This window comes from Chenopodium album, chromosome 21, assembly GCF_948465745.1.
Source record: "Chenopodium album chromosome 21, dcCheAlbu1.1, whole genome shotgun sequence".
Lineage (NCBI taxonomy): Eukaryota > Viridiplantae > Streptophyta > Magnoliopsida > Caryophyllales > Amaranthaceae > Chenopodium > Chenopodium album.
Window position 1 is genome coordinate 39,942,569 of NC_137854.1, and position 71,534 is coordinate 40,014,102.

The 71,534-nt window shown below is 34.9% G+C and overlaps 7 protein-coding genes and 1 non-coding gene across 10 annotated transcripts in view; all 8 read right to left on the reverse strand.

Moving 5' to 3' along the window:
* Positions 1–6,720: 6,720 nt before the first annotated feature.
* Positions 6,721–6,792, reverse strand: TRNAT-UGU (transfer RNA threonine (anticodon UGU)). The gene has a single exon. It is a non-coding gene; the product is annotated as a tRNA-Thr (tRNA).
* A 1,764-nt stretch (positions 6,793–8,556) lies between these two features.
* On the reverse strand, positions 8,557–11,480 carry LOC145601098 (small ribosomal subunit protein uS4y). Its single transcript, XM_081657033.1, has 3 exons — positions 11,316–11,480; positions 10,480–10,861; positions 8,557–8,980 (listed from the first exon to the last, which is right to left on the reverse strand). Exons 1-3 carry the CDS (start codon positions 11,341–11,343, stop codon positions 8,797–8,799), a joined length of 594 nt encoding a protein of 197 aa, XP_081513159.1. The 5' UTR covers positions 11,344–11,480; the 3' UTR covers positions 8,557–8,796.
* Positions 11,481–13,111: 1,631 nt separating this feature from the next.
* On the reverse strand, positions 13,112–17,696 carry LOC145603088 (protein GAMETE CELL DEFECTIVE 1, mitochondrial-like). Its single transcript, XM_081659206.1, has 3 exons — positions 17,143–17,696; positions 16,055–16,244; positions 13,112–13,649 (listed from the first exon to the last, which is right to left on the reverse strand). The coding sequence occupies exons 1-3, from the start codon at positions 17,658–17,660 to the stop codon at positions 13,443–13,445; spliced, it is 915 nt and encodes a 304-aa protein (XP_081515332.1). The 5' UTR covers positions 17,661–17,696; the 3' UTR covers positions 13,112–13,442.
* Positions 17,697–18,457: 761 nt separating this feature from the next.
* On the reverse strand, positions 18,458–32,524 carry LOC145603086 (PH, RCC1 and FYVE domains-containing protein 1-like). Its single transcript, XM_081659204.1, has 9 exons — positions 31,735–32,524; positions 28,962–29,048; positions 27,615–27,704; positions 24,991–25,074; positions 24,652–24,813; positions 22,443–24,554; positions 21,636–21,782; positions 19,672–19,946; positions 18,458–18,940 (listed from the first exon to the last, which is right to left on the reverse strand). The coding sequence occupies exons 1-9, from the start codon at positions 31,780–31,782 to the stop codon at positions 18,850–18,852; spliced, it is 3,096 nt and encodes a 1,031-aa protein (XP_081515330.1). The 5' UTR covers positions 31,783–32,524; the 3' UTR covers positions 18,458–18,849.
* A 1,319-nt stretch (positions 32,525–33,843) lies between these two features.
* Positions 33,844–36,665, reverse strand: LOC145602433 (HVA22-like protein a). The gene is made up of 5 exons (XM_081658623.1): positions 36,438–36,665; positions 36,292–36,318; positions 35,298–35,420; positions 34,794–35,040; positions 33,844–34,184 (listed from the first exon to the last, which is right to left on the reverse strand). The coding sequence occupies exons 1-5, from the start codon at positions 36,506–36,508 to the stop codon at positions 34,095–34,097; spliced, it is 558 nt and encodes a 185-aa protein (XP_081514749.1). The 5' UTR covers positions 36,509–36,665; the 3' UTR covers positions 33,844–34,094.
* Positions 36,666–42,661: 5,996 nt separating this feature from the next.
* LOC145600821 (uncharacterized) lies at positions 42,662–44,900 on the reverse strand. Its single transcript, XM_081656683.1, has 3 exons — positions 44,527–44,900; positions 44,405–44,479; positions 42,662–42,707 (listed from the first exon to the last, which is right to left on the reverse strand). Exons 1-3 carry the CDS (start codon positions 44,898–44,900, stop codon positions 42,662–42,664), a joined length of 495 nt encoding a protein of 164 aa, XP_081512809.1.
* A 6,207-nt stretch (positions 44,901–51,107) lies between these two features.
* On the reverse strand, positions 51,108–52,553 carry LOC145601826 (uncharacterized). Its single transcript, XM_081657902.1, has one exon. It carries the CDS (start codon positions 52,393–52,395, stop codon positions 51,301–51,303), a length of 1,095 nt encoding a protein of 364 aa, XP_081514028.1. The 5' UTR covers positions 52,396–52,553; the 3' UTR covers positions 51,108–51,300.
* A 13,929-nt stretch (positions 52,554–66,482) lies between these two features.
* The window catches only part of LOC145601804 (uncharacterized), a 5,413-nt gene continuing 361 nt past the window's right edge, over positions 66,483–71,534 (reverse strand). Inside the window, exons 1-10 of one of the 3 annotated variants that reach the window (XM_081657882.1) lie at positions 71,524–71,534; positions 71,284–71,403; positions 69,763–69,845; positions 68,789–68,872; positions 68,621–68,696; positions 68,444–68,516; positions 68,256–68,329; positions 67,116–67,170; positions 66,725–66,803; positions 66,483–66,617 (exon numbers count right to left, since the gene is read on the reverse strand). The exon at positions 71,524–71,534 is cut by the window's right edge and continues 361 nt beyond it. In XM_081657882.1, coding sequence (XP_081514008.1) covers positions 66,737–66,803; positions 67,116–67,170; positions 68,256–68,329; positions 68,444–68,516; positions 68,621–68,696; positions 68,789–68,872; positions 69,763–69,845; positions 71,284–71,403; positions 71,524–71,534 — 643 coding nt within the window. In that variant the 3' untranslated portion in view covers positions 66,483–66,617; positions 66,725–66,736. Of the gene's footprint in view, positions 66,618–66,721; positions 66,804–67,115; positions 67,210–68,255; positions 68,330–68,443; positions 68,517–68,620; positions 68,697–68,788; positions 68,873–69,762; positions 69,846–71,283; positions 71,404–71,523 lie in introns of all 3 variants that reach the window. The other 2 variants (XM_081657881.1, XM_081657880.1) reach the window with 2 other exon arrangements.

Sequence of the window (71,534 nt, forward strand, 5' to 3'; positions counted from 1 at the left end):
GGGAGGGGTGGTAGTTAAAGAACTGGTAGAAGGTGAGGGACAGAGGGTGGTGATTTCAGGGCTAGTGGAGTGATAAACGGGCCCAGGCCACATCCAATACAACTGTCCACTTTATACGACCAAGGAGTTTTTACCTCAAAACCATATGACAATAAGGGGAGTAGCCTCATTAGCTTTATAAAGTGGACACAACTTTCTTATTTTTTCAATGTGGAATACACTTCCCAACACTTTCTACATTCTTTAATGTGGGACAACACACCACTCACATGTGGGTTTTCTCATAGGCTCAACACGCCCCCTCACATGTATGTGAGTTGTCCATAATTTTAGCCCAGATCACAACACAACTCAACTTGGCTCTAATACAATGATAAATGGGCTTAGGCCACACTCGACACAACTGTCAACTTTATATGACCATAGGCCAAGGAGATTCCACCTTAAAAACATATGGCAATAAGGAGGGGAGTAGCCCCTTATCCTTATAAAGTGAACACAACTTTCTTATTTCTTCAATGTGCGATACACTTTCCAACACTTTCTACACTCTTCAATGCGGGACAACACACCACTCACATGTGGGTTTTTTCATGGGTCAACATGAAGGGTGGGGTGGAGGTGAGGGGTGAAGGTGGGTGTTTCTGGGCTAGTGGAAGGGGTGCAGGTTTTGAAGCCGATGGAGGGTTATTGTGGGGGTTTCAGGGCTGGTGGTGGTTGTGGTGGAGATGGTGGTAAATGCTGAATGAGGGCTTGATGAGGGTTATTTTTAAATTTATTACTACCTCCGTCAACGGTTATTTGCAACATATACTATAAATGAATGCTAACTATTATGTGCAACAAATGTTTTTTTTTCCCCTTTTTAGGTAATCATTTCTCTCTATCTCTCTCCTCATCACATGCACCCAACTTTTTCTCTCTCCATTTTACTCTCACAAACAAATTTTTCCTAGGAGTCCGCAAACACCCCCTTTATTTGTTGCAAATAATAGTTAACGGAGGAAGTATTATTAACTTATTATTATTATTATTATTATTATTGTTGTTGTTGTTGTTGTTGTTTAACTTTTAACCAAAGAAAGTTTGATCTTTTCAACCAAAACAAGAAGAATTTACAATTAGAAATCAACTTAATTCACTCGAACTAACTCACAATTTTCAGATTTTCATAAATAAAAGACATCTGATCTATTTTATTGTTGGTTTCCCACCCCTATGGCCCTATAATTGTACATGAAATAATCTAGAAACCCTGTCCTAAGACAAATTAGCTAATGAAATTCCTAGGACAAGAATCGATCTAACAAAAGAAATTTTTTACTAATCTTCGTCTTAACTAATTTGGCAAATACAAGTCGAAATGCCATATTAACGAAAATCGTTAATTTGGTGGCACTTTTCGTAAATATGTTCAAATACCGTGGCCATTAGTTCATTGATTTTGGGACAATTGTCCATCTACAGTAGTTAGTTGGCCATCCAACACAAATGACGCATGTACCCTTGCTATGGCACTTGAAAAGACGAATATACCCCCAGATAAACAAAATTATTACTATTACTCTTCAAAGCATATTGTGTATGTTAGGTGAGCTAGAGCCTTTTAAAGACCATAAAAGGGATTTGGAAGTAATATAAATAGCGCAAAATAAAGTGATGAGATTTGTTCTCTATAAATTAAAGGAACGTACATTATATTAAAAACAAGTATGAAAAAAAAAAGTTTTGTAGAGATAATGTTTTTTGATTTTCATGCCATTGTGATAGTCAAAAAGGAATGCGTAGACTATGGTACAATTAAAGTAGAGTTTATAATATTTAATCAATAATGAAATTGAAGCATGAATGTTAAGGGCTGCCAAATATATTAATATATGTAGTGCAAAAGTCATAAATAGATCATCAATCAACTTCACACAAGCATGCATGTTTGTTTTCTCGTGAATAAATCGTGATAATTGATTTATTTTTCGTTTCAACTAAAGACAGATATGGAGTAATGAAATATACGGAGTACAAAATATACAGAGTACAAAATATGCGAAGTACTCGTACTTCGTACTGCATATTAAATATCAAACTAAAAGTTTTATCATCATAACTTGTTTGGTATAGTATAATGGATTAATTACACCCTAGGGTCATAATATGCTATTATATCATCATGACAAATCTTCATTGAGTAAATATATCATGTACAATTTTATTACACACCAACTAATCGATATTCAGCTTAGTTTCATCAAGCAACAAAATAGATGGATTTGTTAAACCCCTTACATCCAATTTCAAATAAGGGGTTTAACAAAATAAAGTTACTTAAAATGAGAAGGATGAACAATATCAATCTCATGTGCATATTTTTTTATAGTGAATGTATTGGCACTAAAATCATAAGCATGTTACTGTAGTACTTAGTAATAGTAAAATTATAAGTTATGTGTTGTGGCTCTTTCTTTTTTTAAATAAAAGAGTGAGAATTCTTATTGGTCTTCTAAATGCTCACTTTGCCACTTTTGAGTTTCCACTTCACATCAAACATGCAACAAACCAAATTAACGTTTATATTATTGAGATCATAGTTGGACAAGACTTCCAACAATCCAATGTTAATCACATCTTAATATCATACCTACATATTATCAAATTAAACCTAATTTTGTAATTAGATAAAAGAACGATACCTAATTTGGTAGTTAAACATTATCTCATAGCTCATGCACACTTCAATTTGATCATGACACTATATTAATCCAAAAGAAAGTGGCAAATTAAAGATGATGCTATTTCCCAACGACTTTGTATCTACTAGTACAAAACCTATTTTTTCACAAGTTACGACTATTTCAGGGTTGTGTAAAGCAAAGGAATAAGCTATCTTCAATAAAAGAATGCTTATAATCTCGTCACCTTTTCATTTACTTGCATGCACAAAAATATTCCCAATTCTCCTTCAAAATTAATGCATATTTTGACTATGATAGATGTACTTATTATTCTTTTGCTTTTCTTTTTGGGATCCTTCAAAGTTTAAACAAACTAAGGAATATATCACTCATCAATGCATTTTAATTAATTTGAGAGCATATATATATGTATACATATATCCAAGAAAGGATGAGAGATTCTTATATACAAATATACAATGGGTACAGTGCAAGGCGAGGTAAATTTTGATAATATTCCTATCCTACCTTATTAAAAGTAATAGTATAAGATTACTTTTATAAATAGTGTAATGTTAATTATACTTTTAAAAATGTTTATTTACTTATATTCCTCATTAATAAGTACAAGTTTTTTTTAATGAATATTGTTTGACAATTATACCCTCAAAAATGTTAATTTACTTATTTTCTCTCATTAAAGTTAGTTGCCTTGGACATTTATACCTTTAAACATAGTTGTTTACATATCAACAATTACATTTATGATTTAAGGCCAAACTGAAAGAACTTCCAGATATGACTAGCTATGGCGCACACATGGCGTGTTAGCTTCTCTAGTAATTAATAAATATGCAAAAATTTATATAATCTTGGGTGATGGTGCATCTAGGTGTATATAATAAATTTCAAGAAAGGTTTACAGTTTGTTATTAGATAATGCCATTGGTAAAAGATTTAGACAATAAATTTTGATTGGTAATTAATAAACTAATTACTACTTACCCAAACTAGTCCACCACAATAAGTATTATGTTTCAAGTTCATCTTGACTCGACTAAAACTAGTTGAGATGACCAATATTGAGTTATTTATCATAATTAAATTAGTAAGTTAACTAATAATAATAGACTTGAATCAGACCTAGGCCAACATTCAATGATTTAGCTTAATTGAAAAAGGTTACTCATTATAAGAAGTAAAGAAGATGACATGCATGAATTATATTAATATAAATTAAATATAATGTGTACGATTTGTTTGCCACCTCTTTAATTTCATGCACGAGTCCAAGATGATTTTATTCAATCTTGTTTTAGGCTACTAATCATTTTGTCACTACAACTTTAGTGTCGTTCGTTTTGCAATTATCATCACCATCATCATGTTATTATCAATAATGATAATTACAATAGTAGTTATAGAGATAAGTTTAGGCTGCATTAGGTTTATAGCAAATGCGTAGCGATTTATTAGATCATATAATAATTTGGTCCATCTTTTGGATCAATGCCGTTTTTTGTTGTTGTTGTTGTAAGCAAATGAGCCCTTCGTTTCGTTCATTCTTTCTTTCTAGGCATATCTCAATCAACTATCGGGTCGATACTTAATCTTAAGATCCCATAGTATAACTAACTCATACATCCTACATCAACTAGTTATTAAATGTGTATGTGAAAATTGAAAGTGGAAAGCCGTTTTAAAATCTAGTACGAATTTTTCTTGCTTGGCCTTATCTAACTTGGATGAAATATACCTTTAATCTTCGTAAGTATATGTGCATGAAGCCATGGAGGACTCACATATTTGCTTGATGTTCAGACAATTTCCTTTAATTTGTACTTGGTATTAGAGATTTAGAGCATTGAACAAGACTTCTTACCTAGCTTGCTAATTTAGTATGTGACGATTACGACAAAATAACTAAGGGAAAAGAGGAAACTGTCATTTTTTGGGGGTATCGAAATGAATAACGTTATCAATTTGGAATTTACCACCCACCAATCTCATCAATATATTAATATTCCCACCCAAAAAAAGGAACAAAATTTGCTCCATAATGTGTAACATGTTCATGGAGAGGTCTTGTATTGTGGACCTGTGGTCCATTTTGTACTGAAATGTTAAGGACCATTCATACAACTTGTTGGATTCAAATTCCTAAAGGGTGATGTGCAATTAAGGCCTGTTAGCATTTTAGAATATGTATACTCCTATGACTCAACATATATTTTCGTCTATAAAAGCAACAAAGGGTGATGATATAGACGAAATTTAATCAATATTTTTTGAACAACGAATCAAGATTACAAACACTTGGTATATCTTATAGACTTTATCAAGTAAATTAAGCATCACCATTAAGGGTCCTGGGTGGCACTGACACACCCCCCCCCCCCAAATAATATTGTATATTTATTTGTATCGGTAAAGGTATAAATTTACAGGTTAAATATAATTTTAATGTAATAAAATACATTAATTTAGCTTTGTCATAATGGTAATGTATTGAGTTTATGCAAAAGTCTTAGGTTTGAGCCTTCACACAATTATTTATTTATTTTTTTTTTCTATTTAGTGCCCCTTCACACTAAATATTCTACATCCGCCACTGAGCATCACTACATCAATTTCGAATACAACATAATTTTATGGTCCCTCGCCAACCTGGATCTTGACTTCAAGGTCTATATATTATTTTTCCATCAATTATACTCTTTTCATTTTTATGTGAAAATGAGCATATTGCTAGCTCAAATTTCCTAATTTAACACATTTTCTGTTTTATTTATTTATTTATTATTATTATTATTATTATTATTATTATTATTATTATTATTATTTATTCTTTCAAGTCTTACTCACTTTTACTTTATTATGAAGCATTATTTTTATGAAAACTTTTTATACATTTTTTATCAACTACAAGTCTACAACCCCATATTGTGGAGCTCAATTATGAGTACATCCCTTACTCTATTTCTCTTCAATTTAAAGTAAAATTAGTCACATACTCCTATGCATGGCCTCCATTTTAATTTTTTCTTGTATTTCTGTAACTAAAGTAACTGAGAAGAATTGATGAAAACAGAGAGATTTTTTTTAATTATTATTATTGTTATTATTATTATTCAATATATATAATGATATTTTTCTTACTTGTATTTTATATTAGGTGTTATCTTTACAATTATCTGCCATTTGGCCTCTCCATCTAATAACGATATAGTGCCAAATCATTTTTTCTAAAAAAAGATGTGGCTCCAATTGACAATTTATAGTGAAAGATTATGGTCTACACAATATGATTGAAAAATATCATCTTATTAATTGCTATGTGATGCCATCAACTTGGATGACAATGACATTAGAACACATCATTTTCATATGTAATGTGGCTCATGAAGCACTTTTAAACGAGTTGCTCCACATTCTTCTTAGAAAATGAACAAGTAAATAACCATAAAGCTAAGAAATATTTTATTAAAAATAATTTATATTCAATATAAAAGGACAAAACAACAGAAATGGACAACTAGTTGATGTCATTAATCAATTACATTGTTAAAACCAATCTATAACTGAGCAATATATATATAAAAAAAAAAATCCATGTATTGCAGTAAATTTGTTAATCAATTTGAATAAGGTATATATGACTTGTATTAAAAGCTAAATTCAAAACGTAATCCATCAACTAGAATAATACTAGTTTTGGTATTTGAGTAGACATTTCAAATTTGACATCATAGATGTTAGTTTGGGATTAATGAAAGAAATTCATAAATTGCATTGATATGCTTCAGGATTTCTGTTAGAGTCGGTTTGGTTATATTTGTTAATATTATATTTATGTTAAGTTTATCTGGTTAGGAAATATAACCAAACCGACTCTAATAATTTCATGCATTTCACCAACAGTCCAACATAACAAAAAGAAGTTAAACAGGAATAACATTCTAGTACTACTGTACTATAAATTGAATAATTATGCGTATATATGCAAATTATATAGCCAAAAAAAAGACATTTCTGTAAAACATAAAATGAATGCCCCCATGCAGGATCGAATTACAGACCTTCAGTTTACAAGACTGACGCTCTACCACTGAGCTATAGGGGCAGAACACAGCGAGTGTCTCAATTCATCTAATCTGAAAAATAATTAATAAACAATTGACAAGTGACAATATGAAATTTTTGTCTAAACATACATGAACAACAAAGGAAAAAAAAAAAATATGGATATTAGTTGTACGCAAGAACGTATGAAGGTCCGCATTGAGTCATTTCGAGACATAAGAACGTAGCCTACAAAAGCTTCTTAACTACGTCTTTCGTTTCTTAATAGTTGCATCATTTTGAGTAGGGACAATGCTAAAATATTTTAGCTTAGTTGTGGATAATGTTCTTGCTTTATTTCTTAAAGGAAAGGTACACCAAGTCTAAAGGTCTCCGTACATCGGATTCTCAGGTTAAGACCAATAGCACGGAAGCTATCCAACGAAAAAAAAACTCGGACAGGCTAGTAGATGTAACTCATGTAGCCATGTAACTATGTAAGGCATAACTATAATGATTCAAAAAGCATCTTGCAAAGCACTGATCTTCAAAGGCGCCATGGAATGGTTAGTTGTGTATTGTCATTTGTAAACATCAAGCAAGAGTAGAGGAATGAATTCAATAACAGCCTTCGCGTTTATTTGAAGGGAATTAAGATCAAGGTGATTAGAATATTTCAATTAGAAGCAAAGTACAAGTGGTCATTTCGTTCATTTCAAACATTTTTGTTTGATTTTGAAGGATTTGGGGCAAAACCATATGATTGAAATAGTGGGTATATGTAAATACTACCCCGTAACATATTATTTGCAACGATTTGACATAAACTAGAGAGGGAAAATGTTTAATCGTTGCAAATAATTTGTAACGAAGGTAGTATGTGAAATTCCAAGGGAAAAAAAGGATATTGCAAGGGAGCTTAAGGGCCTGTTCACTTCAGCTTAATTTCAGTTCAGTTCAGTTCAGCTCCAATCAGTTCAGTTCGTTCAGCTCCAATCAGTAAACAGGCCCTAAGTCTCAACTACTATTTTTCAAATATCAAGTTTTTATGGAATTTTGGTTGTACATAATTCAAGATAGTATTATTTGCAGCTAAGCAATAGCAAACGCGCCTAAATGAAATGTGCCAACTAATATGATGCGCAAGAATGATTGTATTGCTAGCATTTCTATAGTGATTCTTTGTCATGCATAGGAGTAAACTGCTTCTCAGAGTTGCTAGAAGGAAGAACTCATATTGAATTATGCATTCTAATAAGGGGGAGAGAAAGGTAAATCAAAGAAAGCAAGAAAGACCAGTTTTGCCAATAGTTTGGTTAATCCAATGATAATTTCTTTCGCCTTATCCCAGTTATCAATCAGGCTAGAGCATTTATCTGAAAGTACCCATCCTTTTACATGGCTCCCTCGCATGGATGGCAAGTTCCAATATTATGACGATTTGGTGGAGATTTGGTGTTTTAATACAGAATCTACACTCTAAACAATGAAAGATCATCCACATCCTGTGATTTGCACCCTAATGGCAGAACCACAGAATGATGTTTCAATTTGCATCCAGTCTTCATTTGCGTGCATCAGAAATAGTTCATATCCATAGAAAAAACCGAAACTGTACAGCAACATCCATTTTAACAGCTATGGATTTATGAAGCATGATTAGAGCAACTAGATCAAATATAACCAACAGCAAGATAGCTTCAACAGACATTGATTCGTTACAAGGGATGAGGCAAGCAGCCCGATTCGTTAGGCAGAAGAAAGATAGGCTAGGCATTAAGAGCAATGTGAATGGAAGTAAAAAAACAGCACATGACGCTATGGATAAGTTAATAAAGGTGATCTATTGGGTCCATAAGAACACAATGAACAGAGTCATATTTAAATACTTTAACCACAACAAAAAGATCTCAAAACTTTCTAAATTGTGAAGAAACAAAATCAATAAACTGAAACATGAAAATTGAAGGATCTCTTAGGGGACATAGTGCCATATTTCAAAATTCAATAGAGGTACTAACAAAGGATCTTAAGCCTACAAACTACCAAGAACTGGGAATATAGCTCACTCTTCATCTTCCTCATCACCATCACCACCAGCAGCCTTCTTTGCTGCTGCCTTCTGGTTCTTTCGCTTCACTCTACCTGGGCGGCCTCCTCCAAAGGGACTAGTGAGAGAGAAGTCGATGTGCTTTTGAGAGTCAACCCTCACCATGAATGAGGGAACATTCACCACCTGTCTCCCAACCCTGACATCAAAATATCACACACAGATCAGATAACAACATTATCAAGCAAAAAACGATCACATTGCTCAAAAGCCTCAAATGACAGACTACATATGACATTCACAGTGTTTTTTAAAAAAGGGGAAGGGAAGGGGAGGCATGGGGAGGGAAGGGAAAGAAAGGGGAGAACGATGAGTTTTCCTTTCAAATTTCCTTTATTGGAGTGATCAATTTCTTACAATGTAATCCCTCCATTTCCCTCCCCTCCAATCCCCTTCCTTCCTCATTTGTTATCCAAATGAAAGATAATCTATCCCTACATTTCCCTTCCCTTCCTTACCCTCCATCAATCAAGGTAAAAACTAATAGCATGTGCACGAGCTATGTACAATCTAAAGCCTCTCTTGATAATGTCATAAAATCAAAAGAGGAATCAACATGCATGGTTATGACACACATTAAAGGCTCTGGGAGGCCTGACTCACATTGAGGTTTGGTATTAAGCATAGGCAAAGATAGTTATAAACAGAGCATAGGCAAATATGCTTAATACCAGCCAAAATAAGCAGAGGATAGACATGTTTATTTTGGCTGGTATTAAGCATAGGCAAAGATTCAGAATAAACAGAGCTTGTTTGACCTCAAGTAGACTGTCTCACACAAGAACAGGTACAGAAAACACCAGATTCAGAATAAACTGGCCAGCTATGTTGAGAAAGTATGTGCCAATGGCAAAGTATGGCAGCACAGCTGGCTCATATAAAACACTGTGAATGCAATCCTCAATGGCAAAGTATGGCAGCACAGCTGGCTCATCAATCCCAGTGCACAACCATTAGTGTACGCAATCAACATTGCAATAGCATATGATTGAAATCAAGGCTGCTTAATACCATTTCTCCTTCCTAGCAACAGTTCCTTTTCACAATTAATATACTTGACAAGAATAACATCAGTCATTCGGCAACATTACTCCCTATGAAAGTTAACAGATTCACCACCTCCAGGCTCCAGCCAAAAGACTAAAGATCAAAAGCTCATTCGATCAATACAGACCACTTTACATGGTAGTAACATCTTCATAAAGCTTGTAAAAGGCACCAAGTTTCTATTAAAATAGCTACACCATAGTCTCCAACATCACGACTGACATCAAAAGATCAAATTCACACCACCATGAACTAAATTCAAACAGAAGCCAATAATCTCAAGGTGAATGGATAAAATCATATAATTCTACAAAACCATATGTTTAAGCAATATCATATGTTTCCAACACTACAACATCAACTTATCAGAAGGCTCACCATTCTCATTCCTGTGACAAAATAGTTACTCATGAAACTTGTATACAAGCAATATGTAGCAATAATGAGCATCTCATATTACTAAATGAAAACAGATAAGGAAATCCACACTTAACATCTTCAGAATATCAAATATTCAAAACATCAAGTATCACAATGCAGCAGGCAAACCTCAATTGCAATCAAAATTTAAAGAAGGGTTAAATAAGATACCTAATGTGCCTCTGCCTGATGAGCACCCTAGCATGGTGAATAGACTTGGCCATACCAGACTTGAAGACAAGGGTCTGAAGACGCCTCTCCAAGAAGTTCTCAACGGTCAGAGCCAACACGTAATCGAGCTTGTTCTGTCCTTCATCCAAAAGCCCGTACCTATTCATCCTCCTCAGAAGAGCTTCTCCCTCAAAGATACGACGAGGGTTCTTCTCATCTAGGGTAAGAAGATGCCTTGCGGCATTACGGATACGGCTCAAAACATATTGAACCCTCCAGAGCTCTCTCTTGTTTCGAAGCCCATACTCTCCTACAAGCTTCAATTCAGCATCCAATCGTTCCTTCTCATAAGGACGACGAGGCTTCTTAAATGTCTTTCCATCTACATATCACCCCAGTTCACAAAATCATCACTAATAATTCAATCAAATATACTAAATTTGTCCTAAAAATCACAAATTAAGTATAAAGATTTAAAATTTAACAAACCCCACTAATTTTTTTAACCTAATTTGCACAAAAACCAAACGAACCTAACAATTATTGAAAGCTAACAATTTGCACCATTTCATATACACAAATAGATCATCACCCTAGCTAACATGATAAACCCTAGATTTTCATAACAAGTAAAATGCGCTAACTTTAGCGAAAGAATCGATTTAAATTACAAAATCACCAACTCTAAAAGGTTATTCATCAATTAAACTAAAATTCCCAGATGAATTATAAAGTAAACAGAGACAATACACAGATAATATGAAGAAATTCAAACAAAATGGAAAAAACTAACAAAATAAAAATCGGAAAAAAGGAAAAGGGAGAGGAGAAATTACAGTTGCGGTAGTAGACGACGTGCACCATGGTGGGTCACCGACGGCGAGGAGTTAGGTTTGCGGTGAAGATGCGGCGGAAGTGAGAAAGAGAGAAGGGTTTAATGGTTTTATGATGGGCTGTTGTTGGATTTTGAGGGGTTCTTCTTGTTTTGTGAAATGTGATTTCCTGGTTCGACTTTTAGGGTCAGCCCAAAGCTATGAAATCAATTACATAATTAGTGTTACCATATTATCAAGTGGGTTTCGTTTGTGGTAGGTCACGAATCGGGTCTAGTCGAATAGCGGTTTGTGTGGACTTATTTTATATCGGTACATATTGAATGTGTAAATTGTGTATACATAAAAATATAATATCCCAAAAATAGACTTAGGGCCCTATTTTTTGCATCTTAAATTAAAATAAGTTTAATTCAATACAATTCATTTCAACAAAAATCAGTAGCTTTAATGTATAGAGAATCAGTAAAAATAATTTTTACTAATCAACAAAATTCAGCAAAAAAATAAGGTGAATAGAACAAAGTCTTACTGAAATCTCAAATCATTTCGCCTAAAAGTTTTGTAAACGTAGTCTATGTTATTATTAAGGGTCTGTTCACATTTACTGAACTGAGCTGAACTGAACTGAACTGGACTAATTGGAGCTGAACTGAACTGAGTTGAAATGAATTTTTTATGAGGGAAATTAGGAGCTGAACTGAACTGATTGGAGCTGAACTGAACTGAAATTAAATAAATGTGAACAGGCCCTAAAACCCATAGGGACAACATGCTAACGCCATGTGTTTCCTTTATTAATTATTTGGTGCCACATGTGTCATCCTATGTGTATCACCAACTTATAAATTTACAATGTAGCGGGGCATCGCTCGGGCCAATAACTAGTTTACCACCTATAAAGTAATTTTGAACATCTAGCTAATTGTTTATGTGCAATTTAGAAAGAAAAAGTAAGCCCGATTTAAAACGCTTTTAATATTCAGATTGTACAAGAGGTTCCTTTCAGGTAATATAACTAGAAGGCGTGTCCAAATGAAGAAATTTGGAAAGTAAATTTAACATTAATTATACATTTTCAGGAAGCTATTATCTTCCGCAATGAAATCCTTGACATCTTTAGGATTTATCACCAAGGGTAAATTACATTCAATGAGTGCCCGGGTGGACCAAAAAGTTTCATTGATACATTTTCTTCTAAAGGATCTTCCATTCCTAAATATCATAATCATTCCCCATTATCTAAGGCCAGGTTAATCAACAAAATCATCAACATTAAAAGACCAGGGCTAATTCTTATCCTGCGAATTGCAGTATATTGCTAAATGAAGATAATAAAACCACCTATGATTTTAGCCGTAGCAAGGAGCTTTCTTTCTTCTCTAAAATAACCCCTACCCTAGAGCAATAGACGGAATTCTTGGGGTAGCTGCTAGGATAGATGCATAGAATCCGGATGCTGAGAATACGCGGTTAAGGTAGAAGATATCAAGGTAGAACCATAAATACTATCCGAAATAGTGAAGGGTGCTTCATAATATTCCATACTCGGTTGTGCTCCCCCCGTGGGTGGGGGTCGCGTCCTTCGAAAATCCGAATTCGAGGTTGGGGCGAATTCGGTTTTCTCAGGGCCGTTCTTGCAGTTTTCTTGCCGATTTGTCCCTTTTTCCCTGTTTTTTTAAGGAAAATAAGGGACCGCCGTGCTGCTATATTTTGTTACCCCCGTCGCGTCGCTATTGCTCTTGAAATGCCACTACACTAATACAATTTCCGTGTCTAGATTATACACAGTAAACATAAATACAGCAAAATAGAACCTTTGGGTAACATGATCAAGCAGTACAAATTCTTCGTTCATGCCAATAAAATAGCCAGGGAAAGCAACCATTGTGGAAATTAACCAGCAGAGAAGATCACTTGAATGTTTCATTTGACTCAATGACAAAGCCCAAATTCAGGATGACCAGCAGACACTACCGAAGAAGATGGTGAGCTTTCATAGCTACAAGGCATGATCCTATAAGTACTTGCAAGAATCGAATCTAAAAATCCATATGATCCTTTTAAATTTGAAAAGCAGAGCATGAGTCCATCAAGGCAACCTCCCACTTCATGAAGATTGGAGGGGCACTATCTGGGCTTACGGGAGAGACGGCCACCAGTTCTTGGTGTTCTATCCTCTGTGAAGGGCTGGGTTGCAGGATCTGCAAGGCCTGGCAACCTTGACACACTACCCTTACCTTTTCTGGCATTAGGTCCTATCACCTCAATCATGTATCTCCACCCATCAATTGGTCTTCTCCTGCTGAATATGTGTGTCTTGATAAAACTTGCTATCTGCAAATATTAATACAAATAGGCACCATAAATCTTAAGGCATAATATACAATCATGCAAAGTAGGATAACAGATATTTGGAGAGAGGGCTGAATCAATAAGAGTAATAAATTCACTCAACCTAAGTTTACAAGGCTAAGCATGGATTACTACAGAACTTTGTTCAATTGGAGATGCAGATGCCTCTTGTAAAATGAGACTGTAAAGTGAAAAAACATACATCTTTCAACTATCTTTTACACCTTTTTAGGCTTGATAGCACCTTCATCCATCAAATTTTATGAGCAAAGTGGTCAAGCTAGTTTATGTCATTGGCATTAGACATGCAACTAATTGAGCTGCATAAAAGTCATTGCACCTAAATTCACTTATAAAGTCACAAGTAATTAATTTTTTTTGTATGGTTCAATTCCCAAAAGAAGACTGCTAATGCAGATCCCACAAAAGGCAGTAATAACAGCACTTTCTTAAGTGATTACCTTCTAGCTATCCAGTTGCCACTAACACCATATTACTTGATTCATTCACTCACACACCACCATCCATCAGCAAACCACACCTTCATTATTTATTTAACTTTATATTTTTTAGAAAATTTAATTTCTTCAAGTTACAATTAACAAATTTTGGCTGGTTTAGCCTAAGCAGTAAGCACCTTCTTCTGACTTCTGGTTTATGACTTCTTGTCAGTAGCTGGGTTAGCCGATGCCACATTTGATAAATCCAGCCGATGGTTTGGCTTTTTTAAACTATATCTCATTAAAATTTCCATGCCGGCAAGCAGCAACAGCAGATTTCAGTATGCAGATGAATGGACATTATCCTATTAGGCAGGAGCGAGAAGCTGGTGAGAAGGAGAGGAGGAATTACTAGGATGGAGGGGGTGAGGTATAATTTATTAGGTAAATTTTGCAGATACTGTTCCCAATCCACTAATCTTTAAAGAGGGACTAATACTTGGGAATAGGAGTGGAGAAATGCATATAACAAGATCTAATACATTTCCTAAATAAACTAAGGTATTGAGTAATTTGACTACCTTCATAAAACAAATTATTTTCATGCTCAACCATCTCAGTAGAGACCGACGTCATCATGGGTCATCTAGTGGACAAGAAAGTTACATTTATGAGCAAGTACCTTGAACTACTTGAATGAATAGCCTTAAAATCTGTCACTAAGAAAGAAATTGCCTTTTCCTTTAGGGAAAAGCCCAACAATGACAAATGATGCAGACAGCTTTGTTTCCTGTTTAACTATGAAAGGAGACTAATTTATTGTACTAAGGCAGGCTAAACATGGACAGAAGTTCATTATTGCCCCTGTTTCAAAATATGAAACATTTAAGCCTACTTTCTGTTTTAGATTGTTGGTCATTTTACTATATCAATACAACGCTTGAACACTAAATTTTTGAATCAAATTAATTGATCAATACAATCTTATAGGCCAATTTACTTAAACAGTGCAGCTTTAGTTAAGTTCAACAGAATTCTAATATAGGTAAAACCCATTAGAATGTAGTATATATATATGAAGAGTAAAAAAGGAAGAGGCAGTAATAACATACAAGTATATTAGGTGTATTCATATATCTTCAATTTCTTTCTGGACAAACAGAAGAATTTTATAGATCTAACTCATCCAAAATTACAGTAATAAAGTACCCATTAGTGAACATAAAACAGCTAGATGGCAAGGTGAAAAATAAGGAAAATCAAACTGACGCAGGAACTCATTTCACTACACATTATTTGATGCAGGATCCTTATCAAACATAAAATTTTTTTGAGAGATGTGATCATGATGCAATCTTGCAATATAATATTCATCTTTTTCCATCTCACTTATTTTAAGGGAGCTTCTCATGACTTATGATCAACTCAACAATGTTGCCAAGCGTCAATTAGTGTTCAATCTCCTAAAGACTCAAATAGTCATGCTATGACATGAAAGATACTTACTCTAAAATGTAGGACCATACTTCAAGGAAGAAACTAATTTTCCTGACTTTTATGTGGAGATGGACCATGAGACTTATACACCTAGTATACATAGAAAATTCCCACTTTCCCATTTATATTATGCCAAGTTTCCTTCAGAGATGCTACAAATAAGCCCATAAAATTGCAAGTATGTACACTAAGCTCATATGTCCTTATGACTATAGGCCAACATACAAAGGGGTCAACAGGGATACAGGGCGTACCCCCCCCCCCCCCCCCCCCCCCCCCAAATAAAGGTCATCACATAACCTGCACCATTGGCACGGATTGATCTCTCTAGTGATTGGTAGTCTCTATTTCTGAAAGACAGTACTCTCTACAAACAAAGAAAACAATGAGAACAGTTTTGGCTATTGAATAATATCATAAATTAATGCAATGCTAAATGTATATGTGCACCTGAAATTTGCAAAATGCCATTCGACGCTCAAATTCTTGCAAAAGGATGTCCTCTTCTCTCTGTGACATCTCCCATACATTGCCATCTTCAGATTTGGACGTTGATTCCCAACCATCAGGCTTGTTTTTAAACTCAGAAGTACTGGGAACTTTTGGGTCATTCAGATTATTGCTAGCAGAGTCAAATATCCTACAACAACAGCAGTTTCAGCACATTCAGGTTCTATAAAATTTCCTTTATTTATGCTGGGGAAAGGCATTGTACAAGGTATAGTATAACAAGTAGAAGATACACATAATAAAATTTCCTATCTAGAATTGCAAGACTAAACTGAAGTATAATTCTCACCTCTTATGAATACCACAACATAAAAAAATCTGCTTTATGATTCTCCTTAAACCTAATTTAAGATGCAGCATATTATATTACTGTATATTTGTCTGAGACCTTATCGCCTTTAATCTAAAACTCCCAATACCTTCAGCAAAATTTAAGCTATCAATGGCCTCTTCCACAAATTACAGTGATGAACAACGTATAGTGTAAGCTGTGTAACAACAAAAACCCAATTGTGGAGCTAAAAAGGCAAAAAATGAGCAATTATATCAATAATCAGATAACTCCTATTTGACATAAGTACATGTTTAAGTGTCTACTTTGCCTATTTTGTAAAGATTGCCCATGATTTTTTGGCCTATGAAGAACTGTGGAAGTGTCCATTCCCATGCCAAAGTATCGAGGATCCAACACAAGTACATCAAGAGAAATGAAGAGTCCGAGTAACAAATCCCACACACCCAGCAGCAAAGAAGCACCCAATAATCAAACATACTAGCATCAAACAAAAGTTCCCAAATCATCAAAGCAAACAATCTTGATACCCAATTGATCCATTTCATAAGTTCAAGAGTTAACCACCAAATTTCAAGCAGGCGTTCTCTCAGGCATAAAAACAAACACCTGGTATGCATAAAAATTCATAAACAAACCTTAAACCCCAGATCACCAAAACCAAAAAAACCCTTAATTTTCCCAATCAAAGAGAAAACACAATAAAGCTAAAACAAAAGGGATAAAAAAAACTCACTCAGAACAACTATCAAGAAGCTTGTCAATATCATCACTAGACCCACCACCCAACTTAGCTTCTTCAACCAATTCAATCTCTTTCATCCAAAGCCCAGCATGAATCCTCTGTTTCTTCAACCTATAATCCCTCTGCACATTCTCCAAACAATACAACCCACCATTTTCTTCCTTCTTCTTAACCTTCAATTCCTCCTCTTGTCTAGTCTTCTCTCTGTTCTTGCGACGATTCTCCCAGTTTTCATTCATGTCTTCGACGAACGCCTTCGTCTCGGGGTCAGCAGCATCAGGAATAAGGCCGAAGTTGACGTCGGACTCCCATGGCGCGCGAGTATTCTTGCCGGCGAGGTCGTCGGGTAGCCACGCAGTTTCCCAGGCGTCGTTCCATTGGTCGTTTTTGGTGCCGGAGGAAGTGGAAAGATGGCGGAGAGAGAAGGGGAGTTGTGGGTTTGATGAATTGGAGAAGAAGAGTGGTCGGAGTAAAGTGGTGGTGGTTGAGGACTTTGTAAACCTCTGCATTTCGGGGGTTTTTTTTTGGGTGAGTTTCAACTCTCAAATTTGGGTCATTTTATACCCTTTTCTGGTTAACTACGCCCTGTTCTTTTGAGCTTCTAGCAGCTTAAAAGAAGTGGCCAAGCGGGACTACTAGTATTTGTATGGGGTTTACCAAATTCGGGTTTGGTTAACCGGTATTTTTTTTTTAATTTATTTTTTAATAACCATTACATCTTGGCGAGCTTTTTTAGTACGGTATATGAAACTATGAAAGTGTAAAGTTTGATTAGCGGTTTAATTGATTTTTGTTTATTTTTTGGTGGTTTAGTTTGAATAACTACTCCTTATTTACTTTGAGATAACTTCTATACATAATTATAACCTTAAACATAGAACTCAATTTTTTTTTTTTTTTACAAGAAAAATAAAATTTGAGTTAGCACCTAAAATAGGAATAATTTAGCTAATAAATGTAGTACTTTAGGAGTAGGTTTTTCCACTTTCAACCATAGCATTTCAAGGCTTCAATTCTCAAAATCTATGGTCAAGTGGTTGGTGATGGTGAAATGGCAATCAGGGAAAATTGGCTGTGGGCTAGGGATGGGGTTGGGGGCAGGTGAAAAGGCCACCTTCAGGCCATGGATCAAAGGATTCATAGTAGACGATGACATTGTAGGTTTGGTGGCTATGCCACATTTCGTTTATTCTTAGCAGTTCTTGTTTTGTGAGAGCTTACTCTTAAGGCAACAGCAACAATAACAATATAAGTAGAGTTCAATCGAAATCTTCTTTGTAACGAACAATCTGATTTGTTTGAAGCAAAAATGCACTTTTCCACTTCATCTGTAAGCGGAAACAGAAAACCGTGAACAAACAGTACCTGTTAGTGTACCCTATACAAAACTAACAGCTGCAATGATTTGGTAAGCTCAGCTGATTATCTAACTATACAATCACGATGATGACAAAGAATGGATCATGTAAAAAGAGAGATTTTGACTGCTCTTGAAAGTGAAGGAAATTCAAAATTCCACATTTGCGAAGGCCTGTGGCTGTGTGGGCTTTCTATATCGAGTTCACCCCTTTCCGTCACTGTTTGTGCTAGTATGTCTGCCATAGTTTTCTGAGAAATCATGTCAGCATACTCCAAATAAGAAGACTGCCATTGTTGCCAGCTTTGTTTCCAAGATGGTAATATAAACTCAGGCCACACCTATTGACTCCGTATATTGTGCCGTTCACATACTCTGCTGCTGTTTTCAGTCCACCACTTTTCTGCTTGTCCTTCACTGAAACGTTTGCGGCTGAAAAGATAAAAGTGCTCAATAAGGACTCCAAATAACATGAGCACATTGCACTGATATTAATGCACCAATCACCAATTTTTTTTTGAACTACACCAATCACCAATTTGTTTGTGGTGCAATGTTACCAAAATATATAAAAGGAAATTTGTTATTTCATATTAAAAAAATCTTCTTTTACCAAAATAATGGTCTTGGTTGAATGAGGACAAGAATATGATGTTTTTGTAACCTTATAGATTTCAGCTCTTCATTACCACTTACAATAGCAACTACAATGCAATGTATTATTTGAACCCATTTCTTTAACCATAAGAAAACTTTAAACCCACCTTATCATCCATTAGACCATTAACCATAGAGGCAGGTCAAGAATGGAGAGGTAAGTGATGATAGGCGGAAAATCAACGAGGGTGGGTGTGGGTTCATCAAGTGGGAGTGGGGTCCACTGAATGGGGGTAGTAAGGTAATGAATTTAACACAAATAAGAAAGTAATAGTAGGAGATCCTAAAAAAACACCATATGCGAATATAAGTTAGCTGGAGTGGAAAGTGTTTGCATAGTCATGCATTCATATCCATTGTCACATACTTGTACACATTCCATCAACTCCACATGTCAACATAAGCTAGAGAAAGTTCATGAGATTCTACTTCCTATCCAACACATAGACTGTCATATATCATCATGCAGAAAGAACCAAATGTAAGTTTGTTTCACAATACTGTACCTGAAACGCAAACGCTTGAGCTCATTAGTGCCTCCTGGCAAGGAGCAAAGTGTTATATACACGCCAGGCTCATCTTGTACAACCCACTCCATCTTTTCAGGCTGTGCTTTTTCTCCATTAGTTAGTAAGGCATCCATAGAAACAGTTGACTCACTTCTAGGAGACAAAAGGTTCTCATCAGAGACCTTTCTAAAGGACCCAGAGGATTGTGCACAATAATCTAATTTGCTGCTTGCATCTTTTCCTCCTTGTAATGTCTCAGCCATCTCCTTCAACTGTCAAAACATATTTCACAACCCATGAATCAACTAATACTGTTAGGAGCAATATGTCACAGGCAGAAAGCAACTCTAACAAAGCAACTGGGTTCCATATTTTTTTTTTTTGTTAAAAGATGGATGATCCAAAAAAAAAAAATAAATAAATAAATAAAAGAAAAAAAAGAAAAAGAAAGAAATAACCCAAAAGTTGCATCTCTGGTCCTTTTGTATTTAATACACAATAAACTGTGCAGCAATAAAATTGAATGCTAATTTGGCCTTTTTTAATTAGTTTGATTACATCTTCTGCTAATATTTCTAACCAAATTGAACATACTGTAGAACTACAGCAACAATCAATTAAAGAAAGTCTGAGATTCAAAGCACCATTAAGGGTTTTAAAAATAAAAATTAACAAACACAAGGACAAATTTAGCAAGTTTGAGCAACAGTAAAGATATTAAAACTGGATATGAGAGAAAAAAAATATTGCATCTACTCCACCAGAAGAACAGAGATATTAGAGATTATATTGCTTAAAACATCGTATTCCACTAATTTACAAAATTATATCATCTAAAATTTCTAGTCAAGTCATATAGAGCAACCTATACACAAGACATACAATATCAACTACTCCCTCCGTCCCCAAAAGAACGACCCATTTGGGTTGATTACACAGGTATTAAGAAAGTTAAATAAAAAGAAGTATATTGAAAATATAAATTTACATGGGGTTTGTAAAAAAATAGAGAGAGAAAGTAATAAAATTACATGGAAAATCAAATTTTTATATGGGAAAACTAATTTTGCACAAATGTTGTTGCAAATTGGTGGGTGTTTTAATGCAAATGGGTCATTCTTTTTGGGACTATGGGTTGTTCTTTCGGGGACGGAGGTAGTACTTCCTCTTTTTTAATTGCATCATTTGGAGTTTCACGCTTGCCAATGCAAAACTTTGATCATTCCTATATTCCTATATTTTTATTTGCATTTAGTGAATTAAAAAAAAAAAAAAAATTGACATTTGGAAAGCATAAATCAAGACAAATCTAATAAAATCCCGCTTGACTATACAAAAGATGGTCAAAGAGAAATGTATGAATAGTGAAAAGTACAACAGGTGCTATTTTATATAGGTGGAGGAAATATTTATAAGCCTCAGGTTCCATCTTGAACTAGATAATAATCATACCATGATATACAGCAAGCTACAAGATAATATTTATGCTAAGTAATTAAAAACAAATTGCCCAATGACATGAGGCATTTTCTCAAGCAATCTCCACAATATCATTTTCAATATAAAATAATTGACTGATGGTTCACACTTCACAATAGCTTTCTCCCTTTCCCTTCTCACTCCTTTCTTTCCTGGTGATTATCCTTTCCTATCTCATTACTTTTCACTTCCCCACTAATCCAAAGAAAAATTTCTTTGAAACGATCATAAGAAAAAGAAAAAAATCACCACCTACAACTATCAAAAAAATATATACATTCTTAGAAAATGGAAATTAAGAGAATAAGGGATGCCTATTGTCACTACTATCAAAAAAGAAATTCTTCCATTGACAATACAGTTAAGACAATTATGAGTTATGAAAAAAGTACTGAAGATATGAACAACTAGAAAACAATAAAGGATTGATGAATCTGCATGATGCTTTTGACAATAATTGTGGTAGATGCTGTACAACTAACCTGCGCAGTCAGGGACTTGATGACTTCCTTGGCAGCTTTGGATTTCTCAGCCTCATCTACTGCTACCAGTTTGGCCTCCTTAAGTCGCTTTCTTGTTTTCTCCAGTTCAGCTTCAAGAAGCTTATTGTCACCAGTAAGTTTTTCTACCTAATAATTTGATCCATAAATTGTCAGAATTGTACCAATTAATTGATATAGGATAATGGCACAAATGCCATAGAACAAATTCATTAATTCAATTTCCACAATTTAAAACATGGCACGAAGTTTAATAGGGAAATCATCATTCTACAGATCACAACTTTTGAGCAAACAAGTAATATTTGAGCAAAAACTTATCTATGGTCCAAAAATTTATTTATATGTTAAAAATCTATTCATTATTGATGTGTCTTCATGAAATTACTACTCTATGATCAAAAGTTTTACATGTATGTTTAAATTTATCAGTTGATGCTTTTACAGCCTTTTACAGAATTCGATTTCTAATTTATCAGAGTAACAAAAAGCCTGGCTTGTTCTTTCTACAGGATTCCTTTTTATAGATCTAAGGAAAAAGGAAGCACATTGTCTATGCATGCAAGTCATATACACCCTCCAACTGATAGCATTTACACTAGATAAATTATATTGGCTAGTATATTAAAAGTGAAAAGTGAATGTATTTGTGAATAATGTATCTTGATCGTAAAACTAAGGGAAGCACATAAGACATGACAACTAGTAAAACATGCATACACTAAGGAACAGCAGGAGCATAATATCAGAATTACAGTGCAGATATCTTTGCTTTATGAAATGGCTTACCTCTACTCTTAATTGAACAACTTCTTGCCTCAAATTATCTTGTGTATGCTTTGAGTTAGGAGCTATAACTTCAGGAGATGTAGGAAGACTGATTGAATTATTAAATGTAGATGATCTTACAGGACTATGCCCTTGTGAAATGGGTGATGCTGCCCGAGAAACCATCCTGGAACCAGGAGCAGAAGCCGAGACTCGTTTATCTGAGGGTCCCAACAAAGGGTATAAACTGCTTGATAGATGACTACTACCAGGTTGAAAGATCCCACTGTAAGTGGGAAAGATGGAGCTCTCTACTTTTCCTGATTTGGCACCACCTTTAGAACGGTCACTCTCAATTCTTTTCAGGGAATTGACAAATGTCAGTCCCCCAAATTTCGGAAGTAATGTGTCCTTTTCTGCTCCTTCATTGGACTTTTGAAGACTGATTTTACTGACAGGTCTAGGGATTCGCATATTTCCATATTCTGTTGCTTTCTTCAGCTTCACATAGCAATCATCACAAACCCGGTAAGGCTTATTCATGTTTGGAGCCAAAGAAGCTTTCAGAGATCTGCGGCTGCTGCATGCCTTGCAAAATACCTGCCCACAGTTGTAGCAATTATGACGTTTCCTCCGGAAACCGAATGGATTATGACAACCAGTACACGTAGAATGGTCAGTTCCCGAAGCCCATTTGTGTAAACAAATGGCAGCAGTAAAATTGGATCCACATGCTACTCTCTTTACTTGGTTATCTTTAATAAACTCAACAAGAGTAGGTTCATTTCTGTGGTCATTATCTCCATGACCTAATTGCCCATTTGTACCTCTTCCCCAAGTGAAAATCTCCGCCCTAGATGTCAAAACTGCAACATGGTGAGAACCACAAGCAATATCTTCTACAAAATTGTCTGCAATCTTACCGTCAACACAAAAAGGAATTCTTCCATTAGCAGCAGGACATCCTAATTGTCCATAAGCCGTACTGCCCATTGTATAAACTCGTCCAGAGGTAGCAAGAGCAACAGTAAAATCACGACCACAAGCTACTTTGCAGAAACTATTATCCATTAACACTTCTACACACTCAGGGATCAGTCTAGCTTCCTTATCAGCGTGTCCAAGCTGGCCTTTATCACCCTCACCCCAGGTAAAGAGCTTTCCTGATGCTAAGAAAGATCTATCAAATATAGTTTCACTTTCCAGTATGTCAACAACTGCAGCAGTATGCCAAGCACCACAAGCTACTCTCAGTGTTCGTTGTCCCTTTAAGGCCTCAACTTCCCTTGGAACAGTATAGCTCATACGGTCTCCGTGGCCCAGGACACCAAAGGTACCATCTCCAAATGTAAACAACTGACCAGTTGATAATACTACAGCAGTATGCCAAGGTCCACAAGATACAAATGACACATGCATACCTTCTAAAGGGCCAGATACTCTTTTAGGTATCCAGTGACCTGCCTCACTAACATGTCCAAGCATACCAGGATTCCAGGTACCACCACCCCACGTAAAAAGATCACCAGATGTTGTAATGGCACAAGTATGGTACTCTCCACATGCAACTAATTCAATATTCATTCCACTAAGACCTTCGATCAACTTTGGATTGGAAACATCAACTTCCACACCATGCCCAAGCCTGCCTCCTGACTCTTCCCCCCAACTGAAGATTTCCCCTTGCCTGTTAACTAACACTGCATGCCTAACACCACAAGCTATATGATGAACATCAAGGACCACTGTTGATTCTAGTGCCTTGGGTAGATTAGCATCACACTTGCCACTACGTGAAACTCCAAGGGAGCCACCACCCATTATGCCCTCACCGATTCCTTCTCCCCACATGAAAACATCACCCAAGGAATCAAAATCATCAGGAAAAGATCCCTGACTTGATGAACTTACCAAACTTGATGAACTAATCCGAATGCTTTCAGATGATGAATTTCGGCCCGTAAAATTTTCTACACTGTTGGAAGGTGGAAAGCTAGCAACATAGGTGGATGCCTCAGCCTGACTGCAGTTATTGGATGCTGTAGTGTAAAGTATTATGTCGGAGAATGCTTTCCCCAATCCAGTTTGTGGAGGACTCTCAATTGGCACTTGGCAGGGTGCATCCCCAGCTTCCTAATGTAATTCAAAAGCAAAATTAAGTCAACTGCAAGATTGTTTATGTTCCGATTTATAATAAATTAGATAGGAGATTCTGGGAATTGGGACAGACATGTGATGCAATTGTTTGATGAATTCTACGATTAGTTGAGCCATCTGCAGATGATGTACTACTCTCCCTTGCTTCATTTTTCCATTTACGCCAGCCATTATTAGAAATTAGTGCCTTAAGACCAACAAACCACACTTCAGCTTCATCTTTGTCCTTGCATATCTATCACAAAGATTATAAGAATGTTAAAATCACTTTTTCAATATCAATAAGTAAAATTATGCATTCTGCGTGTCAAAAAAAACTTTGGCACGTAGAATTACTTCATACAAGAATGCCACAAATGATAACAAATGGATCCTGGATTATGAACTTGGAAATTTTTAGCATTGGACTCACCAAATCCAATGATCTACTATCATTGTATATAAGAGAAAATGATTGATACTCCTTTTCAGGCCGAGGATATCGCTTAAAAATTCCCTGAAATGCAGAAAAATTACCTCAAACAATTAAAAATATTCTGAAAAATAAATTCATATTAATAATAAACACATAAAGTCATAAGGAATTTCAGCCAATGCACTTTCCTTCTTTCATCATTATTTCAGGCTTTGGATTCCAGAAGATTCTCTGAAGGAACTGTAACAGATAAAGAGGTACTAGGAGACTCAACACCCAGGAAGTATTGGGATTTAATAAGTAGCTGACTACAAGAATCTTGTCTTTTTTTCATACGATAAATCATACCCAACATGTGTTTTCCCTTTCCAATCTCTTCCTCTTCATAATTGTTAGGGTTGTTACTATAGGTGACTATGTACGTGCATGCATGGTATGTTAAAATTTTCCTACAATATTGCTGCTGGCACCGTGGGCACAACTGATATACAGTTATTGTCTCTATTATATTTGTATAATATAGAAATATTACTATAATTGGTATTTGTCTGTTTGATTATTCAGTTTATACACAATTTTACTCCCCTCCTTCAAAAATAAAATAAAATAAAATAAAATAAACAAAAGAAAAATAAAGAATTTTCTGATTCCCTATACCTTTACCATGATTCCCCCCTCCCCCCAAAGAATCATCTTCACTCTCAAATTCCTCTTCACCCAACTAACCCCACTTTGAACATCTCATTACATCACACCACTGCCAACCACCACTAACCATCAGAGCCCCTTTGAACCACCCAGCCACCATCGAAACTCAACCAATCTCGTTGAAACCACCTATCCACCAACAAAAATCCATCCCACTCGCTCAAAACCAACCAACCTTTACCCAAAACACACAAAACCACCCCTCACCACCGAAAATCCTCCATTTTCCACCCTCCACCACCAAAAATCCTCTAAAAACTACCCCCACTGCTAAAAATCCACCACAAAACCAATCATCACCGTAATTCACCCACGACCCCCGAATGCCATCCCAACCATCCTATGACAGGCTTTTTAAAATTAGCTCTTGTACCTAAGATAAACTTATTTTAGCTAAGAACCCACCCCCTCCTAAAACAACTTGAAAGCCACAACACCTACCCTTAAAACAACTTTAAGAATCAAGAAAATCAACCAAACAGGGGAAGAGAGAAATGTCCTCTTCTTAAATGTTTACTTTGTTATCCAGATAAGGCAATTGTCCAACACCTTTTTTCTATGGTAGTCTACAAAAAAAAATGCCACAAGCTATCTTTTCAAATCTAACATGACCGGGAATGAGAATGGACAGGTTGTCAATCTTACAACGCCTGCTGCAATCATATCTATTAGATAGTCTTATGTGCTGAAGATATATTCAAAACTCATCTGCATCATCACGTATTGTCCGAGATGTAACAGAATTTAAGATTATTGAACCAATATTTCCCGATGTGATTCTGGCTATTAAACTACACCACATTCTCTGCCAAATGGACCGATATGCATCTGAATTGGCGGAGGAAAATTGCATGATTTTGTAAATTTTCTACCAGACTCTATAATAAATAAAATTTTGACTATAAGAAAATGATAGAAAGATTGATTTTAAAAATATACTAGTAATGTTATTCATAAATATATTAAAATATAAAACTAAAAATTGGCCACAACATCCACGACACAATCTGTGGACACCCAATTTTACCGTAAATTTGGTTTCCCCCTATTAATAGAATCAATTTGCTTTGAAAAATTACAAGAGTAAAAACAGATCTAACCTTTGAGCTTAAATAGAAGTCATTTAACTTGATTTCTATTGTGTCTTTTTGTTCTTATACAAGTGTGAAGTGTTCTTACCCGAGTTGTATTTTTGGGAATAGGGTTTGAGTGAACTCTAGAATAGCTCTGACTGAAGCTTCATTTTGAGTGAGAGATTTGAGAATACAATAGGTTGTAATAGGTTTTTGCTATATCACAGTAAAGAGAGTCGAGTTAGACTACATACATTAGGGGTCGTAATAAAATTATATACGCCCGGGAGCAAGGTGCACCCAAAGGGTATTTTCTGCCATTAAGCTCATTTCAAAATTTTAAAATGAGCAAAAAAAAAATAAAAAAATAAAAAAATAAAACTAAAAAATAAATAAATAAATAAAATCATATGAGCTAAAAACCACCCTTTGGTGCACCTACCCATATGTGCACCCGGGTGTACATTAAAAAGGTTTTTGTGAGGGTCAAGGTTTATTTCCTAAGTTGGGACTTGGAAAGTTTCCACATAAAATCTCTTGTGCATGTTTGAGCTCCTTGTCGTTTTAGCTTTTGAATATTCCACAAGATTTGGCTAAGTTACCTTTGCTACAATTCAACCCCTCTTGTGCTTTGAATAAAGGACAACATGCATATAATTATACCTCTTTAATTGCAAGGAGGCACTTTGTATTACAAACATAAACTCATAGTCTGATTTAGTCCATTATAATCCAAAGATCACAAGTTAAATGGTGACTAATTCTATGTCATTGAAATTAGATGAAACCCTTGACTTACAAAATTCAATTACTTAGATAGAGATGGACAGTCAAACTTACAGTTCGCTGCCCAGGAATAATCCTCGAAACTTGGCTGAGTCTAAGCTGTTTCTCTTCCTTCCCAGAGAACCATATCAATACAGATTCATCCTGATCATACAAAGCAAAGGAGTCAACAAATTTTATGCAGCAAGTTCTCCCAATAATTGCCAAAAATAAAATATATATATAAAAAAAATTCCGTCTTCACTAACAACAACAACAAAGCCTTAATCCCAAAATGATTTAGGGACATAACAAGAAAATCATTTGAAAAACCTTGAAAAAAGGTGAGCAAAGTGAGAAAAAGGAAGAGCATCCAAGAAAAATTAAGGGAGTTTTAAAAGAGAATCAAGAATAAGATTTAAAGTTTTCAAGGAGTGGTTTAAACGTTGGAATGAAAACATAAAGATTTGAGAAAACTTTAGCAAAGGAAATCAATACAGTTCATAAAACATTAGTGGGATAAAATAATAAAATTAAATACTAAAAATTAAGGCCACTGATTTCCTATGATGCAAGCAATGGCGGCTAGACTTGGCAATTCTGACCCAAACCGAACAACCCGACCTGACCTGAAGTTGACCCGAACTCAGACTAACCCAACCCGAAATGGAGTTGACCCGAAATTGACCTGAAACCTAAACTGACTCGAAACCCGAAATGACCCGACCCGATTTAAACCCGAATTGATTGACCCGAATCAACCTAACCCGAAGTGACCTGACGTGATTCCTGCAGTGAATACTAAATAGGGTGAAATGGTGAATTACTTAGTTTAGGACTTCTTTCTTCCGTTCCTCGGTAATAGGTACTCATCACGATATTTTTTTTAGGCGATTTTAATTTATTTTTTCAACTTTTTTGTAAAGTGAATTTATTTTGGTGACCCGACCCGAACTAACCCGACCGGAAATTTACCCGAAAATTGGTCCTGAAAATTGACCCGACCCAACCCAAATATTTGCTGACCTGAATTGACCCGACCCGAACGACCCGTTTGCAAGGTCTAACCGTCTAAGCAATGCCTTTCATGGAAGAAGATAGATATAAGTAGGATAGGCAGAGACGAAGTCCAGTATTACTGAAGAAAGAAAAGACCACCCTTGTGGAGAAATGACAGCAAAAAAATTATAACTGAGTGCAAATGTAGCTTCAATGCAATGCAAGAATCCATACACCCCTAGTCTTAGTTTAACCTTGTCAACAATATCAGATAATTCATCCTTTGTACATAGAATGTGATACATCAATATAAAAAAAATATGTTTAAAAATTAATTACAGACATACTTGTATGTTCATACGATTAAGCAAATACAAACAACACGTGTTAAGCAATAAAGCACATAAGACAGGCAAGTCTTACATTTGAAAGCCGGAATGGGCAGAATTTAGGCTTCCCTCTTCGCCCATACTTCAGCAAAGTTGCCCCTTTCTTCAATGCAGTAACCGCCTGAAAATATAAATTGATTCAGAGCTATATCCATATCATCCACATCACAGACCTATATATATTTTCCAAAATCGTATGATTTCTGTTGTCTATGATTCCCTTCCTATGGGCCACTCATAAGATGCCACATCAATACTTCAGATAGATATCTTTATTAGCAAGAATCTCTAAGCTCATTACATTTCCTAATCTTCACTTTATGTATTGTACACTATATTCCACTTTAGCAGATAACATGCTCCTGAACTGTAAATTGTCGTTACAAAATTGACCTGGTACCTTTGGTAATGGCAAATGTAGCTATACATTATCACTTTGAATTAAATGTCATTGACACAATGAGACCAAATTATCTTGGTAATATGCTAAGGATGTTTAAGTTGACCTACTTCCTCCAAGATTATTTATAGTCTCTTACACTTACAAGGTCAAACTTGGCATGCTAATTTCTCTCCTCATACATTGGCAAAAAATCTAGAAATGTAATATTGTAAAAGTGCTGAATTTTAAATAAAAATTTACCAATTATAACAATGTAATATTGTAATTCAAATGAAAGTAGAAATCAAAATAAAAGTGACAATTGATGTGGAACAAAGGGACCACGCACACGCGTGCAAACACACACACAAACAATAACATCGACTTTAACGCTGGCCAACAAACAACTTTGATCCTTTATCACACACACACACACACACAAATGCAATAACAATGACTTAACGCTTGCCAACAAACAACTTTGACCCTTAGAACAAAGGAAGTAATATTCAGACTCATGGTTTAAACCACTTCTAATTGTATGTTAAATAAGTTTTACAATTATTGTGTCAAGTGTGTATATTAATAAGCATGATACGCATAATAAACACCATATCTAGCTTCCCTTGATTTAAAATGCTAAAGACTAAGAAAATAGGTATGTGTGTGTTTAATTCACCGATATAAACCTAATGAATTAATTGAGGGTAAATAAGGAATTCTTTGGGCTAAAGTTAATTTAATCATAATTTATTTGCCTTAGGGGTTGAGTGAAGGCCTTGATAATGGACAGATGTGGAACTTTCATTAAAGCTGATCCCTTTTCCTGAAATTCAAGGTACTAGGTACACCAATAGAAAATAAATATTTTGAATCTAAAAGGGCTAAAACTGTAAATCCTTGTAATTTGTCCCATTTCAATTACAATTTGATGCAGATTACGGTTAATGGAAAAAAAAGTACTAGCGAGTTCATCTTTGCTACAGTTTCCTGAAATTCATAAGTTTAAGATCTCACTATAGCATTGTTCGGCACAAAATCAAGATCCCAAACTTCTAAATGATATGTTTAATCTTTTACTTCTCATAAAAACTGCTCTGGATTGATATTTTCTATTCATACAGTTAAATATCATAAAATTAAATTAAACAATTCAAAATTGTAGTGTTCTAAATCCCATGTCCAAGAATTCTAGGTCTCGATGCATCATATCTTAGACATGCTAAGCAAGTCTAGGTATTGCAGCCTTGTAGGTATAGCATAAGTTTAGATCTTGATGTCTATCTCAGGTAATATCTGGCTCTCTTAAATTTACAGTCCACAAATTCCATCTTAACTCTTCCCTTTGACTCCAAAATGTCTCAAATTATATATTCTCACAGATTCCTTCTTGTATTACGTACAATAAGACTAACGTACCCAAATGATACAGACCACAACATTGGGAGCCTTGCATATCTGCAAGTGGTCAACTGCTAGTCTAAGCTCCTTTATACTTATTAATAATAATTCAACCATGTGCAATAGGTCTCGGTGTGGTACCTCTAGATTTTAACCTCTTAGCGGTCCATAGCATCGGGTGCTTTCTCATCTTATATGCTTACAAGAATTCAACAAATGTCATGCTTTCTTGAACTCCCTCCATCCCAAAAATATGTCCTATTTGACTTTGGTTTGAAGACAAAAAATTTCCAAGTAACTACAACTTGAATACGAAGTACCACATATCAAACCCTAACACAAGATTACCTCCATTATAGGACATAGTATTGGCAAAAAAAGGCTGATAAAGAATTTTGTACATATTGCCAATGGGGTGTGTTTTATCGAGGTAAGATAACCATGAAGCTCCTCTATTACCAAATAGATACAGTTACTAGTAGCATAAGGGAATTATAGCATGTGTCTAAGACTTTCGTGAGCTCTTTAGCAAGCAATGTCCTATCAATTGAAAAGGGATAATATTGATAGGCAACTTTGCCTGCCTAGAGGCATTTGAATGCAACAGCCTCCTTTAAACGCTATCGATACTCCCTCGATCCCCACTAGGAAATTTGCACGGTCCCCTCACATCATATCACTAAGTTATTCAATATGCTCCCCCTCAAACCCTTCTTATGCCATATGATCAAAGGTTGCATCGAAGCAAGGTCTACCATCACTTCAATATACCAAAACTTAAGCTTTCACAATTCGAGTTTCTTTTTTGTATCTAATGATAGTATACTGTAATTGAAGCTATAAAGTCAACAATAATGGTGATGACTCTCTATTGTTAGATTTTAAATAAATGGTCAATTCATGAACTAACAGTCAATACAAAGCAACCATAACATAATTTCACAAAATAGTTTCAAATGGCATTACACAACAATAACATTATACATTTCCTTCCTCCCAATTAGAATAGGATTGCGAAAGCTACCTGTTCAATGTCCCTTTCCCCGGGGCCGCCCTTCGTCGAATCACCCATCTACTTTGCGAAATCCAGCGTTGTAGTGATCGTCCCAGCCTTGTTCTACCCATTTGAACCAATCCAAAAACGACTAATAATACTAAACCTGAAATTCAGTGACTCAACTTCTAACCCCATGAAAAAACAATGCCAATTCTCCAAACCATTATCGCTTCTCTTCCTCTAAATTTGTGTAATCCATCATCAAATTCTTCATCATCATCATTATATAACCTCAAAACGCATTGTTCTCCAGCTCAATTACTCCTCTTAAACCCCAAAAACTCAAAATTAACCCCAAAAATGCAAAATTAAGCAACAAAATCAGCTCTTACAGCTATTTCTCCCCCAAATGAACCCTAATTATTCGAATTACCTCAAATTCTCAACTCAAACAAAATCAAACTTGAAAAAAAAATTCAAAAAATAGCTCCAAATTACCTCAATCAAAACAAAAAAATCCACCTAAAATCCACAAAATTGCTCCAAAAAAAAATCGAAGAAATCTTCCAATGCCGCCCCCAATTTGACTTCGGAGCTCCAAAAAAAATCAAGAAATCGTCAAAAATGGTGACTAAATCCCGATCAAAAACACAGAAAATTCTACAAAATGTAAAGCATGAATTCTCAATTTCTCTCTAAAATCAGAAGGAAGGAGAACAAATTCTTGAATGCGTTGAGTAATTTTCTCTCTCCTCCCTCCCCTTTCCTGCAACAAATGTGACAAGAACAAGGCAACGACGCTTTGAAGAAGTGTTGAATTTTTTATTAATTTTTTAAAGTTGAAGGATGCCACGTAAGATACCTGGAGTTTTATTGGACTTCTCCCAGGCTATATTTATGTTGTCTTTACATTTACCAAGTAGGCCCAATTTCAGATTTTGGGCCCACTTTTATACTTTTGTTTTTTTTTTGTGGGGGTATGTGTTACTGTAGTAGGGTTGTGTTTTACCGCTTTTCTTTCGAGTTTCTGTCATTAACTCACGTGATCCCTACATTTTGAGGGGGGCTCCCAAAGTAGAGGGTCTTGTTCTTTTCATCCAATTGTGACCCGATCCGAAATTAAACTGAGATTCTAGTTAGCTTGTCAAGCTTGAAAATATGAGACTTAAATATGACATGGCTTAGAGATGATGCGATTGATCTTCAACTTACAAATTATTGACTAGAATTCTAAATCTGAGCTCGATTCGTACCTTAGAATAACCCATACTCGATTTTACGCATTGAAACTCGAATTCTACTTGATTTATTACTAACCCGATTTGAATCCAACCTAACTTGTTACTAATTGACTTAAATTCAATTTGACTTGTTACTGATCTAACATATGTCAACTCAATGATATTGAACAATTTAACCTATGATCATTTAATCAATGAAACTCGAATCCAATTGATAAAATTAACCTAAGCCAAATTTGACTTGAACCTTGCTACAAACATGTACCAATCTCGAACCGAGTCACCACTGACCCGTATTTCACTTAGCTACGAACTTGACTCTAACACTATAGGAAGGGTGACCCAAACAGAACATGACCAACCTAACCTTCATCGTTAAGTCCATTAACCCGACATACTTGGAACCTCAATCTGGCCTAACCTAGTGTACATTGACTTGACCTAAACATCCAAATTAGCAAGTGTAGTTTTAGATGCACACGATGATGATGAATGAGCAAAATTTCGGTATAAGTATTGAATTTATAATTTCAAAAGCTTGCTATCAATGGCTTTAACCAAAAGAAACAATCCGATCTATTATAAACTGAAATTTTGCTCTCTTACTCTGCTTTAATAGTACAGAAGTGTATCTCCCCTGGGAAAGATGCTGTATGTACATATTATAGACTACAGAGTATCATTAACCTCTTAGTCATAACTCAACTACTCGTGAGCCATATTCGTATACATAGCAAAACCAGCCTGCTTTAACTCTCGAGGGAATGATGGATACGAGCACATTGAGGAACTCAGTCGAGGCAATCTTGAGGGAAGGGGTGACATGAAAGCAATGTTCATACATAAAATCAGTTCATATTATTCACAACACCTCGCGCCTTAAGATCAATCACAATAAATTGGTTTCCATGGCAAGGGAGTCTAGCTAGTAGCTACAAATAGAGTAATTAATAATGTCCATACAACAGAACGAGTCAGAACCGAGGATTTGATAAGTTAATGATACAACCGTACAGCAAACAAGAAACGAAGGAAGTATATATTTACATCCAAAACTCAGGGGTGCAACAAAGTTAGTGAAACGAGACGTACTGGTTCAATTGGCTATCCAATTAACTCATAAAAGAGCTAGTTATATTATAGAGATCAGTAATATCCATCATATTTGTTATGAATTTTATGATCCTCTTCAAAAATCATGTAGTGTTTCCTCCTTGCTTTTGCTTCTCTATCAGCCTGCAATCACAAAGATGTTAAAGTTTAAAGGAAGATTTAATAATGATCGTACAAATTTAAATACAAATCCTTGATAATAACTCCACCAAAATTTGACGGATTATTAATTGAAAAGCACCCTTTAGAGATGCATATTCAAATGAACTATGTTACACATGCCAAGAACCACTTAAAACGTCAATTCAAAGTGTACTAAACTCTACACTTTAAGATGTGTGTATCATCCTTCCCCTACATCGTTAAATTAGTAAAAAGGAGATGGAATAATCGACGAATTTTGAATAAGATAAAGAAAATATTTATGAAATCATTAACTTGGTATAACTAATTCATACCCAATAACCAACCCAAACTCTTCGAAATCACTTGATGTAAATTTGGTCCAACTACACCCTACCAACAAGCTATGTGTCTAATATTATCTATCATAATTCATAATTAAGCGTTTACATAAAAGGACAGACCCAAATTAACACGATCCAAATGACTTAATTGCCTCCTTTAACAGACCATACTCGCTAGAGAAACAATTGATGTGAGTGAAAATTTAAGACCAACAGGGGAAAACCTTTTTCTTTTCAAAAAAAAAAATAGGGATTAATTAAGTACCTTTTTAATGATCCTCTCAAATGCCTCAGTTCCATTTTGTTCAATGTACTTCTCTGCAGCATATAAAATATCATCTTGTTTGCTAAATAAGTTCTTCTTAGGTATATACCACATGGTGGGAGTGGTAATTTGTGGGTTCATATAAAAAGGTCTAATAAAATGTCTATAAACATAAGTTGCTCCATTGAATTGAGGTAGCACCAACCAGCATGTGAAGAAAAGCTTTGCATAACTCCATATCGGAAACCTGAAACACTCAATTCCATGCATGAAATTGGCGTGGTTAGTTGATTAAAGTCATGAGGTGCTACCATGGTACCCAGAATCTAAGATCAAATCTCGTCAATATTATTTTTCTGTCGTGACTCTTTATACCAAAAGATGTAGGCAATATTATTTAATCCGTAGTAGTTGTATTGCAAACAATATTCTATAGCCTTGTGCCAACTACACAACAAAGTAGCTATTGACAAATTAATTTAAGAAGTAAAAGAGGTTGCTTACCATTCAAGGACTTTGGCAAATGAGAGTTCAAAGATGGTGATCAAGGAATATAACACCCAATAAGTAAGCCATTGTTGATCATCTGATCTTGAACCACTTTCTATGGCTTTGATTGAAGCATATCTAATACACGTCATACAGTGAAATTTACATATCATTAGATAATCATCAATAAATAAGTAAACTAGCAATAAGTAGTACCATAAGAGTCATTTACGGCATGTACCACCAAAAGTATGATGCGGGTTTGTTCTCATCAACTTAGTAAATTTTGTTTCATTAAAATAAAAATAACTGAAAAAACAATACTCCGTAGTAAATAATTTTTGACAAGTTTGTAATTAAGATCAGCTCAAATCTTCCTGTAAGCTAAACATTATTCATGCTTTAAATTTCTTCAACAAGAAAAATAAAAACTTTGGTATAAAAAAATGACATTATCTCCCTCATCCCAGTGCTATAATTATTTAGTGCTAGCAAAGTAGTAACGTGCAACTTCAGGTGCAAATGTCGCATGGAATCCAAATTATTGGGCACTAAATTTAGTACCAACAAATATCAAATCTTCCAACCACCAACACAATCTTTTAAAATAATTTTTCAAAATGCCAACTATTTGTGACACCATTTCTGTCCATACCAAAATAATGTAAGACTACAAACAACTTGAAACACTATTTTCTTCAAAATTACTATTTGTACAACTTTTTTGAGCTGGGATACGAAATACTTGTAGTTATTATATACTCGGATGTACTTAAGTTTATTTACTCATATTTGTTCTTGTGCATTTCATAATCTTCTAATAAGCGAAAAAATACCATTGGTTGCACCTACCTCGCTCTGTATTTTCCAAATGACACAAGTTATAATATATTGTTAAACTCATATATTAGTATACAGTAATTTACCAACTTAGGAACTAACTTAAATTAACATTGGACATATAAGAAAAAAAAAAAGCAGGAAATTGTTAAGAAGAAGAAAAGCTTACAGAGGATAAACAAGAGCAACTAATGGCCTGCAAATAACAATACAATATTGAAATATATATCAGAAATAACTAATTATAACAAAATTTTATACAAAAAACCCTTTAATACATGATTTAGCAAAAAAAAAAAAAAAAAAAAGACTTACCCAGCAAGAATATCAAAGTTGGTAGCCACAACATAGAGAAAACTATGCTCATTTTTGGCAGATGAACCCATAATTTCCTCTGTTTTCTTTGTTTTGAGAATATTTGGAGTGAAAATTTTAGTGGGAAAACAAAGAAACTTTTTTTTCCTAGAGATTCTCTTCAAAAAATAGTCAAAGTTATCATACTAAAAGCAGTGCATAATGAAAGTGTCAAGAGTGTTTTTTTCAAGTAGTTTCAGAGTAAAGTGGGACAATACCAAAGAAACTTGGAGGAGTGATGTCCGGAGAAAGGTAATTATTTTGTGGAATCACGAAGATCGAGGCACCGAATTTGTGATATTATGTCTTTTTTGTGGTGTTCGTGCATTGTGTATGAACACATTGCTCAATGTTTAGGGTTTTTTTCATCTTGAATTTCTTCTTCATCAATTATCTTTCTTATTGTTTATAGAAATATACTAGTAATTGAACTTAATACTTGTATAAGTAAATATTTAAATCTTTTTATCTTTCTTAAAATGTATTTATGAAGTTGTATTGTGTTGAACCCGTGAATAAACTCCATATGTGAGTAAACTTGTTATCTCAAATTGAAAGAGCATAAAAGTGAATAGAAGATTGGAATGTGTATCCCACATTGAAGAAAAGAGAAAGTTGTGTCCTCTCATTGTTGAGGTGGAACCTTCTTAGTCGTATAAGGTGGACACTCATGGTGGGTATGACACTATGACCCCCGTTATCATGCTACAATTGTTTAGAAAAAGCCTTAGAGGTTTCTCATTTTTTTGTAAAGGTAGGGATAAAAATATGTGGTTGGATATCAAACGAGAAGTGAGTTATTCCTTGTTACTCAAAGGTCGCAACTTTAGAGCTTATAATCATAAGGGCGTTTGGTTCGTAGAGTGATATGGGTTAATACCATGTGTTTGGTTCAATTCTGAAATGAAATCACATCCCCTTAATACCATGTATTTATATATTCCACGAACCAAACGCCCCCTCAGAGCTTTTAGTTTAACTTATTGAGTCTATTATTAGAGGTTTGATCATTATGAAAAGGCTAATTTGGGTGTTGGTCACATAGCATATTGAACCCAAAAGGTTCAAAATAGAAGTTTTTAAAATTTTTCTTATTGAGCATTTATCATTTTGATTAATTCATACACTAAAATTTAACAATTAATTATTTATCAAACACTTTTACAAGTCCAACTATCTACAACTATATAGTCAAATCAGTCGATACAATCAAGTATATTAATCACCTATAAGCTAATTACAAAAAAGGGCCTTAATAGAATAATAGACTCTAAATTATTGGATATATAATTTTTCGTCCAAATACGCTTAAAGATGGGCTAAAAATAAAGTTAGAACTTCCTTACTTTTGCTGGAGATAGCTTGAAAATTAATGACAATCGGCCCATGAGGGAACAGCATGGGAAAATCTACCAACCAACTCGTCTATTACTGCGTATAACGGACACCATTATATATCCCGTACATGGATAGACCCATTGCATTTGGTATTGTCCTTATATATGCTTGTTGAGTTGTTGCATTAAATAAAATACTAACCCTTTGTAGTTTATTATGAAACTATAGTTAGAGCTTGTTCACTTCAGCTTATTTCAGTTCAGTTCAATTTAGCTCAACTCCAATCAGTTCAGTTCAATTCAGCTCCTAATTTCCTTCTCTCAAAAAATATTCAGTTTAACTCAGTTCAGTTCAGTTCAGTTCAGTTTAGTTCAGCTCCAATTACTTCAATTCAGCTCAGTTCAGTAAATGTGAATAGGCCCTTAGCCTATCAAAAGAGTATCACACTTGGGTTATTATTTGTATATTAAATATTACTCTTTTCAATACATGGGTATTCATACTTGCATTTAACAATCTTCCTATTTAAAAGTCAATCTAAACACCGAAACAAATAAGGAAAACACTACAACCCTACATACTCCGTAATGCTTTGAGGAGACACTAGCTGATCAAATGGGCCGGCCTTATCAACACAAATAAACTAAACACATATGCAGTCTGTCAAATAGTGTGTGTAAAGAACCCAAATTAATCCATCTTTATTAGTAGTTATCTGTATTTTGTAAAGTGTTACATCAGAAAAGTAACAAGGCCAAGCTAAGTGTGATGACTAAAACAACAGCAAGATGCAAGAGGATAAGCAGAAAAAAATTTGCAGAAGAAAATAACTGATCATTCTCATTGCCATAAACTGAGCACAGTACACATGATTATATACAATAAGACAAAGATCAGCTTTAGGGAAAAATAACTAGAATCAGTGAATAACGGCTAAGATTCCCTTTTAGGAATGATGCAGAGCACTTGACAGACTAAGTAGCTGGCACAAAGGAGCTGGCAAAACTAATTTGATGCTCTTGACAGAATTACCAAGATACCCTGCCTCATTACCCCCCTTCAAGCTGAGTGCTTAGAAGAACGAGCACCAAGCTTGAGTAGAAGTTGCTGATGTTGGTGTACAGACAGTCCCTTAGTGAGAATATCAGCTAGCTGGTCTTGAGATGAAACATGAGAAGGAATAAGAGCACCAGACTTAACCATGTCCCTAACATAGTGGCAATCTATTTCCACATGTTTAGTCCTTTCATGAAGAACAGGATTTGTAGCAATAGCAATTGCAGCTTGATTATCACAGTGAAGAACAGTAGCACCAAGGTGAGACAGACCCAAGTCTTTAAGAAGAGCCTTTAACCAAGTAACCTCACAAGCAGGTAAGGCCATAGCCCTGTATTCTGCTTCAGCAGATGACTTTGCAACAACTGGTTGCTTCTTGGACTTCCAAGAAATTGGTGATTTCCCTAAGAGAATGCAATAACCAGTTGTAGACCTTCTGGAAGTAGGGCAACTAGCCCAATCACTGTCACAAAATGCAGTGAGAACAGCAGCAGAAGCAGAAGCCAGCAGAATGCCCTGAGAAGTTGTTCCAGCTAAATATCTTAGAACTCTTTTAACAGCTTGCATATGAGTAGAAGTAGGAGAATGCATAAATTGGCTCAACAATTGGACAGTGAAAGAAATATCTGGCCTGGTAATGGTCAGATATATAAGTTTACCAAGAAGCTGCTGATAGACAACTGGATTAGGAAGCAAAGTGCCTTTATCAGAAGAGAGCTGGAGATGAGAATCAATGGGAAGCTTGAGAGGTTTAGCATTGAGCAATCCCTGTTCTTTTAGCAAGTCAGTGACATATTTCCTCTGAGATAGAAAAATGCCATTATCAGTGTGATCAACTTCAAGACCTAGAAAGTATCTTAAGGCACCTAAGTCTTTCATATGAAAATGAGAGGAGAGAAAGGCTTTCAAAGCACTAATTTCAGTGCTGTCATTGCCAGTAATAAGAAGATCATCAACGTAAATAAGAACAGCAGTAAAAGAACTGCCTTTAGGCTTAGTGAAAAGACTGTAATCAGACTTGGACTGTTTGTATCCAAAAGATTCAAGAGAAGAAGACAGTTTCATGAACCACTGTCTAGGGGCCTGTTTAAGACCATACAGGGATTTAGTCAATTTGCAAACTAAGTGAGGATGCTTGGGTGGTGTATTACCATGAGGATCAACACTGATCCTGGAACCAAAACCACTGTAACCTTGGGGAAGTGACATGTAAAGATCTTCAGTTAAGTCACCATGCAAAAATGCATTGGTTACATCCATTTGGGATGTGAACCAGCCTTTCATAGCAGCCACAGCTAGTAAGGTCCTGACAGTTGTCATCTTGGCAACAAGGGAAAAAGTCTCACCATAGTCTAGACCAAACTGTTGTCTGCAACCCAAAACCACAATTCTAGCCTTGTGTTTCTCAATTTCCCCATTGGATTTATATTTTGTTTTATAAATCCACTTGCAACCTATCACCCTTTTGCCTTCAGGAAGAGTAGTAACCAACCAAGTGCCATTTTTCTCACATTGATCAATCTCTTGGTTCATAGCAGAAACCCAATTAGAACTAGTTACAGCATGCTTATACTGAACAGGATCTTGACTGTTGTTAAGAGAAGACATGAAACAATGAAAATTCATCAGAAATTTCCTGAGCAGCAAGATTAGAGGTTTGCAGATCAGGTTTTTTCTTTGGTTGAATGTAATCCTTAGCCCAAAAAGGTGGCTTAGAAATTCTGGAACTGTGTCTGGTGTGAATATCACTATCAAGTGACTGAGGAATAGAAAGAGAAGCAGGATTAGGATTTTGAGTGTTTTGAGAGGTAGGAACAGAAGGGATTGAAGAAGAGATAGGCTGAGGTGGAGAGGGTGGGGGTGAGATATGAGCAGTGTCATTGGCAAGACTGAGTTCAGAAAAATCATCCATATATGCAGCATTGAAATTATCTTTATTTGAGAGAACTGGAGGAACTGGTTGCATATAATGCTCAAGGGATGACAATTGAAATGGGAATATAGTTTCATTGAAAGTGACATCTCTTGAGACAAAAATCTTTTTAGACTTTATGTCAAGAAGCCTATAGCCTTTTTGAGTAGCAGGGTAACCCAAGAAAACACATGGTATTCCCCTAGGCTGGAATTTATCAAGGATTGCACTAGGATTAGCTGCAAAAGCAAGACACCCAAAGACCCTAAGATATGAGTAATCTGGGACAGTATTGTGCAGCATTTCAAATGGTGTTTTATTCTGAAGAACAGGAGTGGGAAGCATGTTAATCAAATGCACAGCAGTCATTACACACTCTCCCCAGTAAGATAGAGCTAGCCCTGCTTGAAACCTTATAGCTCTGAAAATTTCAAGAATGTGTCTATGTTTTCTCTCTACTCTAGCATTTTGTTGTGGTCTGTCCACACAAGATGTTTGATGAATGATCCCAAGACTTGCAAAAAACTCTTGACAAAACTGATCATGAAATTCCAGAGCATTATCTGATCTCAAGAACTTAATCTTTAGATTGAAATGTGTCTCAGCATATTTAGAAAATTCCCTGAGTTTAGAAAGAGATTCTGATTTTTGCTGTAAAAGATAAATCCATGTAGCTCTGGTGTAATCATCAACAATTGTCAAGAAATATCTGTACTTCCCCCTTGTACACACCTTGTAAGGTCCCCAAATGTCCATGTGAATCAATTCAAAAGCTTGGGAAGCTCTAGAAGAACTCAGGTTAAAAGGCAGTTTAGTGAACTTTGCCATTGGACAGGTGACACACACTTGACTATTCTCAGTGATAGTCTTGTTAACACATGGAATATGCTTGAGCTTGCCTAAAGAGGCATGCCCAAGTCTATGATGCCAGACTGCAAAAGGCACTTCAGCAGAATTGGAGTGAGCATTTAAGCATGATTGAGAAGATACAGAAGATTGAGAGATAAGATCAGGTGCAAAAGAAGAAGAAGAGAGATAGTACAATCCATTTCTAGCCTGTCCAATGCCTCTCACCTGTTTAGAAATAGCATCTTTGATAATACAGTGAGTATTGCTGAAAGAAACTTCACACTGGGAATCCTGCATCAGTTTATGAACTGAAAGAAGATTGTGCCTAAAATTTGGCACAACCAAGACATTCTTCAAAGAAAGAGAGTTAGGGAGCTCAACAGTTTCAATATGAGAAACCTGAGATTTAGCACCTGTGGGAAGATTAATTGTAAGAGCTTGCTGGCAAATTCTGGGATTAGTAACAGAGTGCAGAGAGGAAGTCATATGATCCGAGGCTCCTGAGTCAACAATCCACTCAAGAGAATTAACATCAGCTGTGTTACAGGACACCATGCCTGAAAAACTTTGGTCCAATTCATCATCTGTATCATTTCCCTTTGCAGGCAAGGGAAGTTGCTTTAGCAGCTGTTGAAATTGCTGCTGAGTTAGTGTCACATTCCCAGGGCTTGGAGTAGCAAGTAAACCAGGGGTGTGAGCAACACCAGCCAGTTTGGGAGATGGCTTGCTCCATTTCTGGTCTTGAGGTCTATGCTGCACACCACCATTCTTGGACTTGTGGTGCCAGCTGGGATAACCCACAACCTTCCAGCATTTGTCGGGTGTGTGACCCCTAATACCACACACTGAGCAACTAGCAGACCTTGAATCACCAGTATTGGGAGCCTGAATAACAGGATTTCCAGAATTTCTGGGATATCCAGAGTAACCTGAGTTTCTGCTGTACATAGCTGAAACATCCAAGTCAGGCTGAGAAGAGAGCAGCACCTCTCTTTGACTCTCCTCTTATTGCAACATTGAACAAGCACAATCAACAGTAGGAAGAGGAGTCAGCATGAGTAACTGACTTCTCATAGCTGCAAATTGCTCATCTAAACCATTCAAAAACTGGAACAATTTTTGCTCCTCTTGATACTTAGAAATTGCATTCAACAAGCACTACTAGAAAACTGTTGTTTTCCGACGGAAAAAATCCCTCGAAAACACCCTTTTTTCCGTCGGAAAAGGTGTTTCCGACGGAATTCCGTCGGAAACTGTCGTCGGAAAACCTTTCGTAGGAAAATCGACCTTTTCCGACGAAATTTCCGTCGGAAACACTTTTCCGACGAAAATTCCGACGGAATCATTTTGTCGGAATGCATTTTTGGGCACTAATAAAGTCCATCGGAAAATTCCGACGAACACAAATCCGTCGGAAAATTCCGACGGAATTTCCGTCGGAAACGGATTTTAAGAAATTAAAAAAAAAACACGCCACGCCACCAGGGGCGCGGCGCATCACCACCTCTAAACACCACCAACCCTAAGCCCAAACCACCACTCCCTAAACTAACCAAGATCCATCCACCACCACCACCAAACCCTAACCCAGACCCACCCAAATCACCCAGATTCACCAACCACCAGCACCGCACCACCACTCCCCAGCCTTCCCCAGCCTTACCCTAACCGCCCAGACCCACCCAAATCACCCAGATTCACCAACCACCACCACCGTACCACCACTCCCCAGCCTTCCCCAGCCTTACCCTAACCGCACCACCACTCCCCCTTACCCAACACAGACCCACCCCCTAATCCTAAACGACCATTTCCACCACCCTAACCCACCCAAATCAATATCTAACACCAAAACAAACCCAGATCTACAACAAATCCGGCCGTACCACCACCAGAAAAAACCACCACCATCGCAAAAAACCACGAATTTCAACCAAAAAACAAATAAAACCCACGAATTTCAACCAACAACCAAAAAAACGAAAAACAAAAAAAAATTGAAACCAAAAAACATACCTTACCAACCGAAGCTTCCAATTTCAACCCGTATTTGGTTTAATACGGCTAAATTCGACCCTGAAACCTCTAGATCTAGAGGTTTCAGGCTCGAATTTGGCCGTATAAACCATTAATAATACTCCGTATGAAATAGCAAGATAACACCGTTAATATAGGCTCGAAATAGCAAGGTTTCACGGCGACGGTGAGAATTGAGCAAGAGGAGGCGGAAAGAAGATGAGGAGAAAATAAAAATAAAAATAAAAGAAAAAGGGAGAGAGGAGAACGGAGAACTGAGGAAGAGGAGAGAAGAGAGAGCTGAGAAGTGAGGAGAGGAGAGGAGAGAGAGAAGAGAGGCGGAGTGAGGAGAAGAGAGGCGGAGTGAGATAGAAGAGAGGAGAGAGAAAGAGTAGGTTGAATATATATGGTGGGAGGGGCGCCCATTTAATTAGGGTTTGGGGTTTTTTTTTTTTTTTTTTTTAAAAAAAAAATTAATTTCCGTCGGAAACTTATAATATTCCGTCGGAAATTTTGCGACGGAATATAATTCCGTCGGAAATTTTAATTTCCGACCAAATATTCCGTCGGAAATTTCCTACGAAATAAAATCCGTCGGAAAACACTTACTTTACGACGGATTTTCGACGGAAATTCCAAATTCGTCGCAAATTTCCTACGGAAAAAAAATCCGTCGGAAATTAGTGTTTTTCGACGGATTTTCATGTCTGTCGGAACCGTTCCGTCGGAATTAGACCTTTTTCTAGTAGTGAAGGACCTGATCTCAGCAGTTGACTCAGTGACAACAGGCAATGAATTCATGGCATCAATTTCTTCCCAAAGACTAGACATACTAGTAAAATAGACATTCACAGAGCTACCATTTTGCTTGAGTTATACAGATCCTTATTCAACTTATATTTCCTAGAGCCATTAGTAAGAGAAAAACGTCTCTCAAGTTGAACCCAAGTTTCTCTAGCAGTATTGACAAATAAAACAGATTTTTTAATTGTATCTGATAAACAAGCATGAATCCAGGATATTACCATTGCATTGCAGGTATCCCATTGATCTGCCTTCACTGAATCAGTTGCATAAGTTGATCGATGAACAATTCCATTAACAAAACCAAGCTTCTTTTTAGCAGAAAGTGCAATCTCCATTGAGCGTTTCCAAGATCTGTAATCAGCAGAGCCAGTGAGCTTTGCAACACTGATGGAATAAGAGCCATCATTAGGGTGTAAATACAACACACTACTAGGATCAGCTGCCATTAGAAGAAAAAAAAAGAAGGGAGTAAAACTAGAACTGGAAAGAAAGAATAGAAAGAGAAAAGAAAGATATGAGAAGAAGAAAAAGAAGAAAAACAGCTGAAAAATGAACAAATGGGAATGATAATCTTCTGCTGCTAATCAATCTCGATGTTGCATCATAGCTCTGATACCATGATGACTAAAACAACAGCAAGATGCAAGAGGATAAGTAGAAAATAATTTGCAGAAGAAAATAACTGATCATTCTCATTGCCATAAACTGAGCACAGTACACATGATTATATATATACAATAAGACAAAGATCAACTTTAGGGAAAAATAACTAGAATCAGTGAATAACGGCTAAGATTCCCTTTTAGGAATGATGCAGAGCACTTGACAGACTAAGTAGCTGGCACAAAGGAGCTGGCAAAACTAATTTGATGCTCTTGACAGAATTACCAAGATACCCTGCCTCATTAAAGTGAGATAAAAAAAAAATGAATTAGCTAGCGGGGGATCAAGAATAATGAATCTCACGAACAATTTACAATTATTACTGTAACATAGTTTAACACAGTAAAACCATAGCATATCTTGCAAGAATACAGGAGAACAATATAATGCAAGTTATGCAACAACTAACTCACATTGAAGAGAATGGACCATGCATATAATGTAACAAGTACATACGTAGTAAAAAAAAAAAAAAAAAAAAGAATAATGGAGTATATTATTATTACGCAATGCATATAAGTCAAAAAAGAGTCATGCAGTGAAACAAAAATGCATGAAAAAGGAAGGGAATCATTGCATCACCCTTTCAGGTGGTAAGACAATATACAACATTTATAAGGCAATACACATAAAAACAAGCTAATTTAGCCTAGTGTACGTACGTGTAACGTGTATGATATATATATATATATATATATATATATATATATATATATATATATATATATATATATATATATATATATATATATATAATGGGGGACATAAAATACAGATGCACAGCACCTGAAAGGCTGATTATTAGTGTGATCATGCATGTGTGTGGCATTGTTACTGTCGTCCTCTTTCGTTGCCCGTGGCCCTCAGATGCCCCTGAATCATGCACATTAAGATATTACTAGCTTAGAGCCTTAGAGTATGTAGTGCACTAGTGCATACTTATTTTCTTCCACCATCATTGTACCACAAATATATTTGGTCCATTATTATGGTACTCCCTTCGACCCGTTGCTCTAAGTTTGCCCCACAGCTAGGCTCAGCTTGACAAATTTCGTATTATAGCCTGTGGAACCGTGGAGTTGCCCTAGTCATTTTCTAGCTAGTCGAGAAAATAGACTGAAGAAACTGGGGTAAACTTAAAGGGACGAAAGGAGTATGTTTTTGTTGTTAATGTAGTCTTTATTTCATATTCGTTATGTCCTTTATTTGAGGTGATGAAAGCATGTGAAGTCATGACAGGTATCATGATTTATGAGAGAGTAATGGTAAGTGCATTATAATTATCAGGTGCACGGGTGGCATTTGCAGATGCTCTACTACTTGATGGAAAACTGTTGCTTCCCTCTTACAATACATTGAATCATCTCCCAATAAACTCTCATTTTCCGTGTATAAAGACAAAATTCAAAGGATTCCCTTAACTACGAAGTAGCTACTATAAGACTATATAGATGCATGTATACTCTGCATGCATGAGTGTATATCATACTACATATGCGGATCATTTTAAAATATTTGGCTATAGTACGGAGTATATCTTAAGATTCTTAACACCCAATTATGAGTTATGGTCACTTTTAAGAAACCCTAGATACATATTGAGCTAGTATTTAAGCAGGCTAGGGTACCCCTCACCCTCGAAAGGAGCCGACCTTGCATGCTAACCTGAGCTAGGTGTTGTGTGCGAGGTTACAGTATAATATAACACCTTTTCTTTACCTAAACGAAACATTAATACGATATATAATTGAATAGTGCAGTATTATAAGTTAGGATAGTTAATTATGAAGATTTTTCATAAGAAATTTTTTAAAATTAAGTTTACTTTTAAAATACATTTTAATTCATCATAATGGAACGTAACTCATCACTACGTACTCCTATTACAAAATTGAAATTTTATTTTGAAAGAAAAAAAAATGCAATTTAACTCATCATAAAAAAATGCAATTTAACTCATCATAATATATAACTTGATCAGTTTTCAAAAAATATATATATATACTCCCTTCGTTTTTAAATACTTGCTCCATTTCTCTTGGACACGCATGCCGATGCTAATCTTTGATCACTAATATATTTTATAATCAATAAGTATAAATTCTAACAATTGAAAATTAATAATCTAATCATTGAGATGATTCCAACAAGTACCCACAAGACTATATTTTTTCTTATGTATAAATTACAAACATTAGTCAAAGTAAGACAAATGAATAGTGCAAAAAATAGAAATGGAACAAATATTTAAAAACGGAGGGATTATAACTTAATCACTGCATAATCCAATCTTAATAATAAAACATTGATTTGAGTTCTATATTGATCAATTCCTGACTTGCTAAAAATTAAATTGGAATAACTATTTATTTTTTAAATATTATTATAAGAGAGGTCCTAAGCTAATTCCGAAACCACGGCTAATATCATAGAATTGAAGTTACATGATTATTAATTTGGAGGAGACGAATTTGTCTTAATTGAATTGTACTATATGATCATAAAATTTTCATTATTATGTTGTACATTGAGTAATGAGTAGTAGCAAGACAATATCTTAATTTATCTAATATTTCAAGATAATTTTATGTACTTATTATAATGGCCGAAAATAATTAATCATAAAGTATTTATTCAAGTTTATATATATGCAATAGATCAGATATGCATTATGGAGTATGGACAGTTATTATGGGCAGTGGAAACTTAATATTTTTATACGATTGATAATTTGATATGATAGAATGTATAATGTGTTGAGTAGCTATGCTACATAATGGAGAGCCACTAAATTGTCAAATCAACATAATAAAATTGTGCGCATAAAGCTCATAAAAAGCTCGAGTTTTTGGCCATTTCTCACTTACCATCGGCTAAATAGGTCACATTAGGTTAAGCAAAAATGATTATATTTGGAAAATCTAGTGTCTAATTATGTTCAAACATGAAATAATTTGTCTAAATATGGAATGCTTACTTTTTATATTCTTGATAGGACGGGACTGCAACCCTACAACTATGCAATGTTAGATATTTTAGTTTATACTAGTGAAAGAGAAATCACCGACATATAAATTAATACTACTTTTAAATACTATTTCACTCAATTATTTATTAAAGCTTGTCGATGTATAAATTTGATCATCAATAATTTTAATTCTTAATAAATAAAAATTTGATATTATGGTGCGGAGTAGTACTTACAAAGACGCCGATTTTAACAAAAGTAGTCCTTACATAAAACTCACAAAAGTCGATCAAATAAAGGGATGTGAATAGTGTAAAAGTTAAATTAGGACAAGTAAAAAATATATATATAAGTGACAATAATTTATTTATATCTTTATTTTATTTTTTTTTTGGACAGAAAACAACAAACATTACTCATGTAAACAAGCTTTTTTTTAATATTTTTTTAATATTTTTTTTTTGAAGAAAACAAGATTTATTTTGTATGTATTAATTATTTGATAACTTATTATTCACAAAATTTCAGCAGCTATTATCCTCACATAAACCCATTAAAACCCTCCCCCTGCTAACCCCAGGAACTCGCCGGGGTTCCGGTGCCGCGGCCGAACTCCGGCGAGCCTCCTCCTCCTTTTATCTTCTTCTTGTCCTTTCTTCTCCCCTTTCCCCTCCCCCCTCGAGCATCTTCTTTAGTTAACCTCCATAACGCTCCCGTCAACCCCTCGGCCTTTTGCTGTCGCCGGAGTTTGGCCGTGGCTCCGGTAATCCGGCGAGCCTCCTCTCCTTGTTTTCTTCTTCTCGTCCTTTTTTCTCCCTTTCCCCCTCTTCTATTGGAAGTCTTTAATTCTCACACTACAAAAACCGAAGCCCTCACCTTCCCAAGTTTCTTCTAGTTTGAAGGTGTTTGGGTGAGCTTTCCCTCTTAAAGAAGGTTCGAGAGCAGTAAGTTCGAACGCCGACTCCGCCCCTTCCCCACCTTAGCGTGCGTGGAAGGATATCGTTTTTAAGGGTCTCCCCGTCAGTGAAACAAGGCCTAAGGACTAGGCCTAACGCCGCCGTCATTGGTTATCGGTAAATTTGACCGTGACGGAAACGGTAAAGTTAGGGTTAGGGTTTCGTGGGTCCTTGCGCTGGAGGGTTAGGCCTAACGCCGCCGTCAAGAGAAGTTCGTGACGGAAACGGTGAAGTTAGGGCTAGGGATCAAGGTTCCTTGTGTTCGTGGTCTCGGGTTTCTTGGTTTGAACGGTGCTCGTCGAAGGGTTTGTTCTCTTTCCTAAGTATGTTTTTTATTGGGATTTATCAGAGTTTACTTGTTTTAGTTTGTTTTATGGTAATTTTTAGCCTCCTTGGTTGTTTTCCGGGCTATTGAGTTGTTTTGGCTATAGTATTTTGGATGGTTGTGTGCAGAGGGAGTTAAGATCCTTTGTTAAGGATTGTGGTGTGGTTTTAGTGGTAAGAGAGTTTACAGGTTTGGTTGTTGGGGGTTTGAACAAGAAGTTGGCCTTGGCTAAGGTGAAGTGTGTGTTTTGTTGGAGTGGTATTGGTTTGGTTCCTTTCCCTTCGGTTGTAATGATTCTTTTGATCATTACTCTTGAAATTTGTTATCTGAAGCAGGCGCCTAAACTTTGTTTTGGGGTTTCTCGAGCCTCAACGTTGTCAAAGCTTTCTTGCCAACAAGGAAAGATATTGATTGGAAGGTCACTACTTCAAGTGACCCGTTTGAAGACCTTACTTGGTGATGAGTTGATCCCGCCAGGTAAGGATAAGCTAGCCATGGTCAAACAGTTTCGATCCTCTCCGTTGCTCTCCTTATGGTGTGTAGTATGTTTTTGCTCCTTGGTTTGTAAGGAGTCCCTTATCTGCAACATGTCCGGCCAATTCAAGTTTATTTCTATTTTTAATTTCAACAGTTGTTGTAAAGGCTTAAGTGTTAAAAGTCATGCTTTAAGGTTTAGTTCTTATTTTATATTTTGTAAACTCTGATTTTATAAATACATTTGCTATTGTCAAAAAAAAAAAAAAAAAAAAAAAAAAAAAAATTATCCTCACATAAATTGACCGTTCAAGATAGTTAAACGCTCTGTTATTTATATTTATATCAATCAAAAGTGTAAGTTGTATTCTATACCCCAATTCCCTAATAATTAATAATTACTCCATCTACTATTTGACTAATTTCGTGTTTCATTTTTAATTTAGCTTCAATATTAACGAAATTACAAATATCTTTAGCTTCTCTCTTGTTATATTGATAACTTAGATGGACTAAAAGGAAATGCTTTGATTTAATCGTCCAAAGTCGATCTTATCTACTGAATGAATTGCAATTACATTCATGTAATCATATGCATGGATTAATAATGAGTTATACAAGCAATTGAAAGATGAAAATTAGTGGAAAATGCTGAAGCTACTAATAATATATGTTGAAGGTATTATAAATTTATAATTGTAAGTGCCTAATCAACCCTTCTTATTACTAACAAAAGGTTTTGTGTGAGACCGGACTCACGTGAAACCGGGCTCAATAACAAAAGTCCAATAAAAAGGCGCGGTCTAACTAAACCCGATCGCGAGGCCCGCAACACCAAAAACATGATAGTGGACTCACGTGAGTCCGTCTCACCCAAAACTTTACCTATTACTAATTGATGGACTTGACTTTTCAAATCAATTGATCCTACATACGAGTAATTAAGCCATAATAATGGGATTTTATACAAGTTGTATTTAAGTGCCCTACATAACTAAGATTTTTTTAAAAAGAAATAATAAAAACATAATGTATATAATCTATTTATACTTGTACCATGTATATACTTATAATTTGCACAAAAAACACTTATTGCAAATTCCAATTGCTATTAATAAGTACGCGATACTATTTATCGATGTTATCAAAAAAAAAAAACTATTTATCGATGTATGTCTCTGATTAAGAGAGCATTTACATGTAATCATAGTATTAATCATAAAGTAAATAATCGACGAAAAGAATAGTAGAATTCAACTTGGAAACGTACACACAAATTCGCATACTCATATAATTCAATTGGATCAATCAATAATAAAAGTCAAAAACTTACATCAACACATACAATATAATGACCTTTCAACACAACTTGTTCATACCTCAATATATTCCCTTAATTATTGAAATTTGATCATCTACAAATAACATACCTAGTAATTAATAAGCTAGCTAGCTAGTTTCTAGCTAGAAGCATCTCCATGATCCACATTATTACTTGACCTTTCTTGATGAGGGTAGGATCCAATTATTGTACCCGGTATCACACCCCTCAACCCATTATTATTGAACCCTCCAAGCATCCCATATTGGCCTTCGTATCCGCCACCGCCCACCACCGGATGCCCGGCCAAAAACCCCGTTGGTGTATTAGTATTCGTATTATTATTATTATTATTAACAAAATTCATAAAATGTAACCCACTTGACATTGTCCCGTTACCATTACTACTGGTACTAGGATAAGGCCACGTCGTAGTAGTACTATTATTTCCGGACCCTGGTCCATGACCCGACGACCCAAGCCCGACATTCAATGACCGATCCGGATCCTCATCATTATTATCATCACCATCATCATCATCATCATCGTCATCATGACCGCGTTTGTTACCATGACACGTGTCAGCATCCCCACTAGGGTGTTGTAAATTCAACATTGTGGATGAATTAGTAGAGGATAATTCCAACCCACTATTAGGGAACAAATTAATCTGACGGCTAGAATTACTCAACTGATCACCAGCGTTGATCATCAACATGTTAGAAAATCCCATCCAATTAGAAGGACTAACGTAGAAATTATTACCAAAATAATTACTATTATTAAACCCAACCGGCCTCGTATGTGAACCCGCAGAAACGGTCGAACCGGAACGACGAACCGATAGACTAAGGGAAGTAAAATTAGCTGGAATGGTTCCGGTTCCGGTCGCAGCAATAACAGACGGTTCAGCCTGTTGTAAAAGCCACTCAATAGTTTCACCATCAGACCGGTGTCCCAGCTCCCGGGTTAGCTGAAAAACCCGGGCGGCACACTGAGCTGGCATCCGAATCCGCCTCCCTCGACCATCCACCTTAGTGTGTCGGTCCTTCGAAGAGGTTCGCTTCGGGGCCGGTTTCTTTGGCCCCGAAGGCGAACCACTTTGAAGGACAGTAGTATTAGTAGTAGTATGATCAGGATTTTCTATAGAGTCGAGTTTGTTAATATTGTGTGTACCACTACTAGTAAGAAGGTGAAGTGGGAAGGTGGAGTTTTGGTGGAGATCATCTTCCATGGTTTTTTAAAAAAATCAAAGTTATGATTTATTTTAGGAGAAAAAAAGGGGGAAATTTTGATATTTGGGTGGAGTTTGTAGACCCTCCAAATTGATGGGTGGGACTGGGGTTTTATTTTTAGGTTTTTTTAGGAGAGAGAAAATGAAGAAGTTTGGAGAATTTGATGATGAATATCAAGGGATAAATAATATTGAAGGGAGAAAGGTGGGAAAAATATTATTAGTTTTTTTTTTTTTTTTTTTTTTAAAAAAAAAAAAAAAAATTTTGTTAAAAATAAAAATTGGTTAGAAAATTGTGAGTAAGTGAGTGAAGTGGAGTGTGGAATAGTATTATAATAAGTGGAGTAGATATTGTTACATACTGTAATCACCTGAAGTAGGTTTTGTATTTAGCATGTTGCAGCATGCACAGGTGATCATAGGAAATGGGAACATGTTACATGTATGTATAAAATTATAATAATACTCCATAGTATAGACTTACCTAAAGTATATTATCTTGAATTAAATACCAAAGTACTCTGTATATTCTATTCTATTCTATTTTGGGAGGGGATTGGAGGTGAGTAAGCTCCATACCAAGGATACCAATAATTTTATACAATCATGCAAATTATAGCTTAATTGTATGTAGTGAACTCTGAGGTAACTCAATAACTCATGTATGTAGGTAACAATATAACCATTTGATTTACACTTTGTTCGATCGTCTCAAAATAATAATTACACCTATTCTGTTTTAATTTAGATGTGTAGTCCACTAGTCCAATAATACCAATTAATCAAAACACTTCTACCGCTAACTAATTTTGGCGGATTGTGCTTCACCATGCTGAATGCATGCAATTCCGACGTGCCTAGAGGCCAAAGTTTGGCAATCCGTCCAGGTGACAGTGTGCACAATTAGGGCTTCCTTCTTAATTCACCGGCGAAGCTTCATTATTTGTATTTTCATTTCTTTTATTTTGAAGACTTGTCTCTTCGATCACCTGAAACAAGAAGATTTGGTATGATTTTAATAAAGTCTAATCTGGTCTCATCTGAATTTTTATTATCTGATTTGGTTTGATCTGATTTAATAATTTGAGTAAACTTTGACCGCAATTTAATACTAATCTATCAAGAAAAATATCATCAAAATGGATCTTGTTATATTCGTATGATCTCTTTATAAACTTTTCAAATATGTAATTTTCATAATTTTTTGTAATACACAATTAACGATACTTAGCAATATATAAATGATAATTAAAAGTTCTGATTAGGTCTGATCTGAATGTTTATGATCTGCGATATGAATTTATTAAAAAATAAGTAATAAGTACCTGCAATAAGCTGAAAAGAACATGTCATGAGTATGATTTGATCCACATTATTTTAGCTATTCTTTTTATACCTTTTCTAGCCCTACTTTCTTTATTATTTTATTTTTTTAACGACATTGTACTACAAGTCTACAAATACTAATTCAATTTATTATTCTTCCAATAATTACCGATGAAAAGAGGAGTGTAATTTTATTTTTTTCAAAACAGATAGTGTACCAGTTAATTAAGTTAGATATAGTTCTTTAAGATACTTTACAAATTACAATAGTCATAATAGTAATTATCAAGTCGGTAACCACATTCATTATGATAATATGATAGGCCACTATCAATCTTATTCATTTGTAATATGAAAGGTAAGCCAAAGATAAGTCCACATATATCAAAACAAGTTTAGCTAGCTATTCATGCCGATAAGAGGTTGCTTTTATCATGCGTAAAATGTTGGGTCGTCATTAAATCAAATGGAGTGGTAAAGGAGTCTAGTGATTGATCAAGTTTAACTAAGCAATTTATGATATGGTAAAGGAGTCTAGGGTTTCTAGGTCTTCACCTAGCACGTAATGGAATAACAAGCTACCTCTTTTTAATTTAACTCATATTACAAAATTTAATCACTTTATATAAGAGAATGTCTGTTAGAGGACCAACTCAACCAAGAGTTTAAGCTGATGGTTGAGGCCCAAAAATATGTTTTATAATCTATCAATATCTACACACTAATTAAAAATTAAATGACCCAACTCTCATTAACAGGTGAATCGACTTTCTCCCATTTCATCAATCACTACTACATACCCAAAATTAAGTACGAGTAATTAATTAAATGATACATTAGAAAAAGGACATACTAACTAGATCAACTATAGGATCCGTATGTGGTTTATGGCCCAGACAAGACCCCTAAAATTCTTATTTAAACCCAACTTTGATCTCATTGGTTATGATGTTTGATGTTCTTAACCAAATCAACTATTAAGGTGGTATAATGACATACTAATGTTCGTTGCTCGGTTTAAGGACGCAACGTACAAGGATGTACTAATATTGTTTGTAATCCATTTAATTAATTTTAATCAATTAATTAAAGACCAACAAATCAGAGTATTTCAACTTTCTATGAATTTCTCATGCCTTGAATCATTCATCCATTGATACATAAAACTTATATATAATCTAGTGGTAATTAAGAAAAAAATTTCTATAGTCTTACACCATTTCTCTTGTCGTCACAAACTTTTAAAAAAAAAAAAATGTACATATATATTTAGAAACAATATTTTTCAAAATTGTAACTAACTAAGGTAATTGACAATTATCGTAACAACTTTATTGGACGGAGAATTGTGGTTCCGATGATTCGCTCATGTCCATTCGGTGTTATGGACCATCCAAGTTTGCACAAGGAGAGGCTGCCAATCGTTCACTACCTTCCCATAAAAAATCTAATTTCTGGCTAATTGACTTGTCAAAAACCAATCATTAAATTGAAAATTGATAGTACATGATCCAAGCATGGACGATCAACATTTTTCTCAATAAAATAATTTGTTAGTTGAGCTGTATTTTCAATTACAGTGTTTTTATTTATTATTTTTTAAAAAAAAATTTATTTCCCCTCTATGTATACTATCATAATCTAGAAGATGTAGTGTTTTAATGTTTTATCCAAAAAGATAGAATTTTAAAACCTTATCAACATACTATATATAATGGCTTCTTCGTAGTACTTGGCTAATTATCAAGTAGCAATCATAAGATGTCAAATCTACTTTATTGAGGAAGTTCCAGTTAATCAATTTGATAAACAAAATTTGTTTATCGTTGTGAATCTTGCACAACAATTTCTTAGTCATTAATTAATACGTAAGTTGTTTAGTGGTTTTTTATAATAAAATAATATAAAATAAAAGTTGTTTAGTGTTTTCTCTTTCAATAAAATAAATTAAAAGTTGCATTCTTTAGTGTTATCCCTCCCATTGTATAAAAGCGTTCATTATCTTGACTAAATTTTACGGGAGCCAATCACGATAAATATTGAAAAACGTGTTATCTTTGATTTTCCATTAGGGCAAAACTAAGTGTATGTTTACATCACTTTACTTAGATATATAAAGTTACAACAATATGAATTTATTTAATTAATTTTGTTGGTATAGAGTGGTGGTGTTTAAATTTGAGATCGAGTTTCATTTAGACTTCATTGTCATTTATACAAATTAAACAATGTTACATTAGTTTTTTGTTACATCAATGTAATTTTTATCTGCATTTTCTTATTGTTAATTTTACAATGCAACTTGGTTATTATTTATACTTCTTTATCTCCTTATTAATTAACAATCTTTCCTACTTATTATTTTTTCACAATGCTACAATCTTTTCATTTCATATGTATAGTATCTAGTAATTGTTTATATACAAAATTAGACTCATTTTCATACCATACATCTCTCTTCATTTCACTATTAGTATGTGTTATCAGATAAAGTGGAATGAAATTTAAAATATGAGGGTGAATTATTTGATAGGGTAAGAAATTTGCATTCATTAGGCATTAGCTGATCGATTATTGGTTAACATACAGGAAGCATAAATTCATGTGAATTTCAAATTTATGGAAATTAAATTCCATATTAATTAAACTCATGGGAATAATATTCTAAAGTTGTTTAGTTAGTAATGAGGTAAAGTAATCTATATATAGGAATGTCTACAACCTACTAAGGGAGATTGGTTCAGTAAATTCAATTCCTACCTATTGTGGGAAATAGAGAGTGGAAATAATTCATAACAAGTTCCATATACCCTCTATTTCACCAAATTTCATTCAACTAAAGAACTCACCTACATTGCAATTTCTAAAAAATTACTTTTCTAGTTTAATGCATGTCAACCAAACAAGCAATAGATTTGAATTACATTTGATCAATCATGGTTATACTTTTACCAATCTTTGTGGGCCAAACTATTCATATATAGTTGTAAGGTAGAAAGATTAAAAGAAAATAAGTCATATTAAAACCAAAATCTCTACTAATGACATAAATCAAACTCATGAGTCATGACATATCAACATTAAGGTACAAATTGAAATCCTTACCAACTACGCGAGACAATAATATATGTGTGTTATTTTATATTTACCAAAATAACAAGAGACATACATGACAAAATGCTCTAAAAATTGGTGGATAGCATAAAGTTTAATAATAAAGACCTAAAAAATGAGAAAGCCATATCACGTGTCAAGCCAACTGTATGATGTATACAAATGCCGGTGATGATTGATGAAGATGGCTTACCAAACCAAACGGCCATCCTTTTCAAATTAATCATACAAAAAGCTATGTCGGAATGTTGGTGGTTGTTCATATTAACCATTTTCTTCTCCCTTTTTTCTTTTTATTTTGCGTTACATATATAAAAGTCCAATACTAAAATGGGAACACAATTAATAAACTATTTGCAATGCCATTTTTTGTAATGCCTTATATCTTGTTGGATTTCTTTTACATTAATATCACATCACACATATTATTTATGTACACCACATGCATAGGTATGGAAGTATATTGAAACTATTTGCATTTGTCCAAAGCCATTGACAACTCACTAATTTCAGGAAATTTCCAACTATGTCTCTAGGAGATGATACCCCTCCAAATTGGTTGAAATGAGAATAATGTAATGTTTTGTATTTTTATACCTGTAAAATACCTCTTTGACATGTAATTTTTGGATGTAATTAATTAAAAAGTTAAAGTGATGGGTTAAGAATAAAATTTACACCATAACGAGTTAACAATTGTTAATTTCTTCCTATCGTTGATAAAACAATTTTAATTAATTTGGCCGTTTGTTTAGTCTAGTTTCTATCTTAAAGTGTGTACAAAAATAGTGTATTACGAGTAAAAGTAAATAATTAAAACGAAGGAGGTATATGAGTAGTCCCTCCACTTTTAGAGTTCTTCCCATTTATGTTATGTCTATGGGGTGGTCCTATATAGTCTCTATGACTAATTCTCTTGCTCAACTCAATATGTGGTTTTTTTTATCCACATGTTTAAAAATTGAATGATAATTAAATGTACAATAAGAAGAATCCAACAAGATCCTACATCGGCCAGCTATTGTCACTTTAGTGCCAATTTTTTTCTTATTCCCTTTGTATATTGGGCCTATCGGCCAGCTACAAGTGACTAAGTACATAAATTGTAAAAAAGGCCACTTAAGTATTTGTAGTATACTGCTTTTGATTAGAGAAGGATAGCTACTCGTATATAGTTACAACTTACAAGTTAGAATTATGAGTTGTTACAAAATATTACTGAGGATGATCAGAATATGATGGAGATATCAGCTAATCACAATAATCTGGTTTGTCTAGTATTTTGTGAGTGATGTTCATTCTTTCCTTCTCTAGCTTCAAACAACAGCTTAGTTCATGGAATTGTTCCAACTCCAAGAAGATTGCTGGTGATCATACCTGACGAGTAAAATAAACATGAACATCTACAAAGCAACTACATGTCTACATACACTCAATTACGTTATACGAAGTTTAATTTTAACTTACCAAATTAGGATAGATAACTTGATCAGTACACATCAACATCTACGAACCCTTCTAGGAGCTTGTTCTAGCTTTACTAAGTTCATAGCAAACTCTATGTCTCTATAGCCTTCAATTCTACATCAGGTTTTGTTTGTGGGGGATGCGCTCCCAAGCTAACAGCCAAAGAAAAGATTTATGGGATGGAGGGTTGGATAGAATATGTTTTTTTTTTTTACACATGTTTTATTATGTTGATGAAACTAAATGTAAATGAAAGGTAACATATGATATATATGAATGAGAATGAGTCACTATAATTTGAAAGTTAAAATATGTAATGGTCATAAATCTTTTTGATATCTCTATTATTTCTAAACTTTTTTATTCGATTGACATCAAATTAAATTTATGACATGGCGGGTTAATGTGATAAGGTGGGTACATGTTATTATAATCAATAGTTAGTTGATGTAAATGATTTCATTGGTATGCATTAAGCTTTCTTTAGTTGATTTTGTGAGATTTGATATAACTTTTTAATACTACAAAAATTAAAGCTTTTTAGCAATAGATTTTAAAACGGTTTCGGATTGGTAAATGAAAAGGGTTGAACCGAATAGCATAATTAGTTGCTATTTTTAGGAACCAAGATTAATAATTTTGTTGTTAATATTAGGAACCAACATCAAAGAAAAGTCAAATACTAAATATTTTTCCAGTACATGCCCTAGAATACTAATTACATAGTTCTATTTTGTTTTCAGTTAATACAACCAAACAACTACCCTAAATATAAACTAATGTGGTTTCAGCAACCAATTTCTCTGTTCTGTCCCAAAGGCAATATGCCCATCGTAATTCGGTATCACTGGACTTGACAATACTTGGTTCTACCAACTCTTTGGTATCTGAGTCAAAAATAAACTTCAATTCTTGAACATAATATCTGCCATGCTTTTTAATAAGATGTAGTACAGGTTCAGCTCCAAAAAGGTGTCGTAATTGTTCAACTAACTGAGCTCCATTGAACCCGTACCATGTTTGACTTTTTTCATCTTGATTAACAATGGCAGCACTTCCACCTGCGTTAAAAATTAAAATAAATAACAAATAAGAAAAAAAATAAACAAATAAATAAACACATAAGAGGTCAAAACAAATCATACGTATTGCTTGTAGCTTTTGAAAAATGTTTAGTTTGGCAAACAACATTCTACATAAGATTGCGAAGTTTCAAATTCAGGCATCTGAGTTGCATGTTTGTTAAGTTCTCGATCTAGAAAAACATAGCAAGGTTCCTGACCCTCCTCTGCAACTTCTTTCTTCGGAGTGATGGTATGCCAACTATCAAGAATGGCCTTTTTCAAGTGATGATCATCAGTAGAAAAATACTCAAACGAACGATCAATCGGGGACAAATTGTGGTTTGGTTGAGGCCTCAGGTGATGAATTATCACCCCATTTGCATCCTTCCCATCCAACCTATACTCCCTCATTTCCGAAGTTGTGCATCTACTCAAGATGTAACATTTCGGTAGCTGAAAACAACAATATATATGCATCAAAATTAAAAATAAATTACATCTAGAAGCAGCTAAGCTAAGCTAATTTTACGTATGTATATATATATATATAAATTAATTAAAATAATTAGTATTAAAATTATTTATACATTAACAAATTACGTAAAATTATTTTCATAATAACAAATTATATGTTACTGCATAAATATCATATTAACTTATATAATTATGTTTGTTGGTACATTATTTAAATTTGTATATTAATATTCTTTAACATGTTTAATTATTGCAGCACAAATGTAGCTCCAAAAAGCTCTTGTAATTGTTTAATTAAATCAACCCGATTTATCTCGTACCATTTTTGGCTCTTTGAATCTTGGTTAACTTACGGCAGCATTTTCACTTACTGTAAAAATTAAAATAAATAATATTAAAATTATTTATGCATTAACAAATTAATTCATATGTATAGCTTGTATTTTTTGAATAATGTTTAGTTTGACAAACAATGTTAAATAACTTAGCATTCTACATATGATAGCATGGTTTCAAATTCAAGCATTTGAGTGACATACATTTATGAATTTTTCGATATAGAAAAACGAAGTTAGGATTCTACCCAGCAATTGCGAATTCTGTTCTCGGTGTGATGGAAAGTCTATTATCTAGAATGTCTCTTTCCAATTGAGGATCATCGGTGGAGAAATATCTTAGCAAATTGTAAATTAGGATAAATTTTTTGTTGTGGCCTCAGGTGACGAATTATCACTTCATTTACATCCTTGCCATCCAGTCTACTCCCTTATTTCCAAAATTGTGCATGTACGCAGGATGTAACCTTTTGGTAGCTGTAAATAGCAATAAGTATGCATGAAAATTAAAATAAATTAATTATCAAGATCCTTTGATTAAGTTAACATGATAATGAATCACTTTTAATGAAATCAGCATAAGTGTATATCATGTAAAATATAAGTGCATCATAACTTTTAATCATAACTTTTAACTAGGGGTGTTCAAAAAAACCCGACCCGAATGTCCCGACCCGCTGTCCGCTGTCCCGGCAACTACCCGATGGGAATTTTTTTTAAAAAGCCTGTTTTTGCGGGTCGGGTTCCCGACCCGGAAAAACTGCCTTCAATCCGGGTCGGGACATGGGGCGGATTTTTTCAGAAACGGGTACCCGAATACCCGAATTAAAAATTAAAAAAAAAAAAATTTACCCTCTCTAACCCCTCACTTCGTCAGTCAGACCCCCAAAGGCCAACGCCCAACCTAATTTCACGAAATTAGGGTTGTTTCCCCTCACTCTCTCTCCGCCGCTCCCTCTTTCCTCTTTCTTCTTGCCTTCTTCTTCCTGCCCTTCACTAGTTCCAGCGAGTTTCAGTGAGGCAGCGAGTTCGTTCCAGCGAGTTCAAGGCTTCAGTCCATGTAATTTTTATTCTCACAGCTCGACGACGGCAACAACTACTCCGCAAGGTGCGACCACCATCTTCTCCACGATGAGGCGCAGGAATCGTTTCCTTTGAACGAAGGAGGATAAATTATCATGCTTGAAGTAGAGATTAGAGAAAGTTAAATGCGAGTAAGTTAGATATAAATTTTCGGCGGCCGCTCGCTTGATGTTCGACAGATCTGATCTGTACCTATACAGCCCAAAAAATATTTCAATTATTTTTTTAGGGTTCAGTTGGACAATTATAATTATAATTTTCAATTTGAGTTGATTTTATTAGTTTTTTATATATTAATTAATAATGGTTTTGTAATTCATGAGGGTGTAAAAGTTTGAGATTCATGCTTGATTTTGATTGTGGTTGATTTTTTGGCTTTTTATGTGATTATAATTCATTTATAATTAGCTTGTGATTTTTAGAAGATGGAAGAAAAGGGTACTTTAAAATTTTTGTAAAAAGATTTTTTTATTTTTTTAAAACAATATAATCGGGTACCCTGTGACCCGACCCAAGAAAATCGGGTACCCGAAACCCGGGTACCCGATCTTCCTGGGTCGGGACATGGGTCGAGTTTCTAACTACCCGAAGATCCGGGTACCGGATTTGAACACCCCTAGCATGAACTACCTAAATATTAACCTTTATTGAACAAATTATTTTAGTATCAAAATAGTGCTATTAGTATCAAAGTGGTAACGTTAGTGTCAAAAATAATTCATTAGCTTCTTAAAGGAATAATATTAGTATGATAATATAAGTAATAATAATCATAGTATAGTAATCAAGACTTGTGGCAAAAAGAATGGTGAAGGAAGGAACGTGACACTGCACCTTCTTGATAGCAAGTCACGGCAGAAGGTTGGCAGCAGAGTGGTGGTAGTTGGGTGGTCGTTGGTGGCGAAAGAGGTAGTTGTTCGGTGGCAGCAACTTGGTTGCGGGTTGCAGAGTTTATTTAAGCTAGATAGAGGAAGAAGAGGGCGTGATGAGATAGAGAGTAGAGAAGAGAATCTCTGGTTTTTGGTGTGAATAAGTGGGAAGAATTAAGGGTCTATTTATGATGTTGAGGATGTAGAAAGGATAGAGCTTAAGGTGTGATATGATTACTAGAAAATGTGATAAGTTTTTGGGGTTGTTAAGGTACTTGAATCAAATTAAGTCTGATTAATAGTTGGGTTAAAAGATAGAAAATTTAAATGGATATACATATGGTTGGGACTGGAGAAGGAAGATAGGAACAAAATGAGATAATGAAGAAGAGAGTTAGAGATTAATTTAAAATATAATTATAAACAAACTAAAGTGATAAAATCACTCTTCAAAACATGATCAACTCACGTTTCAAAATTTTTTTTATTTTTTTTATATTTGCTTAACTTAAATTATTTTTAGTGAATTTAAATTAATTTAACTGAACTAAAATTATTTTTTCTGAACTGAAATTATTTTTTCTGAACTGAAATTATTTTTACTGATTTTCTATTATAATTCTTCTTTGAGAAAACTGAGTTTTACTGAACTGTAATTATTTTTAATGAACTGAAATTATTTTTACTGAACTGAAATTAATTTTACTGAAATGAAATTAATTTTACTTAACTGAACTTATTTTCATTGAACTGAAATTATTTTTACTTAACATAATATTTGTAGGGTGAAGTGAATTGGGCCTAAATAGCTGCTCATCGGAAACATAAGCTCCTAGTATTGTACGCGATGATGCGGGAGCAAGCAAAACTGTCGCCTACTCATTTTTACATCAAAAACAAAAAAAATGATCACGGTAAGAACTAAGAAAACAACAAGAGGTCCAGCAAAATAACAGTTTCATTGCACACGAGTTTTCTAAAACAAGCTCTAGCAAAGTCGTATGTGAGGCACTGAGGGTAGTCTCGTCCTACAAAAAATGATAAAAGAAATCAAGATAATTGGTGATACAGGAGCATATGAATCCATTATCCATAAATTAAGATGTGGAGCAAATTATTGAAGGGTTAACTACGATTACCATAATACCATCTTCTTCGGATTTTAATGGTTCATAACAAGGATACAGTCTTGTATATCTGAGAATGACTTGACATCGTTTCCCCATAAACATGCAAATTTACTTCGATATTAAGCACTCATATCAAGAGTAGCATCACTAAGGGTGTAAATGAGCCGATACGTTCATGATTTAATCGCGAACAAACTCGGTCAAAACTCATTTATTAAGTAACAAACAAGTTTGAACAAAAATAGTAAACTCGTTAAATAAATGAACAAAGCTCGAACAACATCATGTTCGGCTCAAAAATGCTCGTGAACAACTCGTTTATGCACATTTATGTTCACGTTCGATTATAACTCGGTCTAAGCTTGCTCAAGCTCAAAAAATCTCTATTATAGTAAAACTACTTTAGTATATTTATATATCTTTCACTCATATTTATTTGTAAAAATTAAAAAATTATTACATTTACAAATTATTACATCTTAAGTATATAAGCATGAAAACTTTGGAATTACCTTTTTACTATAGAAAGAATGAAAACTTCTCATATAAAATTAAGTAGATTCATTAAAATTTAAAAATTTAACGACATACTAGGCTCATATAAAATGGTAAGGCTGTAATCTTCAACAACTATTTGGATAGACAAAAGTAATGCAATATTTCATATTTTCTACTATAAAGTTTAACTTATATGCTAATAAAGAAATAGGTTGATAACAAAGCATTTCTAATATTGTTCCCCTTCATCCAATTCCTAACTTGAACCTTTATAGAAAAGAGCAAGCCATGCAATAAAAATACAACAGGATCGAACATTAATCTGAGAAGCTAACAATTCCTTTGTATGAATCATTTTTTATGAAACTATTCCACAAGCAAGATTAACTCGATCACCAACAATCGATTCCAACTGCATTGGCTCCACTCTTATCAGCCTGTTCGTCATCCCCTACATGAACCGCTTTCTCAGCATCAACACCAATCTGATCTACTTCTGCGCCTTTAGGCATTTCCAATTGAGGGTCCGCATCTTTATCATGCAAACCTAATGTTGCCATGGCATAATCCAAGTGAAGTAGCCCTTTCTGAATCATAGAATTTCATTTTTTTTTTTTTTCCCATACACAATTGCATTACCAAGAAAAGGGAAAAGACTGACATCATAAGTAGAGTTATCTGGTGTAATATATTTTGAACCTTTGGTAAACATGGCTCATCATCAGTTCTTTTTTCAATAATAGTCTAGCTGCCTGCATTAATTCAACATAGGCTACTAATTACAAGACTAATAGTATCAAAATACTTCTACCGACTTTCATGTCATGATAATTACAAGACTAATAGTATCAAAAAATTGACTCGTTATATATTTTTAGGCATGACTTTGGATGTTTTTATCCTGGAACTGATGATGGTGCTCTTAGTATGACAGGAGAAGGATCAGGGGAGGGATGCAACTAAAGGCTCCTAGGAACAAGGTCGATGTGGTGATCCAGACTATTTTGCTGCTTAAGACCACATATTGATCCCTGATGCTAAAGAATTTAATCCAGACAAATGCTGTTATAAAGCTCCCCAACGTCTACCAGAACTTAGTTTGCCTAAGCTCCTGTCCCTGCAGCAGATGATCCTGATAGCGATCAAACCTCATCTCGTTTTTATCATAAAATTCTAAATCATCCTTCAATATAGACGAGACCTCTTCAAGCAGATCACCTTTTATTTGAGCTTTATCTTCATCAGAAGATGAAAGACAATGAGCTAATACCGAACTTATCATGCCATCTTTTCCAAATGTAACGATAGTAGGAAATGAACTATTGAAGAACCTTAAGAAAAATTTGTCACTCTTACCGGAGCCATTTGTATGACATAATACCCTATCCTTATGTGAGTTAAGAGTAATTTCTAGAATCAGAGTCTTTTAGTGTAGTTATCTCACTTGAAAATTCTCCACCATTCAAGGAAACCATTATAATTCGCACATCATTACACTTGCTGAAACCCTTTACTGCAGCATAAACATCATGATGAATATGAAATGGATAGTCAAAGTAAAACAAAATCTTCTTCTTCTTCATCTTCGGAAACTCCTGGATTTCTAGTAACTTCAAGAATGACTCTAGGGTGACTTGCCTTAGTTCTTCCGAGATTTTCTGGGCAACGCAGTCAAGTCTGAAAGGATATGCATAAAAATCAAACCTCTGCATCAGTTCTGCTCCGCGAGGTTCAACAAATACGCCATTAGGTCCCAAAATGACTATCCTTTCTCCAAACTCAAACATATGGTTCAGCATAATGGATGCAGTACTGTTATAGGGTGCAACCCACCAAGGGAGATTCCGCTTTGCTAACACATTGAAAAAATCCTGTTTAGCTGACTGCGGATCATGAGCCGTGTTTACCCCAGGAAAATAAACCAAGACAATCTCCAATTCCTTGCCATTCTGCAAACAGGCTTGTGCAATCTTAGAAAGCATGGGAATCATATGTCCTGAAGTAAAGAGATACAGCCCGACAAGCTTGGATTTGAGTTCTGAAATAGACACATTCTCCTGATGAAATGCCCCATTTGCTAGAGGAATCTTCCTGGAGACAATATCAGAGGTTTTGCAACACAAAATGTCCTCGAGAGAGGATGGAATGCTGAGATTCCTCATAGCTTTGGTAGGGACAGTGAAAGCACAAGTCTCGGACACGCAAGTAACTTTCTTAGAAACAAAGGGAAAAGGGGTGGAGTTTGCTCCATAAAAAGGTACAAAGGAAGTAGCATGTATACCGCGGGGAACATGTGAGTAGAGCATAACAGTTTGATTGGGGTCAACCATAAAAGTTGTTATAGATTAAATCACCTAATTAGAGGCTGATTAGGGAAAAGGGTAGCTGTATATAGAATTCATCAGTTTTAGGGTAGTAATTAACAACTTTTTTTTTTAGGGGTAGTAATTCACAAAGACCCTTTTTTGAGGTAGTAATTAACAAATTTTCCGCAAATAAATAAACAAACATTTTAGGGGTATAAATGTCCGCACACTATTTATAAGAACTCTCTCATACTTTTTAAAAGGTAGGTCGGGATTTGAAATCGACACAGGAGCTCACAGGAAACATAAGGTGCTAGTATTGTGCGCAATGTGGGAGCAAGCAAAACTGTTGTTGCGTACTAATTTTTACATCAAAAACAAAAAAAATGATCGCGATAAGAACTAAAAAAGCAACAAGAGGTCCAGTAAAATAGCAGTTTCATTGCACAAGAGTTAACTATAAAAGCAACAAGAGGTCCAGCAAAATAACAGTTTCATTGCACACGAGTTTTCTAAAACAAGCTCTAGTAAAGCCGTAAGTGAGGGTAGTCTCGTCCTACAAAAAATGAGAAAAAAAATCAAAAATAATTGGTGATACAGGAGCATATGAATCCATAAATAAGATGTAGAGCAAATTATTGAAGGGTTCACTACATTTACCACCTTCTTCGAATTTTAATTGTTCATAACAAGGATACGATCTTGTATATCTGAGAATGACTTGACATCCTTTCCCCATAACCTGCAAATTTACTTTGATATTAAGCACTCATATCAAGAGTAGCATCACCATCATCAATGAAGAACCACCCAAAGTTATCTTGTGAAAGAATTACTGTATTAAGTTCATAGATGATAGATGCTTTAAGAGGCGGCAGGAAACACTGAACAAACTTTTCTTGTTTTGCAGGATAAGAAAATGGTAAGGCTGTAATCTTCAACAACTATTTGGATATACAAAAGTAATGCAATATTTCATATTTTCTTATTTTCCTTTGTACGAAACATTATTTGTGAAACTATTCCACAAGCAAGGTAGCCGAATTTAACTCACCAACAATCGATTCCAACTGCATTGGCTCCACTCTTGTCAGCCTGTTCGTCATCCCCTACATGAACCGCTTTCTCAGCATCAATACCAATCTGATCTAAAATATTACAAAAAAAGGTCCAAATTAGAATCCTTTTCCATGCACATTTTGTATATAATAAAAGGCATACGTAATAATGTAGCGAAGTACACCAATCTGATCCATGGAACTACATAATTGCTGTAGGATCAATGTTTTTCAATCTTTAAGTTCCATAGTCACTGAATTAACATTGGAAGTGTCAACTGCAAAGATTTTTCCCCAGGGAATTCTCCCCATATAGTAAACCCAGAGCCTATGCATTTAGATCACATATATCAAGTCATAACTTATAAGTTATAACCAACTTGAAAATGCAGTCAAAGTAAGGACAGTGGCGAATTTCTGAAGGTTCTTTTTGTTCACATCAATTCTGAAAGTTGAGATCGATCTTCTAACAATTTGAAGCATACTAGAACAGAGCTACCCCTCTAAGTTCATTCCAGCATTTCTCAGGCAATTAAATTGTTCATGAAAAAACCAAATGGGGAATGAAATTCCAAGGTTCACAGCTAAGGGGCTAAAAAAGCCGACATGATAATGACTCTGCCACATTCTAAATTTGGGCGCTTATTCATTGCTTCAACACGCACATGATATTTATTGACAACAAAATTTTACTAACTTAACAATTTATGATAGAACTGTAGATTAAACTAGTAGGATTAAAAGTACATCAGACAATTAACCATTGATCCACAGGTTTTTCCTTCATATATTGTGATGAAATGCCAGATTTGGACCCCCTTATTTTCAGGGAGCCCGTGCTATTGCTCACCCCATTCATGCTCAGAATTACCCCTGTTATCAGACAATATAGAATGAAGGTTGCAATGTGTCAAAGAAGTCCAATGATCTCTAGTTGACTTTTCCATGACGTGTGCACCAAAAAACAAGGTATATGGCCTACATGCTCAAGTAGGACTTGCAGGAGGGATGGTGAAGACAATAAACCATGCAACATGATTTATCAATTTATGGAAAGGACACAATTTGACTTACGTTTATCACAAACTTCATCGGAGAACCAGATATAAAAGAATAATCATGCTAGCATAGAATACCTAAAGCAGCATTGAATATCCGTGCATCTGGTTTTTCAGATCCAACCTCAGAAGACACCAAGACAGCATGAAACCTATATCAAAATCCAGAAAACCACTGTCAATATCCAAGTGGGGGAAGTTCAAAAAAAAGTCCAGCAGAAGTAGACAAACCCACAACAAAACCAAAGAGGTACATTGGCACATACAAATCTAAGACTTCGAGTTCCTTCAATAGCTTCCTTAACCTGGTGTCAAAGTTTGATACAACAGCCAACTTAACTGCAATAAGCATGGTAATGTAAGAGACATAAACAGTTAAGTCAAAAACAAGTTTTTACTCCTTATTTGTAGCAAATTTGAGGAAAATACTTTATGACAATGACCTCCAGCATTTTTAAGGCACAACAATGTCTCTAGGGCCCCATCTGGAAGATGCCAAGCTTGACCATTTGCAAAATACTGAGGGGTAAAATTAACTACTGTTAAGATTTGAGATTATATCATCAGATACAGAAACAATCATAGCCAATTCTGATGTTTAGGCTAATAACCTCGTAAACTTCATTAAAGTAGCTATCATCAGCACAACCAGTAGCTTCAGAAACAACAAGCTTCCAGAATGGTCTCCCATCACCCTGTTAATAATGCAAATTGAGAAAAAAAAAATGTATAGCTTGTATAAGCTTTATTTAAAAAAATCTGTTCAAAGAACAGTTATATGGCATAAAAATCATCAGAACACATTTAGCAATGATCCAAGTGAAGTTAACCACCTACTTCCAAGAGAATATGTTGTATGATTATTAATATCTTTTTTAAAGTAATTTTTCTTATGCAGGCTCTATAATCTATTACCAGTTATAAAATGTGAGCTGGCTGGACACTATTTTTTTACAACGTGCAGGCCTGCAAGTGGTTTTGGGACAGGCCAGACGGTCAAGCCTAAACTCTAAATAACATCTTCAAATCTCTTCTATTAGGTTTTCCCATCCATAAACAATTCTGAATTTGTCAAATAATAATACTAGTTCCTTGTACAATTAAAAAGAAACCAAAAGAAATAAAAGAAGAAAAAAACATCATTCTCATGCATAATCATCTACACCCAAATGGGAGACATCACTGCTAACTTCCTCTAGAGAAAATATCTTAGGAATAACTAGTAAACAATGTACAAAAATAACAATCACACTATAGATCCAACAGATGGTAACATAGTAATAGTCACATAAAATACTACCTCCCGTTTTTTTTAGTTGCAACTTTGGGGTATAATTTGAGAGATATAAATATTCCAAAGTTGCAACTAAAACAAATTGGAGGTAGTATAAGAACCTCTGTTTTGGATGACCAATAACTACCCAGTAAAAGCTAATTGTTCCATCGAATATTGGGACTTTTATTGATTTGGATGGAATCGTCTTCAAGTTAACATTCGGAACTTTGAAGGAAGAACATATGCCATGGCTCCCATTAATCATGTGACTATAAGAACATTCTACAGATATCCAAGATTCAAGTTTACCTGGTAACGAAGTTTCTCAGGCCATGGAGCAGAAAAGGCTCTCTTGAATCCTTGCTTTATTTCAGGTGGAGTTGCACTTAATCCTATGAGTATTGCATCATATCAATTCATATTATAAAATATTGACACATAAAATACATAAATCATGAAACCGGACTATATGATGATCACAAAACAAGATCCTAGATTATTTTTTAAAAAAAAGGAATAACAACCAAACAAAAGGTAAAAGGGACACTAAAAACTAACTCCAAGAAGCTCTTCTTTTTAACCAAATAAATAATCAATGTTTTTATTGATTTTATTTCTTCACTTCCTCCTGCTATAACCAAGTCAATAATTCAACCCACTGTTTCTGCACTTGTTCAATTACATGAAACCCTTCGATCGGCTAGAATACTTCTCTATTCTCTGGATATTCCCTCTTACTGTCAGTATTTTATTGTGCTTACATTGACTCTACTTTACATTCTTATAACAGTTTTTAATGTCTTAGAATCCATTATGGTGTATGGCTGAAGATGCACCATGTTGAGTTGAATGAAATTGTTCTAATTGATTCTTATTATAGTTGCAAATTTCGATTGCATATGGTAATCAAAATTTCCTGATTATAAATCAAAATTTGTACACCACTTTCTTGTCCTTCATTCCTTAGTTTGCTTCCTTTTGTGGATTGAGCTCTCTATATTCATTATACACCAATCTTTCAGACACACAACAAACACATGATGGATTATCCACTGAAGTGTCTTATTGACATAACAAAACATGGAATCATTTGTCACATCCGTAACCCCTCATAATTAAGATTATAACATGGTTTCACTTCCAGCAAAATGACCCTTCATAATATTTAGAATCATAATACCCAAGGATGATGCTCAATGTTGATTCTAATGTGATTCCCTTGCTTAGACACTTGAGTGATGAGTAGAACTGTAGAAGCTTCTCTTAGAAATTGGATTTAAGTATTTGGATTTCCAAAGGAGCAATTTGGATTAAATGAGTTTAGATTTCTTAAGTAGAAAGTGGTGCAACATTGAGTGAACCGCAAGATGAGATTGAGTCGGATTAATGACAAGAGTCGTCTAGTTCTAGAGCATCTCTTGTAATTGTACCAATTCAATTTCGAAAACTTCCTATTGCGATTCGTTTGATGTTACACCACTTGTTATTGCCCTCCTTTCTCTTCTTTTAGCCTTTACCGCCTTTTCAAGTTCAATATTCAAGGGAAAAAGAGGTAGAGCTCTCTTTGTTAAATGGCGCCGTGGGAACTGGCGTCCCATTCCTGTATTAAAGTGATGGCACATTGGATAACCTATTCAAGTTATAACTCCTTAGCCTTGCAATATTCGAAAATGTGACAACTTTTTCCAAACATCAAGAGGGTAGTTTAAAACTATATGCGTATAAACCACATTGAAACAATGATTTCCCAATTCATAATCTGAACATAGCTTGTCCATAAAAACAAACAAAACCACAAAAAATGCAAAGGTTGAATTTTCACAAACTTACCATATTTCTTGCCAATTTTAGCATAAGTCTGTTCAACAGGCTCTGAAAGCTGAAAAAGTGTACCCCCAGCATCCAACAACAACCCATCATATGCTTTCTTTTTCACTGAATTTCTATTCTCTGCAATTTCAAAACCCAGTTCAGATTAGTTAATCAAGACTCTAATTAACCCTTCAAATTGGCAAATTAACATAAAATTGAAATTGGGAAATTGCAAAATTGATGATTTTAAAAACCCACCTGTATGAATA

Coding starts and splice junctions, on each gene's coding strand:
- LOC145601098 (XM_081657033.1), bottom strand. CDS start 11,343: ATGGTGCACGTCGTCTACTACCGCAACT. Junction 10,862..11,315: donor CGTCGTCTACTACCGCAACT/GTAATTTCTCCT, acceptor GGTGATATGTAG/ATGGAAAGACATTTAAGAAG. Junction 8,981..10,479: donor ATCAGGCAGAGGCACATTAG/GTATCTTATTTA, acceptor TTTTGATGTCAG/GGTTGGGAGACAGGTGGTGA.
- LOC145603088 (XM_081659206.1), bottom strand. CDS start 17,660: ATGCAGAGGTTTACAAAGTCCTCAACCACCACCACTTTACTCCGACCA. Junction 16,245..17,142: donor CTTCTTGATAGTTGTTCTGA/GTGAGTTTTTTT, acceptor CTGTTGTTGTAG/GATATTTGACTCTGCTAGCA. Junction 13,650..16,054: donor TGGCATTTTGCAAATTTCAG/GTGCACATATAC, acceptor TAATATTTGCAG/ATAGCAAGTTTTATCAAGAC.
- LOC145603086 (XM_081659204.1), bottom strand. CDS start 31,782: ATGGGTGATTCGACGAAGGGCGGCCCCGGGGAAAGGGACATTGAACAG. Junction 24,555..24,651: donor ATCAAACAATTGCATCACAT/GTCTGTCCCAAT, acceptor GAATTACATTAG/GAAGCTGGGGATGCACCCTG. Junction 18,941..19,671: donor CTCAAGCGTTTGCGTTTCAG/GTACAGTATTGT, acceptor TTATCTTTTCAG/CCGCAAACGTTTCAGTGAAG.
- LOC145602433 (XM_081658623.1), bottom strand. CDS start 36,508: ATGGGTTCATCTGCCAAAAATGAGCATAGTTTTCTCTATGTTGTGGCT. Junction 36,319..36,437: donor AACTTTGATATTCTTGCTGG/GTAAGTCTTTTT, acceptor TGTTATTTGCAG/GCCATTAGTTGCTCTTGTTT. Junction 35,421..36,291: donor GTTGCTCTTGTTTATCCTCT/GTAAGCTTTTCT, acceptor GACGTGTATTAG/ATATGCTTCAATCAAAGCCA.
- LOC145600821 (XM_081656683.1), bottom strand. CDS start 44,900: ATGGCAGCTGATCCTAGTAGTGTGTTGTATTTACACCCTAATGATGGC. Junction 44,480..44,526: donor TATAAGTTGAATAAGGATCT/GTATAACTCAAG, acceptor CTATTTTACTAG/TATGTCTAGTCTTTGGGAAG. Junction 42,708..44,404: donor GAGTCAACTGCTGAGATCAG/GTCCTTCACTAC, acceptor AGCAATTTGCAG/CTATGAGAAGTCAGTTACTC.
- LOC145601826 (XM_081657902.1), bottom strand. CDS start 52,395: ATGGAAGATGATCTCCACCAAAACTCCACCTTCCCACTTCACCTTCTT.